Here is a 72,089-nt window from a genome sequence, read left to right as displayed (position 1 = left end):
TGCTGCTGATAGCTGGGCAAGCCAAACCTGCTAGAACTTTCTGCCCAGCAGTTCTACTGCTGTCTGAATTTGCTGGGCAGCATATTCTGCTATTGCCTTGGGAACACCCAGACTACAGGGCAGACAACTCCACTTACCCCTACCTCCAATAGTCAGATAGGCCATACGTGTTTAGAGCTTCCAATCAGTATCCCCCATTCCATCTGAATTCTTCTGACAGGTGTAACCCTGGGCTGCCCCAGAAAGTATATAGACAACATGTTAGGGCTGGTCTGTCAAGGATATTTCTTGTCTGCCAACGGTGGGCCCTGCCTGAGAAAGCCCCATGGACCAGAACAATCAACAATAGAAACAAGGATATGCAGTTAGTAATTGGACACAAAACACAAACAATCCACTATTCCAAACCCAGGAGTCGACTAGAATTGAAGCCAGTCAACCAAAGCCACATAATATCATAATCACTCACTGGAGAAAAAAGCAAACAATTCCATCCAAAGGACAGTAACTTCAAATAATAAAGGAATATCAGTCCACATAAATGAGAAAGAACAAGTGCTACAAGTCTGGCAACTCAAAAGTGACAGTGTCTTCTTCTTTCCAAATGTCTGCACTAGTTCTCCAGCAAAGTTTATTAACCAGGCTGAAATGGCTAAAATGACAGAAATAGAATTTAAGATATGGATAGACATAAAGACCATTGAGATTCAGGAGAATGTCAAAACCCAATTCAACAAAGCTAAGAATCACAACAAAACAATGCAGGAGCTGAAAGATGAAATAGCCATTATATGAAAGAACCAAACTGATCTGTTAGAGCTGAAAAACACACTACAAAAATTGCATAATGCAATCACAAATACTAAGGACAGAATACGCTAAGCTGAGGAAAGAATCTTAGAACTTAATGATGGCCTCTTGAAATAACTCAGCCAGGCAAAAATAAATAAAAATAAATAATCTCTGAGAAATCTGGAATTATGTAAAGAGAAAAAATATATGACTCATTGGCATCACTGATAAAGACAGGGAGAAAGCAAGCAACTTGGAAAGTATATTTGAGGATATCATCCATAAAACTTTCCCAAACTAACTAGAGAGGCCAACATTCAAATTCAACAAATGCAGAGAACACCTGCAATTACGTAGAAAGACACCCATCCCCAAGACACACAATCATCAGATTCTCCAAGGTTTAAATGAAATTTTTTAAAAAATGTGAAAGGTGGCTAGAGAGAAGAGACTGTTCATCTACAAAGGGAACCTCTTCAGGCTGACAGCAGACTTTTAAACAGAAAATCTACAAGCCAGAAGAGTTTGGGGGCATATACTCAGAATTCTTCAAGAAGGAAATTTCCAAGCAAGATTTCCAGACAAATTGATGCATAATGAAGGAGAAATAAGATTCTTTTCAGATATGTAAATTCTGAGCAAATTTACCACCAAACCTCACTTTAAAAGGCCCAGAAAGAAGTGATGAATATGGAAAGAAAAGATGGTTACCAACCACTACAAAAACACATGCAAGTACTGAGATTACTGACACTATAAAGTAACCACACAAACTAGTCTGTATTATAATGAGCTAATGATACAACAACAGAATCAAATCTACACATATCAATACTAACCTTCAATAGAAATAGGCTAAGGGTCCCTCAAATGGCACAGAGTGACAAGCTGGATAAAGAAGCAAGACCCAATGTCATGCTATCTTCAAGAGATCCATCTCTCATGCTATGACATCCATAGGGTCAAAATAAAGGGCTGGAGAAAAACCTACCAAACAAATGGAAAACAAACAACAACAAAAAAAGCAGGGCTTGTAATCCTAATTATAGGTCAGAAGGATTTTAAGAAAGATAAAGAAGAGCATTATATAATGGTAAAAGTTTCAATTCAACAAGAAGACCTATCTTAATTATGTATGCACCCAACAATAGAGCACTCAGATTTATAAAGCAAGTTACTTTAAATCTATGAAGAGACTGAGATTCCTATACAACAATAGCAGGAGACCTCAACACCCCACTGACAATATTAGACAGATCATCAAGGCAGAAAATTGACAAAGATATTCATGACCTGAATTCAAAACTTGACCAAATAGACCTAATAGACATCTACAGAAGTCTTCACCTGAAACAACAGAATATACACCCAAAACAACAGAATATACATTCCTCTCATAGCCATGTGGCTCATACTTCAAAATTAACCACATAATCAGACAAAATACAATAATAAGCAAATTCAAACAAAAACCAAAATCATACTGACCATTCTCACAGACCAAGCACAATAGTAATAGAAATTAATAGTAAGAAAATCACTCCAAACCATACAATTACATGTAAAATAAAAAAAAAAAACCTACTGCTGAATGACTTTTGCAGAAACAAAGAAATTCTTTGAAACTATGAGAACTAAGATACAAAATACCAGATTCTCCAGAACACAGTTAAACAGTTTTAGAGGGAAGTAGATAGCATTGAATGCCTACAGGAAACATTTTAAAATATTCCAAATTAGGAAACTAGCATCACAAATAGAAGAACTAGGGAAGCAAAAGCGAAATAATCCCAGAGATCTCAGAAAAAAAAAATAGTCACAGCTGAACTGAAGAAAATTGAGATACAAAAAACAAACAAACAACAAAAAATCAATGAAACTAGAAGTTAGTTCTCTGTAAGAATTAAAAAGAAAAATACACTTCTAGCTAGAGTAAAAAGAAATGAAAAAAGAGAGAATATCCAAATAACCATAATTACAAATGACAAAGGGGATTTTTCCACCAACTACATAGAAAAACAAAACAAAACAAAAATCAGAGCCTAAAATGAAAACAATACTGGAAGCACACAAATTACAAAATCAAGAGGAAATAGAAAAATGTATAGACACATTCAGCCTACCAAGACTGAAAGCAGAAGAAATTAAATCCCTAAACAGACTGACAAGTTGTGAAATTGAGTAAGTAATAAAAAGTCTGCCCATCAAAAATAGCCCAGGACCAGGTGGGGTCACAGCAAAATTCTACCACATGTATACAGAAAAGATGATACCACGATTTCTTCTAAACTGTTCCCCAAAAATGAGAATGAGGTACTGCTTCCCAACTCATTGTATGAAGACAGCATCATCCTGATACCAAAACCTGGCAAAGACACAACAAAAAATGAAAACCTCACCCCAATATCCTTGATGAACATAGATGCAATAATCCTTGACAAAATACCAGCAAACTAAATGCAGAAGCACATCAAAAAGATAATCCACCATAATCAAGTAAGCTTTATTCATGGGGTGCAAGGTTGATTCAACATATGGAAATCAATAAATATGGTTCATCTCATAACAGAATTAAACACAAAAAAAATGATCATTTCAACAGATGCAGAAAAGACTTTCAATAAAATTCAACAACTCTTCAAGTTAAAAGCCCTCAATAAAAATAAGCTTTGGAGGAACATACCTCAAAATAGCAAAAGCCATCTATGACAAAACAACTGCCAACATAATATGTAGTGGGCAAAAGTTGGAAGCATTCTCCTTGAAAACTGGCATGAGACAAGGATGCCCTCTCTCACCCCTCTTATTTAACACGGTACTGGAAGTCCTGGCTAGAGATATCAGGCAAAGGAAATAAATATAGGGCATCCAAATAGAAAGAGGAAAGTCAAACTCTCCATGTTTGCAGATGACAATATTATATATCTAGAAAACCACAGTCTTTGCCCAAAAGCTCCTTGTTCTGAGAAACAACTTCAGCAAAGTCTCAGAATAAGAAACCAAGTTCAAACACCAGTATAATTTCTATACACCAACATCCTTCAGGTTGAGAGCCAAATCAGGTACATAACCCCATTCAAAATTGACACAAAAAGAATAAAATACTTAAGAATACAGCTAAGCAGGTAGGTGGAAGATCTTTACAATGAGAACCACAAAGAAATCAGAGAAGACACAAACAAGTGGAAAAACATCTCATGCTTATGGATAAGAAGAATCAGTGCTGTTAAAATGGCCATACTCCCCACAGCAGTTTACCAGATTCAATATTGTTTCTATAAAACTACAAATGGCATTCTTCCCAGAATTAGAAAAAGAAAACAATTTTCAAATTCATATGGAACCAGAAAGAGCCCAAATAGCCAAGGCAATTACAAATAAAAAGAACAAAGCTGGAGGCATCACATTACCTTAGTTCAGACTATACTACTGGACTATAGTAACCAAAACAGCATGCTACTAGTATTAAAACAGGCACATAAACCAATGGATCAGTGTAGAGAGCCCAGAAGTAATGTTGCACAACTACAACCATGTGATCTTTAACAAAACTGACAAAAGGAAGCAATTGAGAAGACATTATCTATTAAATAATTGAAGTTGGGATAACTGGTTAGCTATATGCAGAATGAAATGGGGACACTTCCTTTCACCATATGCAAACATCAACTCAAGATGGAAGAAAGACAAATGTAAAACCAAAACCTATAAATAGGCTGGAAGATAACCTAGGAAATACCATTCTGGACATAGGAATTGGCCAAGATTTTACGGCAAAGTTCCAGCTTACATTTTCACTTTAAGCTTGTCCCAGCTATGTTCTGTGTAAAACGTTTTTTTGTTTTTCTGTTTTGATTACATTATATTTATTTAAAAAAACAACTCATTTCTTTTGTGGTTGTCGCAAATTGTTTTTGTAATTGTTTTTTCAAGATTTAAGTTAAGCATACAGGTATTATATTACAATCCCTTTATACTGAAATATAGACAACATGTTGTTTTGTTTTTAAATCTTGTCTCTGATAAATTTTACTTAATATATGCAGGTAGAGTTTTTGGCATTAAGTCTCAATATCATGTATGTCTTCTCATTATTGTCCAGAAAATATAATTGTAAGTTCATTATAAGAATGAGAAAATATCTGAAATGCATGCAAATTTAAATGCCTCCTCTAGAACAGAGTTTCAACTACTAACATAGGATAATCTTAATGGAAATTAATTTTTGGTATTATATGTTTAAATAAAATCTGTGATTAGTGGTATGTTTTGGGAGTAAACAGATGATAGGTTAGTACCCAGCTATTTAAAAATCTTCTTTTTCATTTCTGCTTGAAAATATATCTCCCATGGTTTTATTTCTGCTCCGCAATGCTTAGCGTCTACATTAATGAAGTAGTTAGGAAGCCCTATATGATCTGAGAGTGGCATGCATTTCTGAGGTTGCATTCCTTTGAACCTTAGTGCCCAATGCTGAATTGTGCCCATTGTTTCAATCCTTATGAGGCCAAATTTCACCAAGGCAGCGTTTGTAACCAAAGGTCATCTCAGCTATAGCTGAAATTTTATACAGTTAACAGGGAATGTAAAGTGTTGTAAGAATCCATTAAGTAAAATTCAATGACCATTTGTTGAGCATTTATTTTATGCAAGTTTTTTTAACATAATGTACAATAGTTATTAATATATTGTATTATAACATTTATGGTAATTAGTATATAAAATAGGTATGTTTTAATATATTTTATTTTATTTATTTATTTATTTATTACTATACTTTAAGTTCTAGGGTACATGTGCACAATGTGCAGGTTTGTTATATAGGTATACGTGTGCCATGTTGATGTGCTGTACCCATTAACTCGTCATTTACATTAGGTATATCTCCTAATGCTATCCCTATGCCCTTCCCCCACCCCACGACAGGCCCCGGCGTGTGATGTTCCCCTTCCTGTATCCAAGTGTTCTCACTGTTCAATTCCCACCTATGAGTGAGAACATGCGGTGTCCGGTTTTTTTCCTTGCAATAGTTTGCAGAGAATGATGGTTTCCAGCTTCATCCATGTCCCTACAAAGGACATGAACTCATCCTTTTTATGGCTGCATAGTATTCCATGGTGTATATGTGCCACATTTTCTTAATTTGATTTGCATTTCTCTGATGGCCAGTGATGATGAGCATTTTTTCATGTGTCTGTTGGCTGCATAAATGTCTTCTTTTGAGAAATGTCTGTTCATATCCTTCACCCACTTTTTGATAGGGTTGTTTGATTTCTTTTTCTTGTAAATTTGTTTAAGTTCTTTGTAGATTATGGATATTAGCCCTTTGTCAGATGGGTAGATTGCAAAAATGTTCTCCCATTCTGTAGGTTACCTGTTCACTCTGATGGTAGACCATCTGATCTTTGACAAATCTGACAAAAACAAGAAATGGGGAACAGATTCCCTATTTAATAAATGGTGCTGGGAAAACTGGCTAGCCATATGTAGAAAACTGAAACTGGATCCCTTCCTTACACCTTATACAAAAATTAATTCAAGATGGATTAAAGACTTAAATGTTAGACCTGAAACCATAAAAACCCTAGAAGAAAAACTAAGCAATACTATTCAGGACATAGGCATGGGCAAGGACTTCATGTGTAAAACACCAAAAGCAATGGCAACAAAAGCCAAAATTGACAAATGGGATATAATTAAACTAAAGAGATTCTGCACAGCAAAAGAAACTACCACCAGTCTGTACAATGTTTTAACTTTCATCTGGAAAGGGCACTGTTAGTCAATCTCCCTTTCCAATTAGTAGAGTGGCCACAAGGATTGCAGTACTGACCTGTGAATTTGAGTGAGGGCTTAGAAAACGTATTAGTCTATTTTCATGTACTAATAAAGACATACCTCAGACTGAGTAATTTATAAAGGAAAGAGGTTTAATTGACTCACAGTTTCACATGGCTTGGGAGGCCTCACAATCATGGCTGAAGGCAAAGGAGGAGAAAATGCACGTCTTACATGGTGGCAGGCAATATAAGGTGTGCAAGGAAACTCCCCTTTATAAAACCATCAGATCTCATGAGACTTATTCACTATCATGAGAACAGCAGGGGAACATACACTCCCATGATCCAATAACCTCCCAGCAGGTTTCTTCCAAGACACGTGGGGATTATGGGAGCTACAAATTAAGATGGGGTGGTGACACTGCCAAACCATATCGGGCAATAAGATTGATGTTTCTTCTGTGAGATTTTCGACTATTGATCTTGGAGAAAATAAACAACTCCATCCTCATCTAAACTTTGTGCAAAATCTTATCTTTCTTGTGAAGGTAAAATTCTCTCTGTTACCAAGGTGCAGCATCATAGAGGAAAAGACACTTTTTACATATACTTCGAACTAGAAACAGTAAAGAAGTGTCAGAGACAAAATTAGGCTGATTCTTTCTTCTGACCAGTAGAGCTGTCTAGTCTCCTGAAGAATCATTATGATTCTAATACTTACGGCTTAAATGCATTATCAGTGATCACAAGTAAAAGCATGAAACAAAATTGAATTAGAAAATGAGTAAATGATAAAGAGTAATTCTTCTCATGGTGCATGGAACTGTTACTTGAACAGCATAATTTAACCAACCAACAAAGTTTTCCACCTTGGCCTCTCAAAATTTTGGAACTATAGGTATGTAGCACTGAACCTGGACAGAATAAAATTTGTAAATAAGCATGATTCAAATATTCAGAGAAAAAAGAGTCACTAACATAACAAAAAGATGGGATAGGATAAGAAGGATGAATTCCAAAAAACAAACAAACGTAATGCGATACCACCTTACTACTGCAAGAATGGCCATAATCAAGAAAACAAAACAGTAGATATTGGCATGGATGTGGTGATCAGGGAACACTTCTACAATGCCAGTAGGGATGTAAACTAGTACAAACACTATGGAAAACAGTGTGGAGATTCCCTAAAGAACTAAAAGTAGAACTACCATTTGATCCAGCAGTCCCACTACTGGGTATCTATCCGGAGGAAAAGAAGTCATTATATACAAAAGATGCTTGCACATGCTATTTACAGCAGCATAATTCACAATTGAAAAATCATGGAACCAATGCAAATATATATGATGGAATACTACTCAGCCATAAAAAGGAATGAATTAACAGCATTCACAGCAACATGGATGAGATTGGAAACTATTATTCTAAGTGAAGTAATTCAGGAATGGAAAATCACACATCACATATTCTCACTGATACGTGGGAATTAAGCTGTGAGGATGCAAAGGCATAAGAATGATTCAATGGACTTTGGAGACTTGTGGTTAAGTGTGGGAGAGGGAGAGGGGTGAGGAATAAAAGACTACAAATAGGGTGCAGTGTATGCTGCTCAGGTGATGAGTGCAACAAAATCTCACGAATCACCATTTAAAAACTTACTCATGTAACCAAATACCACCTGCACCCCAATAACCTATGGAAAAATTTAAAAAAAACATTTTAAAAACTAGATATTTTTATTTTTGAAATTAGAAATGGGCTCCCTACGTATATGAAATATTGCCCCCAAGAGAAATCACCTAATGCTCTAGAAATTGCCAGTAAACTGATGAAAACATAAGTGTTTTTTGTTAACAACTTACATTAAAGCTGTCCTCATTACCTGTTTTTCTTCTAAAGCTCTCATGTTTCTACTTGTCTTCTTGGTCTTAACCATCCATCCTATGCTTTGTTGAAATATTTGTGATCTGATTCAATGTGTTTGTTTCCATTTTTATTTTATGCTATCTGAACTCTTGCAACTTGCATGTCCTCATTATGATTGATCAATTCAACTTCAAAGATCACCTTATCTGACCAAGGATTATTCATTAATTTTTACTTGTTTATCTGACCTTGGCTAATTTTATATCTTTGCCAGTCACTCTGAACCACAGTCATAATGACTCAGGATTGTGGATCTCTTTCAAATAACAAATTTATCTTTTGTAAAGTCTCTATATTAGAGAAGAATCTATAGAAAATACACAGAAAGAAAAATTGAGGGCAGTATTTGAACAAAATTCTGACTGGATTATAAACCAAGAAAGTGATTAATAAGATTAAAAGCAGACTTTGCAGTAAAATCACTGATAGATTTTTATATATTTACATTGATAAAATTAATATTTATTTACAGGCAAAGCACCAAATAACTGGCGACTCCAGGGCTAGTTTGTTGGGCATATGACTGGTGGTAGGTGAACAGTACACAGGAGCCCAGAAGAGCAGATTGCAACCTACTAGTATCTCAATTCTTATTATACATTTGCACATTAGGAAACAGACCACCAGTGGGACGGAAAATTCTGTGGGCCAACTCTAAGCTCATCTTTGTTGGAACCTCTATATGCCCCAACTTACAAAAACATTATTTTCTTTTCTTTTTTTTTTTTTTTGCCAACGTTTATTGACAGTGCTGAGCAGTGACAGATAAATATTTCCAACCTAGGCAGTTTGGTTGTAGAGGTAAAATAGTCTAAACAAGAATTAAACATTAAACTGGTCTAACAAAATCTACTTACCCAGAGAATGTCTTTTAAGAGAAACAGGAAATTTATGGACTTTAGCATACGTGTCATAAAAATTTTGTTTCTACTTTTTTATTATTATTATTATACTTTAAGTTTTAGGGTACATGTGCACAATGTGCAGGTTTGTTACATATGTATCCATGTGCCATGTTGGTGTGCTGCACCCATTAACTCGGCATTTAGGATTACGTATACCTCCTAATGCTGTCACTCCCCCCTCCCCCCACCCCACAACAGTCCCCGGAGTGTGATGTTCCCCTTCCTGTGTCCATGTGTTCTCATTGTTCAATTCCCACCTATGAGTGAGAACATGCACTGTTTGGTTTTTTGTCCTTGTGATAGTTTACTGAGAATGATGGTTTCCAGTTTCATCCATGGCCCTACAAAGGAGATGAAGTCATCATTTTTTATGGCTGCATAATATTCCGTGGTGTGTATGGGCCACATTTTCTTAATCCAGTCTATCGTTGTTGGACATTTGAGTTGTTTCCAACTCTTTGCTATTGTGAAGAGTGCCACATACACCTACGTAAGCATGTGTCTTTATAGCAGCATGATTTATAGTCCTTTGGGTATATACCCAGTAATGGGATGGCTGGGTCAAATGGTATTTCTAGTTCTAGATCCCTGAGGAATCGCCACACTGACTTCCACAATGGTTGAACTAGTTTACAGTCCCACCAACAGTGTAAAAGTGTTCCTATTTCTCCACATCCTCTCCAGCACCTGTTGTTTCCTGACTTTTTAATGATGGCCATTCTAACTGGTGTGAGATGGTATCTCACTGTGGTTTTGATTTGCATTTCTCTGATGGCCAGGGATGATGAGCATTTCTTCATGTGTTTTTTGGCTGCATAAATGTCTTCTTTTGAGAAGTGTCTGTTCATGTCCTTTGCCCACTTTTTGATGGGGTTGTTTGTTCTTTTCCTGTAAATTTGTTTGAGTTCATTGTAGATTCTGGATATTAGCCCTTTGTCAGATGAGTAGGTTGCAAAAATTTTCTCCCATTCTGTAGGTTGCCTGTTCACTCTGATGATAGTTTCTTTTGCTGTGCAGAAGCTCTTTAGTTTAATGAGATCCCATTTGTCGATTTTGGCTTTTGTTGCCATTGCTTTTGGTGTTTTAGACATGAAGTCCTTGCCCACGCCTATGTCCTGAATGGTATTGCCTAGGTTTTCTTGTAGGATTTTAATGGTTTTAGGTCTAACATATAAGTCTTTAATCCATCTTGTATTAATTTTTGTATAAGGTGTAAGGAAGGGATCCAGTTGCAGCTTTCTACATATGGCTAGCCAGTTTTCCCAGCACCATTTATTAAATAGGGAATCCTTTCCCCATTGCTTGTTTTTGTCAGGTTTGTCAAAGATCAGATAGTTGTAGCTATGCGGCATCATTTCTGAGGGCTCTGTTCTGTTCCATTGATCTATGTCTCTGTTGTGGTACCAGTACCATGCTGTTTTGGTTACTGTAGCCTTGTAGTATAGTTTAAAGTCAGGTAGCGTGATGCCTCCAGCTTTGTTCTTTTGGCTTAGGATTGACTTGGCGATGCGGGCTCTTTTTTGGTTCCATATGAACTTTAAAGTAGTTTTTTCCAATTCTGTGAAGAAAGTCATTGGTAGCTTGATGGGGATGGCATTGAATCTATAAATTACCTTGGGCAGTATGGCCATTTTCACGATATTGATTCTTCCAACCCATGAGCATGGAATGTTCTTCCATTTGTTTGTATCCTCTTTTATTTCATTGAGCAGTGGTTTGTAGTTCTCCTTGAAGAGGTCCTTCACATCCCTTGTAAGTTGGATTCCTAGGTATTTTATTCTCTTTGAAGCAATTGTGAATGGGAGTTCACTCATGATTTGGCTCTCTGTTTGTCTGTGATTGGTGTACAAGAATGCTTGTTATGTTTGTACATTGATTTTGTATCCTGAGACTTTGCTGAAGTTGCTTATCAGCTTAAGGAGATTTTGGGCTCAGACAATGGGGTTTTCTAGATATACAATCATATCATCTACAAACAGGGACAATTTGACTTCCTCTTTTCCTAATTGAATCCCCTATATTTCCTTCTCCTGCCTGATTGCCCTGGCCAGAACTTCCAACACTGTGTTGAATAGGAGTGGTGGGAGAGGGCATCCCTGTCTTGTGCCAGTTTTCAAAGGGAATGCTTCCAGTTTTTGCCCATTCAGTATGATATTGGCTGTGTGTTTGTCATAGATAGCTGTTATTATTTTGAGATACATCCAGGAGCTGGTTTTTTGAAAAGATCAACAAAATTGATAGACCGCTAGCAAGACTAATAAAGAAGAAAAGAGAGAAGAATCAAATAGATGCAATAAAAAATGGAAAAGGGGATATCACCACCAATCCCACAGAAATACAATCTACCATCAGAGAATACTACAAACACCTCTATGTAAATAAACTAGAAAATCTAGAAGAAATGGATAAATTCCTCGACAAATACACCCTCCCAAGACTAAACAAGGAAGAAGTTGAATCTCTGAATAGACCAATAACAGGTTCTGAAATTGTGGCAATAATCAATAGCTTACCAACCAAAAAGAGTCCAGGACCTGATGGATTCACACCCGAATTCTACCAGAGGTACAAGGAGGAACTGGTACCATTCCTTCTGAAACTATTCCAATCGATAGAAAAAGAGAGAATCCTCCCTAACACATTTTATGAGGCCAGCATCATCCTGATACCAAAGCCTGGCAGAGACATAACCAAAAAAGAGAATTTCAGACCAATATCCTTGATGAACATTGATGCAAAAATCCTCAATAAAATACTGGCAAACCGAATCCAGCAGCACATCAAAAAGCTTATACACCATGATCAAGTGGGCTTCATCCCTGGGATGCAAGGCTGGTTCAACATATGCAAATCAGTAAATGTAATCCAGCATATAAAGAGAACCAAAGACAAAAACCATATGATTATCTCAATAGATGCAGAAAAGGCCTTTGACAAAATTCAACAACCCTTCATGCTAAGAACTCTCAATAAATTAGGTATCGATGGGACGTATCTCAATTTCAAATATTTAAATTAACACTTTAGCTAGAAATGTCATTAAATTTATAAAGGGTAAAGAAAGCAAAATCTTCAATATATTTATTAAATTAATGCAAGGCTGAATCAAGTAAAAGTATTTGCCTTCAACTAGTGCTTTCCACTGATAAATATTTATTATGCCATATCCTTGGTGAAGCTCTTAGTTTTTTATATACATAGCATAACAATTAATTGATAAATTTAAATTTGTGGAAGATAAAGACAAAAATAATGCAATGATATCAAATTCCAAGTAAGCGTTTTTTATTTTTTGGCACAAAATTAAACTTTTGATTACAAATAGTGATAATATATTATGAACATTAGTGATTTTTAAGCATAATTAATTGATGGTTCATGTAATTATTTGCACAGTTAACTAAAAATTTTGTAAAATTGATAATATTTTCTAGATTTCTAATTGTTATATCCTCTAAATATGATCTGTTCACCTTCAACATAAAACGTAGTACTTTCTCCTTGAAATAAAAAAGAGTCAATTGATTTATTTATTAAAGACAGTACCCAAATCTTCCACTACAGGTTATATAAGAATATATGTTGAAGAACGGCAGGCAAGTTATACTGTGATTTTCTAGATACGCTCAATGAAAATTTTGTAGACATTTAATAGGGATGCACATCACCCTTCAAATTCATTCTCTAACTCCTGAAACATTGAGCAAGCAGAGGAGTTTGTTTTTATTAAGAAAGGAAATCATTACCTTTCTCATAACACACTACTCTCCTATGGTGGCTCCCTGATTTGTTTGGTATATGGAAACTTGTGAATTTGACTCTTCCTTACACCTATCAAATTCCATCTACATTGTATGCATTACCAGGATTCAGCATATTGTTCATCATTAATTAAGGTTAACTATAAAATAATTTGATACTATGAATAGAACACATTTAAAATTAGGTAGTATCCTTGTGTCAGAAAAGTGAAAGCAAGAGGATATAGTCATCAGGGAGAGACAAAGGAAAAATAGAAGGCTATAACTCACAAGTTAATAATAATCATGCCAAAATCTAGGCTTTATCAGTAGGCTTATCGCAGATAGAGAAATAGAAAATTTGGAAACCGGGTGGGAAATGCGTTTTTGTTAAACTCCTTTTGGCTGGAATTAACAGGACTACACTACTCAGAATTTTGCCAAACTTAAAAATACATACATTTCCTCTTTTTCTTGACCTATTCTCTTTTTTTCTTCTTTCCTGTCTTACCAAATTTTTGACAGGAAAACAAACAACATCGTATGACCAAAAATATAGCCGTTGTCACACAGACCAGCAAGAACCCAATTACATCCAAAGAGTGGTACTGGAACCAGGTGAGGTCGTGGGCAGCTGGCCGCAGGTGCTTGGCTCCTTTGTGGCGCATGACAAACTCGATCCAGAAGACTGCTCGATCCAGGGGCTTTACAGGTTGATCATGGTGAATTCTTGATAACCTCATAGCATTCTCTTTATAACTAGAAGACAAATAAATAGGCAGAAATTAGATAATTTTCGTTTTTATTTTCATTGAAGATAAATATGTGATACACTTTTGCTATACAAGTTAAAGGCCATAGTTACGTTGAGAAAATATAATTCTTGCATGAACTTTGCTAGTTGCATAGGATTTTAAGAGTTATGAAAAGGAAGATATGGATGAAATATATGCTTAACACAGTATGATCAAATGTGGACATAAAAAAGTAGAGTAAGCCAGTTGTAAATATATATGTTTGGCATAATTTTTCCAAAAATAATTTTGATACTGTGTGAACTATACTGTCCAGGATGGTTCCAAGATGAAGATGGTACATAACCTAATACTGTGGGATAAAAATCATGTAAGACATACATAAGCATATCCTCTAATGTCTGGCTAGTTCATATGACAGACAAAGGAAATTGGCAGTCAGCATTGGTGAGTCATTTTACAGTTCTAAGCTGTTGGCACTGTGATAATCACTCTGTGGCACACATTTGTATGTTTGTGATGAAAAGGACAGTGTCTGTATCTGTAACATGAAGACTGAACAAAAATACTTCGGTGATTTAAGAAGTGGCATATCCAAGTACATGAACTTTGATGTTTCAATTGAAACATCTCCCTAGAACTAGAGCTCTAAATCAACTTGCCATCACAATAGCGATAGTAACAGAGGTAACAGTTCTAATGGCCTCTCAAACGATATTGGGTGGATATCCACACATTTAAAAGGCAAACTATGTCTTCACTTGCAGTTTCCCTAGTTGTTAAACCAAAATTAGTAGGTTTCATTTTGGTTTGTGTCTGGAATAAAAGTTCCAGCCTGTATTCATGAAGATGAGAGAAGGTAAATGGTTTGTGTAGAGAGGTCCCGGTGCTGGCAGGACGTTGTTAGGACTGGGGAATGGGGAACATGGTCGTCATTTGCAAGAGAATATGGTACACTAGATTCAGCAGCAGGAGTAGTTTACATGTGTTGAGTGTGTGTGTGTGTGTGTGTTTGTGTGTCTGTCTAGTGAAAAAGAATATTCATACTTTCAACTGCATTGAAACTTAGGTAGGATCAAGACAGTAATTTCACATGGATCATCATAATATACTTTAGGCAATAAATAAATCTGTACATGTGAATCGAAAAATAATAAGAAGAAAGCATGTTTTCCTATAAATGATGTGGAACAAAGACCATGCTCATAAATTTATTATTTCATGTTTTATTATACACTAATGTTTTATGACTGATAAGGTAAAATATTTTGAATAATTAAATTACAATGGCCTATCTATTCAAATGTAATTTTTAATGTTTATTAATTGCTTTAATGAACAACAGAATGGAGTACAAACACATCCATATATATACTCTACACTATATCTTGTGTACCCAGAGGTGTTATTTGGTTTAGGGTTAAAGTGAAGGTATTTTGAATTAAATTATTTTTAGGCATTTATTTAGAAATTTCTAACAGTATTTATAGTTCTCGTTTTTTTGCATCAATAGTTTTGTCAATGAAATGATCAAAATCTAAAATATTTGAAGATATTTATTTGTAGCAAGATATGAGTGACCACGGCCCATGATAAAGCCCTCAGGAGGTCCTGAGCATATGTGCCCAAGGTTTTTGGGGTGCAGCTTGGTTTTTACATTTTAGGAAGGCATAAGACATTAATCAAATTCATTTAAGAAGTACATTGGTTTGGTTTAGAAAGGTGGGACAACTTGAAGTGGGGGTGCGTCCAGGCTATAGGTAAATTTAAACATTTTTTTGGTTGACAATTGGTTGAGTTTCTCTAAAGACCTGGGCTCAAAGGGAAGGAATGCCTGGGTTAAGATAAAGGATTGTGGAGATCCAAGTCCTTATTTGCAGAGGAAGCCTTCAGGTAGTAGGTTTCAGAGAGAATAGGTTGTGAAATGTTTCTTATCAGCTTAAAGTCTGCGTTGATACTAATGCCAGAGAGGTATACTGGGTCATGTTTGACCCTCACTTCCCATTATGGCCTGAAATAGACGCTCAGGTTATATTTTAAAAGATCTCTGGCTGAGGAGGAAGTCCACTCCGACGGTTGTGTGGGAGGCTTAGAATTTTATTTTTGGTTCATAGTTTTCAAGTCAATAATAAAATGTAGTGATCATTTTAAGCATTAGAGTTAAAGAGAATCACAGACCATACCTACGCTGATAATTAATACAATGAACCAAATTGTCAGGAACTAACAACATTGTAATAGTCTAATTGACTAGACATTAAGGTCAAAGAAAGATCATATTTGAGCCTTGCTGAAGCTCCTCACCCACCACTTAGCTCGTGAGTTATGATTTCTAAAATTATGACTTACACAACATGTATGTATCAATAAAAGTCAGTTAATTGGAATGTGGATAGAGAGCAAAAGTGGGCAACCAAGGCTGAGTCTTGGTATGAATCTAATCCAACTGTTGAGAGTCTTTCTTTTTTGAAATGAATACACTGGCCCTCATGTCTAAAATGCCTGGCAAAGGGCATTGAATAGATGTTTTTAAGCAGCTTACTTCCATTAAGAAAAAGCACTAAATTCGATCCGAGTTTAACTTCCCCTCTACTTCCTGAATCTCAGCCTTCAGGAAAGTGAATGAAATATTAAATCTGTTCTTCAAGCTTGGACTCTACATGAAAACAATTAAGTCCAATACAACATAAAGCAAGTTTAAGGTACCCACACAAATTCAGAGCACCAAGACCGAGAAAAAAATAACAGCCTGATAACCACTTAAATATACTGAAAAATAAATGAGAAACTAAAAATGCATTTAGGTATGGCATATAGTCCAAAGAAGAGGAGATTCAAAATACAATAATAGCGGGAGGGTAATGAATATGATATCAAAATTGACTTATAAAGCAAGAGGAAGTGATAAGGAGATAGGTGAGCTGATGAAATAAGTTGTTAAAAGTGACAGTTGAAAGAATTAATAAAGAAATTAGAAACAGCAAGCAATGCTCATGGTAAAAATAATAAATTTACTAATTTGTGAACTATTTGAGGCAATCTCAATGAATTAATAATAGTAAAAATTGATTAGAACAATTAGACATGAAATAATAGAGGAAAACATACCAAAATATTTTATCATAGGGAAGACTAAACTGGTGCTCCAGAAGTAAAGATAAAAAATAGAAATAAAAGGCATTCTAAGAAATAATACACAAAATAATTAATTTCTGAAAAGAAAAACTGGATAATTTTTTTATCCTAGATTAACAGTGTTGTAAGGACACAGTATAATTGAAGAAAAATATGTAAAATAATTTGTAAGAATACACCATAATTGAGTTTCTGAATTTTAAAAAGTAACGATTTCTTTTTCCAAGTTGAAAAGAAAGCAAAAAGATAAAATGGTCAGACAGGACTCAGAAATCATATAGCACAATTCAAACTGGAAGGCCATGAGTAATATTTCCACAGGTCTGAAGGAAAGAAAGCAAGAGCTAAACTTATTGTTTGCAGATAAAAGTCATTCTCATAACAAAGCAGCGAGTGAATATTGCTAAACGTTGTCTCAGAGGATTCAGTATCCAAGTCTTTATTGGAAGAAAATTCCATGTGAGATAATCAGTCAAGAAATAAATCCTAAATATTTTGGAATAAATAATCTCTAATTCAATGGTGAACACTGAGTCCCTTAAAATATAGGAAACAGACTAAATGTGAGAAAAAAATGACATAAATATTGGTGAAGTAAAATTACAATATAAGTAATACAAATTTGGAATCAAATAGAGATACATTTCAAAACAGGAGTTCAACTATAAGTAGCTAAAATTAAAACACATCATCAAAAATAAAGACTCAAAATTACATATACATATATCATATTACTTCTTATCTTTGGTGAGATCTTTCAGAGAAAAAAATAAGACACGATATATATACACACACACTATCTACTAAGCTAGATATATAGACATATATATAATATACTAAGCTACGTGTATATATATAGCTCAATATATTTTATAGATTCATTTCAATATAAAAGCTAAGTCAGATAAAATTATACTTAAATTTTATTTAAAATATCACATAGTACCAGTCAATATTTAAAGAATTATTCACTACCTTATATCTTTTCTCTCTGTGTGTATACATATACTAATTAAAGGTATAGAATGGTATATACTCAGTGTTAATAGTTATTTCTGAATGATTATTACTGGGCAGATTATCATTTCAATTTTGTCTTTACTGAAATATGCATATACTTATTAATTAGTTTATAATATTAAGCAGATTATCCAGAAAAAATGAGAATTTATATCATCATAGCATTCTTTATTTTGAAAAATATTGAAATAATATTTGAAGTCTTAGGATTTTCTTATTTTTCTGATTTCAGCAAAACACTTCAGCAGTTTGGCAAATAAAATAGTTTTTATATTGGTCAGGTTACGGTTGTTACTGGAAAATAATTAAAAAGTATTAAAGAATGTACATTTTCTGGTATTATAAATAACATAATGTTTGACAAGTCGTTAGGAGCCTTAGTACTTACGAAGGTTCATTAATGACTGTTCTCAAAGCGCTAAGCAAATCCACACTCGTCATTGTGTTTAGGTTCACTTCCACAGCTGCTCCTTTGGCCTTCATGTGAACAATGTTATCAGGCTGATCAGCAAACATGGGAACTCCCACCATAGGGACTCCGTGGTAAATAGCTTCATAGATCCCATTAGTTCCACCATGAGTGATAAAAGCTTTGGTTTTAGGATGACCTAATTTGAGGATGGAGTGAGAAGTGGGTGTGAAATAATAACACATTAGCAGAATTTGAGAGACAGAAGGGGTCAAAAAGCTATAATATATCTCTCTAAAGAAGGATCCGTTTTCTACAAAAGCAGATCACATAGGGCATTGGTATGTCAGAAAACTGTGATCCCAGGAAAAGCAGTAATTAACAGCATTTGCATTTTCTGGGAATATATTACTGAGGAGATGATATCTGAACTGAAAATGAAACTTGAAGTGTGATTAATCTTAACTGAAAATGCTCTTTTTTGAACCAGAGAAAGCATGAATCTATAAAATTAATGGCAAATTATGTAATTATGTCTGCTTTAAAACTGAGTGTCAAATAAAATTTTAAATTATTAAAAATTTATTGAATTTATTTGCTATTAAACAGTTACTTAACTTGTCTATTGTCCCACTATACAGCTTTTCTTCCCCCACAGTCTTACCAAGAAGATCATTCTGGGGTATCCAATCATAGAGCTGAGTATTGTTCCCTAATGTGGCTGGTTTCTTTCCTTTGTATCTCCATAAAACCTGTGGAAAATGGTGCTTTAATTTTGCAAGGAAAAACACAATGAGGACATTTTAAGTTGGTAGAATTATTTAGAAATCAATTAGCCAGCTACTTGGAGGATGGGAATTACATAAGCAGTAGTTTACAAACGTTGAGATACGTAGTAGAACTGTTTATATCTACCTTTTTGTAAAGTCTTCTACTAATAGTCTATCAAGTATAGTATTATTGTTTTGATATTTACCACTTAAAAGCTTTTGGAAGTTAGATTTTAAGTGAAGCAATAGAATGTAAACAGGACCAGTTTAATCAATCACAACATGGAGGAGAAAAAATCATGAGGAGTGCTATGTGCTTCAACCAATACATAAATATAAAGAGTCCTAGGATGTGTCATGAATAAAAGTATAAAAAGAATAGAAATGCAAAATTGTAGAGATAAAAATTGAGGTTAATTGAATAACATAAGTCAGAAACTGCATGTTGTTGGACTATAATATTTGAATTTTAATTGTTTTTAGCTACAGAATATTCAACTTAGAAAGACTAAGTGAATCTAGGCTTCTACTTCTAAACCAACTACACTTTGATAAAGTTGTAATAAAACCTAGACATTTGAATTATATTTTTAGCATAATTTCTCCCTGCTTTGTGTATACACTCTCTCTTTTCCTGGGCCATGGAGCTAACAAACTTCAAAACTTTTGAAAGTAGTCGGTGGAGAACAAAAAATTTCAAATAGTAAAAGGTCAGTGGGGGCTTAAAGTTTTCATTTCTATTCCATTAAAAATAAATGACTTCAAAAAAGTCTGTGTTTCTAAAATAATGCCAAGGCTCAGTAGGCAAATGATTCAATGTGCTAATGTACACAATTTTAATATATTACACAATGTTACTTACAACTGTTACTAGTGATACTCAGTGTATAATGAGTTTCAATTTTCATATGGAAAGAGCATTACTAGCTGCACTGTCTCTCCCATTAGTAAAAAGCTGTGTACCAGGATCCCAGGCTGTACTGACCTTCTGTGGAATCTGGGCAAGGGCTGAGGCAATAAGATTGGCCTTTTCTTCTGTAAGGTTTTTGACCATTGATCCCAGAGAAAACACCACGACACCATCTTTACCTGAGCTCTGGATAAATTCTTCCATTTCCTGCACACATAATATATTTTCTATTACAAAGGTGTAGCATCATAAGAAAAATAAGTTTACTTATACATTTACATAGGCAAAATTGAGATATATGTCAAAGAAACTGTTAAACTGTCTTCTGACATGCAGAAAGATCTAGTTTCTATTTTTTTTTTTTTTTTTGACAGAGTCTGGCTCTGTCGCCCAGGCTGGAGCGCAGTGGCATGGCCTCTGCTCGCTGCAACCTCACCTCCCCGGTTCAAGTGATTCTCACACCTCAGTCTCCTGAGTAACTCGGATTACAGTCTCATGCCACCGTGTCTGACTAAGTTTTGTATTTTTAGTGGAGATGGGGTTTCACCATGTTGGCCAGGCTGGTCTCCAGCTCCTGACCTCCAGTGATCCACCTGCTTCAGCCTCCCAAAGTGCTGGAATTACAGGCATGAGCCACTGTGCCCAGTCAGATCTAGTCTCCTTAAGAGGAATCATGTCTCTAAAATGTATAACTCGAATATATAATCAGTGATTACAAGTCCAAGCATGGAAGCAAAACCATTACAGAAATGAACACTAAATAAGGGACAACTCTTCTCATGGTAACTGAAATTGCTACCCCCAAGGTTTAATTTAACCAATCAACAGGGTTGTTTGCAAACTCATAAAAACGGTTTTTGGAGGGAAGCCCAATAAAGGATACTGAGCTAGGCTTTTAAAATTGTTAGCATGCCGGCTATATCTAATAAAATTATTAATGAATTTACCGGTTCCTGTTAAGCATTCAAGATCATTTTCTCAAGTTTATGCTTTCTTTGATTAATAGGTCTAAGAAAAAATTTGTTTAAAATGGCATCTAATAGTAACATATTTTAGAACAGGATAACAAAGTGCATCTCCAACTATAATCACAATGATGCTTATGAGACAGTGCATCTCTCTCTTCCCGATGTATAAGCTGCCATGAGTGTGATGTTAGCTATGTGCCCTTAATTTGAGCCTTAAAGCAAAATTAAAATATAAATTTGTCTGCCAATAAAATTCCTTAGGTCATTACTTATAGTTTTGTAAATTTGACACTGCAAAATCTGAGATTAAGGCCTTTCACATCATAATCTATACGAATGATACTTTCTACAGATGTATCCTTCATTCCCTGTGCAAATATTTGTTGTGATCACACCGGAATCACTGATGTATCACTTTATGACTAGCCAAATTATTAGGGGAGGGTGATATCTTAAGTGAAAATAGATTGCTATTTTTGGCTTAGTTAATGTCAGGAGAATATTTCTGAAGTCCCAGGAATTGGTGCTTTGCCATTTTGATTTATTTTCCAAACAGATATTAATTCTTTAAAATAACACACACACACACACACACACAAACATACACATACACACACAAACACACCTACCATACTGATATGGAATTTTCATTTGACAGTCTCTTGTTGTCTTTGTATTCTGTGTACCCAGTGATTGGCATAATTATTTCATCAGCAATATAATCCATGATTGGTATTCATATTTCCCAAGGCCTATATCGATATTTATAATGATTGAACACATAATGGCATAATGTCTGCTATTGTAAAACATGGCTGATTTGTCTTTGTGAAATTATGAATGTGTATATGTGTGTGTTTGTGTAAAAAGTGGGTTTGGGAGGAAAAACATAGTAGAGTGGCATGGGTCATTATACAGTGACCTATGGATACGTCATGTATATTTCTGTTTCTTTATTTAGATATTGGTACATTATCTCCTATAATAAACATTCACTAGAGCTTGCCTGCAGCCATAACTTAACTGGCAAGAAAATTCTGAAATAAAATTTTTAGAATCGAGAAATAAAATTTTAAACTTAAATATGTCTTTTACCATAAACAGAAATTTAGTACTCTTATGGGAACCTGCAACTTTCTAAAAAGATTACGTTTGTTGGTGTACGAACCAAATAAATAATAGCCTGTTTCCTCACTCCCTATTGATAGTTAAATACATTGTTCCTACCCTATGTACCTGTACTCTATGTTGCTTCTCAACACTTTTTCTGTATAATTTCTCTCCACATTTCTTCTCTGAAGACTTCATATTGTAGCATACAATTTCTTTCTCATGCCATAAAACCTGACATTATATTTATAAAGAACCAATACAACATTTGAGTCTCTCAGTTTTATAATAGCTACTTTATGCTGATGAATCTGAATCTATTTCTAATGCTTTCTGCTTGGATTTACACTTCGTACTACCTAAAAGATTTCTAGAAATTACCAAAAATCCTTTTGGTTCCTTAAAGTAAATAAGTCAAAGACTAAAGTCACCATTGTCAACTCAAGAGAGTTTTTTTTTTTTTAACAAATTGTTTCCTCACAGTAGATGTCACAGCTATCTAATAAATTCTCAAGATTAAAACCTAAGAGCCCTGCCTCATTTCATTGTCTTTCTTCAATAATGACTTCTTACTCAGCAAGTTATGTGGAATTCACCCAAGAGTTTTCAAGAAGACATCTTTATCTCTCAAGAAATTTGGTAAATGTTCCTGCTCATAATGCTATGTGGCTTGTTAAGAAGACTAGGGCAGTCTCCTTTGTAATTTCTATGATCTGGTTTTCTGTCCCCCCAAGTCCAGTATCAAGGTGTAGACACACTGATATTTGTAACACAAAACTTGAGTCATTTTATTCTTCAGTTTAAATTGTCAATGTAAAGTCCAAAACACCTAATATCACTTGTAGGAGACCTCTGCCATGAGGAAAATAGATGTGGAGTAGCAAATTGAAATGTCCAGCAGCATTTATTTGTTATTGAGGCTATAAACTTTAAAAGAAAATTATGTATTTTATTATAAGGAGCATAACATCCTCCACTGTTGTAGACCTACCTTAGGTAAAGGTTTGGCAGGTTTGCAGTGCAATCCTCCAACGAACTCAAAATTAGGTAAGTATGGACGAGGAAATTCAAAATCCCAATATGTTCGGATTAACCAAATTTCAGCTTTCCCCATAGTCTCACATAATGTAGTGGGTCTTCCTGGAGAAAATGAAACAAGTTGGATGGAGGAAATTAGCTTATATGTTTGCTGAGGAGGAAAAAAAACTACCAGTAATTTCCTGATAAGCTATTAAGAAAAAAATTCAATTAGGACTTCTAGAATACTTATCATGTTTACATATTAGGAAGAAAGAGAAATTAAAGAGGAAGGAAGAAAGGAAGGAGGAAGGAAGAAAAGAAAGAAGGAAGGGAGGAAGGGAGGAAGGCAGGTAAGCAGGGAGGGAGAGAGAGAGGAAAGCAAGCAAAAGTGATAAAAAGGGAAGAAAGAGATAAAAAAATAAAGAAAGAGAGAGAGGGAGAGAGAGAGTGAGAAAAGGAGAAAGGGAAGAAGAGAGGGAGTAGAGTGGGGCCTAGGAAAGGAAGGAAGGAGGGAGGATTTTTAGTTAGTGAAAAAGAAGTAATGTATAAGTGTAATTTCACCGTAATAAATAAACCAAAATTAAACTATAACTACAACTGCTGACAAATTTAACATTCATTTTCTCTCTTCAATTAAATGTCAGATAACTTTTCTCCCCAGGACAGCGAATCAGAGGCACTGTTAGCATGCTTCCCTCTACTTGAAAAGACGATCTAGTGAGTAGAGAATCACACTGCGAATTTTTTTACCAGAAGCAACACAGAAACCTAACAGAAAAAAAAAAGTAACCATAAGCCCTTTGAAAAAAGTGGGGGGCAGCAGCCTATCCTGTGAGCCAGGTGAAAAACTATGAGTCCCCAGAGTGTGAGTGGGGAGAAACTGCCTCTGGGATACATACACCCACTGGGAAACCTGGCAATCCAGACCGCGGGGAAACGCCTTAACCCTACCCAGTACTGGAGCTGCTTTAGTGAGCAGTGGGAAATACATGAGAAAGAACAGCATCTGGACATGGTTTGTGTGCACTCCCAGACTCCAGCAGGAACAGAGAAAAGTAAATCCTAATCCTACATCACAAGGAACCTTGCGGAAGTCTGGAAACTAACTCAGGTTGTGGTCGCAGGTTGAGAGAAGCTCCCAAGTGAGAGTCACAATAAAATCTTGAGTGGGGGCAAACTCTCTTTGGCCAGAATTGAGGAATGAGTGGAAGTGTGCTATGGCCACAGGCACAGGAGATAGACACCCCTGCTTCAGAGGAGCATGGTCTGAAAGCCAGTTTCCATCTCAGCGGGTGTGTTAGGCCATTCTCTTATTCCTATAAAGAAATACTTGAAACTGAGTCATTTATTTTTAAAAAAAACAGGTTTAACTGGCCTATGGTCCCATAGGCTGTACAGGAAGCATAGTGGTTTCTGCTTCTGGGGAGGCCTCAGGAAGCTTCTAATCACGGTAGAAGGCAACAGAGCAGCAGGTCGTTTTGCATGATGGGACCAGGAGCAAGAGAGAGAGTGAGGGCAAAGGTGCTATACACTTAAAAAAAAAAAAAAAAAAAAACACAGATCTCCTGATAACTCACTCACTATCACAAGAACAGTACCAAGGGAGGATGGTGCTAAACCATTCATGAATACCCTACCTCCATGACCCAATCCTCTCCAACCAGGCCCCACTTCCAACATTGGGGATCACAATTTGACATAAGATTTGGGCAGAGACACAGATCTAAACCATATCAGTGGAAAAGGCTTATGACCTGGGGCATTTTTGAGTTTTGAGAGGAGTGTGCCTGGAATCCAGTTACCTGATGCTAGTGGAACACTGCAAATGTGACACCTGCCTTGCCAAGCATGTAGGAGCCACATAAGGTTTACTTCCTGCTGCTACACATACTCCCCATGTGGATTCTTCTTCTGTGCAGCAGAGGCAGCTGCACTTCTCCCTGGAACATTACCCCAGCAGTCAAAGAGCTTCCCTCTGATCCTCTTTGTGACCACTGCTCCTGCCTACAAAGAGGGAGCCAGAACACAGACTTGGCTGACCCAGCCTCCACCTGTCCTTGCTCCTGCGCCTGCCCTGGTAGCTTAACAGAAAGGACAGAGAATTTGGGGAGCTCCATGACCCCACCCCCCACCCAGAGTACTTCTCCTGGGTAACACAAGGCAAGCACAAAACTCACTTCTACCACTACAACTGGAGCTCTTTTGCAAGTGCCACCTCCTGGCTAGAGGCCAACTGAGAGTCCATTACAGCATCTGCAGGCAGAATAACACAACACCAGGAAGGAGAAAACTTGTGCATGACCTCAGCTATCACTATTGCCTTCATCACTTTGGGTAACCGGGAGGTCCTGAGTTTGTCCACGTGCCAGTACATTACTACTACAGCTGGCATTTGAGAAAGTCAACATTGCTAAGGCCAATAACCAAGGAATCTCACAATGTCTACGTAACTTCCCTGCTACCCCTGTCAGAGCTGGTGCTGGTATCCACTTATGGGAGACTAGAGGACAGGTCACATCACTGGATCCCTTGCAGACATTCCCTAGCACCAGTCTGGGGTCTGACAGCCCCACTGGGTGGCTAGGTCCAGAGGAGCAGCAGCATTCATACGAGTCTGGCCCTCAGAGACTTCTACTCTTAGGCAAAGGAGGGCTGTACCACACCCATGCAACTTGAGAAGTTAAAGGGTAGAGTAAAACTAAGAAACCTGGAATAATTACTATAATCAAGAAAAAGTATATTATTGAAATAGAAATCAAATTAAAAGTCAATCATGCTCAAATTAGATGCTGTTACACTTAAAATGATTATCTGACTAAATCTAGTAATAATTTGACAAAAGATATGAAAAAGTTGGACTCATTATTGTAGTGAAATGATAGCTTAAAATTGAAAAATAAATAAGTTCACCTTATTAAAAGGTAAAAAGAGAAAAATCCTATCATCTCAAACAATAAAAACTCAACAGTTGTTCATAATCTTGAAATCCTATTAGTAAACTACAAATAGAAAATAATTTCTTTACACCAACAAAGGCACTCCAAACAAAAAAGTTTCATCAAGTGTAACTTTTATGTTAAAATAGTAAGAGCATTCTTATGAAGATGAGAAAATGTCAGTGGTATGTACTAATGACAACTTTAATTCAACAATATTTTACGCTACTGCAGTTAAACAAGAAAAACAATTTTTAGAATAAAAAAGATTTAGGAGTTCTATTTATCTGTCTATCTGATATCATGTTATGTAACTAATCCAAAATAATATGCACATAAATCTTCAGAATGAGCAAGAGAAGTTTTAATTTTGCTGAATGCAAAACTATAACATAGCAACTGAAATTTCTGTGCACAAGTAGACAAAAATTTAATTTAAAATCTAAATTTCCACTGAAAAACTTAGAATAATTTTTATAAAAGTTACATACTCTATTCATGCTTAGAATTACAAAATTGAATTAAAACCCACAATAGAAAAGTAAATAGAGCTAACATGTTCACAGATAAGAAGATCAAAATTCATAAAGATGTCCATTCTCTAAGATCAATTTATAGATTAATTATGAATCTTATTAAGGGTCAGGAGTTCAAGACCAGCATGGCCAAGATGGTGAAACCCTGTCTCTACTAAAAATACAAAAAAATTAGCCGGGCGTGGTGGCAGGTGCCTGTAATTCCAGCTATTCCGGAGGCTGAGGCAGAGAACTGCTTGAACCCGGGAGGCGGAGGTTGCAGTGAGCCAAGATCACGCCACTGCACTCCTGCCTGGGTGATAGAGTGAGACTCCGTCTAAAAAAATACTAAATAAATAAATAAATAAATAAATAAATAAATCTTATTAAAATTTCAAAGTCACAAGTTTCATAAACCTTTACAATTGTTGTAGAACTTTATATGTGATTCTAAAATCCATACGGAAAAGCAAAGAGCCAAAAATAATCAAGATACTCCAGATGAAGAGATACAAAGGGAAAGAATATTATTTTATCAGATATCAAGAACTAATATAAAGGAAAGCAGTTAAGATAGTGAAAAAAAAACATTTATGTAATGAAATTCATGAATGACAAAGATGCATTCAGGAAAAAAATGTTTTCAATAAATAGTGATGGGACAACTCGTTACACTAGTGCAAAGATAGAAAAAAACTATAATAGGTAGGCTGAGAGGGAGTCAGGGAAGAAGGAAAGAGCAAAAAATGAAAGAAAATGCAAAGAAATTGATTCAACGCTACAAAATACACACAAAAAATAATTTATTTTATTATTATTTTTTGAGACAGAGTTTCACTCTTGTTGCCCAGGCTGGAGTGCAGTGGTGAGATCTCAGCTCACTGCAACCTCCACTTCCCGGGTTCAAGCCATTCTCCTGCTTCAGCCTCCTAAGTAGCTGAGACCACAGGCGCGTGCCACCATGTGCAGTAATTTTTGTAAAAAATAAATAATTTTAAATAAATTCAGATGTTTAAAGTAAAAGCAAAACCATAGCTTCTATGAAGACAGCATTAAAAAAATCCTTTTTTAAATTTCATGGTAGAAAAGGATTTCCTCAGCAGCATAAAGAAAAATTATAAAGAAAATGATTAATATATTCACTTCCATTAAATTTAAAATCTACAATTCATTATCTCATATTAAAAGATAATGAGAAAACCATCATAAACTGCAGGAGGAGATCTACAATATATAAAACTGGCCCAGGCTTATCTGGAATATATAAGATTTTTTTTTTTTGGACACAGGGTTTTTCTCTGTCTTCCAGCCTGGAATGCAGTGGTGCCAACAGAGCTCACTGCAGCCTTGACCTTATGGGCTCAAGCAATCCTCCTACCTCAGCCTCTCAGTGACTGGGACCAGAGGTGTACACCACCAAACCTAGCTTTTTTTTTTTTTTTTGAGACGGAGTCTTTCTCTGTCGCCCAGGCTGGAGTGCAGTGGCGCAATCTCGGCTCACTGCAAGCGCCGCCTCCCGGGTTCACGCCATTCTCCTGCCTCAGCCTCTCCGAGTAGCTGGGACTACAGGCGCCCACCATCACGTCCGGCTAATTTTTTGTATTTTTAGTAGAGACGGGGTTTCACCATGGTCTCGATCTCCTGACCTCGTGATCCGCCCGCCTCGGCCTCCCGAAGTGCTGGGATTACAAGCGTGAGCCAGCGCGCCCGGCCCCTAGCTTTTTTTATTTTATTTAATTTATTTATTTGTTTGTTTGTTTGTTTGTTTATTTATTTATTTATTTATTTATTTATTTATTTTTTGTAGAGACGATGTCTCTCTCTGTTTCCCAGGCTGGTCTCAAACTCCTGGGCTCAAGTGATACACTTTGGCCTCCTAAACAGCTGGGATTACAGGTGTAGCAATCATTGAATTGTAGACTGAAACTGTAAATTTTAAAGCATGTAAATTATATCTCAATACAACTGTTAATAAGTCATTAAATGAATTGAATAGTTTGCAGAACAATGGGAAATATAACACCCTACTACTGAAAGTATAAACTAGTATAATCTCTCTGTGATGAGATTATTTATAGCTATACATATTCCTATACCTATACCCATACCTATAGCTATACCTATACCTATACCTATACTTGTTGGGTGAAACTAAATTGTTTATATCCTGTAAATACAATTGTTCTTATGGAACGAGACACATAGTAAATGTTCACTGCATTCCACAAAAAAACTACAGTCAATTGTCAGTTGACAGAATGTCATGATATAGTCACCTGATGGACAAGTCTATAGAACTTGGGGAAAAATTAAAAGGAAATACATGGTTGTATCTCTACACTAATGTTGAGCATAAGTAGAAATTCTACCCATGTGCTTGTATACATTTCAAAAAACTAAATAATAGAATGTTGAGGAAATAACATATAACTAGCAGACCTATAAAATTTTTAAAGAGAATGTTAAAACCAGTCAGGCTTCTGGTTTCCACTGGAAGAATCACGTTTCTAATACTGGAAGCAAAACTTTACACTCATATATTATCAAAGTTGATATAGTTTCTAAAAGTGGAAAATACATGCATATTTTAAAAGATATATAAAATATTTTTAAATGTGCAAAAATTAAAGTTCATGGGTCAATCTTGCATTGTTCTAATTCTGCTATTACAAAAAAAAAAATTGCATTTAATTCGTTGTCCTTATGTCTCTAATACGAAGCACCCTAAAATTGTTTAATCGTTTAGCGTTTACCCTCAGACATTTTCTGGGGCAGGGTACAGATCATTTAATTTTCTATTTGGCCGTTTATCTTTTTGACTTGTAACTGTTATGGCATTTTAGGTAATTTAAGCCTTTTTCCTGTGATATGTATTACAAATATTTTTTTCAGTTGACTTATGAACCGATTAACTTTATGCACCCTTTACAACTTTAAACATAAACTTTAAATAATCTGTGTTAAAAATCAGTGTTATGAATTGAATTGTGTTCCCCTAAAATTGGTATATGAAGCCTGACTATATTTGAAGATAGGGCCTTTAGAGATAATTAAGCTTAAAGTAGTTCAAGGGTGGGTCTCTAATCCATTATGACTAGTGTCCTTCCAAGAAGAGGAAGTGACACCAGGAATGCCCATATGCAGAGAAAAAGCTATATGAGAACATAAGATGGTGGCCATAAAAACTTCAAGAAAAAACAGACCTGGCAAACCCTGATTCTGGACGTCTAGCCAGCAGAACTGTAAGAAAATAAACTTTTGTTATTATTAGTTCTTGTATTAGTTTGCTAGCACTGCTACAGCTACACACCGCTGATTAGGAAGTTAAATTAGCTAATATTTTGCATATCCAGTATAATCTTTGGTTTCTTAGTACACATTTCCTTAACATTCTCAAAAATAATAGTTGCAGTGGAAGTCTACCTCACTTGATGGATTTAGATGAAAGCTGTGTATATAAAAATTAGAAAGCAAAACCATTATTTAGCAGAATAGGTAAATAATTTTAAAATAGGTAGAATAAATGTTATCGGTGAAGTAAAAAAAAGAAATCTACAATAATTAACGAATGAAGATATAGAGAAGATATAGAGTAGAGGTATGGTTACCAGAGGCTGGGAAAGGTCTTGGGGGGTGGGGAGGGTATAAGGAGGGCATGATTAATAACTACAAAAAAACAGTTAGAATGAAAAAATCTAGTATTTGGTAGCACAATAGGATGACTATAGTTAATAATAATTTATTGTGTGTTTTAAAATAACTAAGAGTGGAATTGGAATTTTCCTAACATAGAAAAGATAAATGCTTGAGGTTATGCATATCCCAATTATCCTGATTTGATCATTACACATTTTATGCTTGCATCAAAATATCACATTTCCTGTAAATAGGTACAACTATTATGCATACATAATAATTAAAAATGAAAACTTAAACAATTATAACATGTACCCCACCAACAAAAAGGAACTGAAGCGTTTGCAACTTCCAGTTTACCATTTCCTGGAAAGTCACTGGCTTACTCATTCAATTAATTTGAGAGAAATGAAGCCAGAAAAAAATGATAATTTTATCTTCTAACTAGGATGTGCAATGGTTCGTTTAGGGAGAAAAGAAATGGAAAAGTATAAGCTATAAATCCTCCATTTAGTTGGAACTGTAGCTTCTCATTATAATAAAACTCAAAAGCTAATGACACTTTCTAAATTTCTCTGCCATTTTCTTTTCTTTTTTTTTTTTTTTTTTTTTGAATAGTGGTTTCTAAGTCCATTTTCCCACTTGAAATTGCCTCTGTGTATGTGGCATCTATAATCAATGACAATGGAGTGAAGAAACATCTGCATAAGTTTCTGCCCACGTTTTTTTTCACTACTGTTTTGTAGTTACAATGTAGGTGAATAAGAAATATGTAGCTGGTGGAAATGGGATCTAATTCCAGTTTCCAATTGCCAGGAAATTCTCAACTTCTCTGATCTTGATTTCTTCATCTGTAAAAGAAAGTTAGAATCACAGAACTATTGTTAGTATTCAACAATAAACTATGCGTAAAAGCACTTTCAAAACTATAAAACAAAAATGTGCATCCTTTGGCAGTTGCTGAATATTAGGACTTAGGTTAAAGCTAAATCTCACTTGAGAGTTCCTTTTTCGTCAAGCAGTTTATCAAGCTTTAGGATCTGCTGCCATCCTGTGGATGACGGTTGATAGTGCTGAATAAGTATGATGAGTCCAAATTATTAGGAGTTTAATAACTTTGCTGATGGCGTAAAAATAAACTTCATTTAGATCTACTTATGTTTATACAAATATATAATATACATGTTTATAACATATAAGAAATGTATATTATAAAACAAATTATGTGTACTTCTATACGTAGACGTACAAAACCAAGATGAACACACACAACATATTTAATAGGAAATATTGTAGCCATTCTCTAAGCACTAGTTTCCTTCATATTCAAGAAGAAAGACTGTTTCAAATTAGGGCTAGTGCTATTTATAAGTTAAAATAATGATATAAATACATTAAAAAAGTTTAAGTAGATTTCATTAGCAACATACAGGATCCATTAATACGTTCTTTAAAATAATTTTAAACACTAAAATAATACAAATTATTATTCATTATTGGGAATTAACATTTTTAAAAATATTGCCATTATAATCCACTTACTATCTAGGATTTTCTGATGTAATTTTCAAGATAATTGAAATAAAATATAACTACGTTTCAAAATAAAACAGGACAATAATTGTCTTATCTAAAAATCTTCAATACTTAGTTTCCTGAGGAAGAAACAAAACCAACACAATAACAATAACAACAAAAATGATAAACAAGACTTTACAATCCTAACATTATTGTGTTTAAATATGTCTTTCAGAAATCATTCACGTTTGGGATTTAATGAGAGAAAATTTTCCAGGCCTTAAGAATTTGTTTGTTTGACATCATTTAATTAGGAGTCTAAATAGATTCAAATTAAAGAAAAATTGGATTACATGTTTTTATATAGAGATTTAGTATCCGTGTATGTAATCATCATAATTCTATGAGAAAATATTATTTCTCAGAGAAATAAACCAGTAAGCGTGTGTATGTGTATGTGTGTGTATGTGTGCGTGGGTGTGTGTGTGTGTGTGTGTTGAAGGGGGAAGAATGTATTAAATTTGGTAAGTCTGGTTATAGTTCTCTTAAAAATATTTTTGGTGCATTAAATTAAATAGAACCAGTAACCCCAGGAACTCATACTAATCAATCTAATTGGGAGATTACACTAAAGTTTGGCAAAAGGTTTTGTCACAAGAGAAGAGATTTAAAAAGCACAAAAATGTCTTGGTGAATTCTAACACATTTCTAATTTTGTTGGTTGAAAGGGTCTTTGTCTATTTCTGCTGCCAAAAATAAATTTATTTTAACCATGTGGCTGTTGAATGAGAATTTAAATAGACCATGTTAACAATATTTTGAAATAAGTTTTCATATGAAAGTACACAAAGACTGTATATTGACCATTAATCCCTGAAACCCTGGATACAGTAAAATCTTTATGCTTTTCAGATTCAACTTTGGTTAAAATTTCTTTAAAAGTGAAATTCTAAGTTTAATTAATTCTATGATTATATCGATAAATGTAGAAAAGCCTTAAGTATAATCCAATAGCCTTATTGGTTAAAAAATAGGAGTGAACATTCTTAGATGAAAATTATAAAACAACTATTAAATGACAAAAAACAAACAAAATAAGACCAGCGAGAAACCAAACTTCGGAAAATTTTCTACTCAAAATTGAAAGGTTAGAAGAAATTTTTTAAAAACTCAGGATCAAGACAAAGATGTTAACACACTTTAAATTAATGTTGAATTTTATAATTTAATTATGCAATAATATATGGAAAAAAGTTATATATTATACAATATATGTATATACATTTGTAAATGTAGGAATTAAAATTATTTATATCAGAAAAAGGTTTATCAATGTTGATAGATATAATTTTAATACACAGGCCGCCTGTTGTGGTTCATGCCAACAATCCCAGCACTTTGGGAAGCCAACACAGGAGGATTGCTTGAGCCCAGGAGTTTGAGATCAGCCTGAGCAACACAGGGAGACATGTCTCTATAAGAATAAAAATAAAATTTAGCCAAGTGTGGCGGTGCATGCCTGTAGTCGAGCTACTTTGGAAACTGAGGTTGGAGAACTGCTTGAGCCTGGGAGGTTGAGACTACAGTGAGCCACCATCAGTGGCACTGTACTTCAGCCTGGGTGACAGAGCAAAATCTTGTCTTAATGCATACATACATATATACATAAAATAAAATAAAGCCAATATACAAAAGTAAATCACAGTCTTACATACCAAATACAAACAAAAGTGAAATTTTAAAATAACATTAAAAAAGACTCTAAAAGTAATGATATACCCAGAAATAAATCTAACATAAAGGAATACAATCTTTTTCAGGTGAATTATTCCATTTGTTTGTGTAAAACTTAAACACATTCTAAAATCTGTGATAAAAAATAATGAACTCAGAATCATCCTGTTACCAAAACCTGGCAGAAACACAACAAATAAAAATAAAATTCAGGCCAATAACCTTGATGAATATTGATGCAAAAATTCTCAACAAAATACTTCCAAATCAAATGCAGCAGCATATCTAAAAGCTAATCCACGACAATCAAATAGGCCTTATCTGCAGAATGCAAGATTGGTTCAACATACACAAATCAATACATGTGGTTCATCATGTAAACAGAAACACAAAAACCACAAGATTGTCTCAATAGGTACACAAAAGGCTTTTGATACCTTTATGCAAAAACTCAATAAACTAAGCATTGAAGAAACATACCTCAAAATAATAACAGCCATGTATGACAAACCCCCAGCCAACATCATACTGAATGGGGAAAAGCTGTAAGCATTATCCTTATAAACTGGCAAAGACAAGTATGCCCTCTCTCACCACTCCTATTCAACATAGTATTGGAAGTCGTTCCAGAGCAATCAGGCAAGAAAAAGAAATAAAAGGCATCCAAATAGGAAGAGAGAAAGTCAAACTTTCCTGGTTCACACACAACATGATTCTATATCTAGAAAACCCCATAGTCTCAGCCCCAAAGCTGCTTGAGCTAATAAAAAACTTCAACAAAGTTTCAGGAAATAAAATCTATCTACAAAAATCACTGTCATTCATATACACCAACAGTGAAGCTGAGAGCCAAATCAGGAAGGCAATTCCATCCACAATTTTCTAAAAAAGAATAAAATACCTAGAAATACAGCTAACCAGGGAGGTGAAAGAGCTCTACAATGAAAATTACAAAACACTGCTCAAAGAAATCAGAGATGACACCAACAAATGAGAAAATATTTCATGCTCATAGATAGAATCAGTCTCATTAAAATGACCATACGGTCCAAAGCAATTTAGAGATTCAAGGCTATTCATATTAAACTGTTAATACCATTCTTCACAGAATTGGAAATAAAATCTATTTTAAAATATATATGAAACCAAAAAAGGGCCCCCAAAACCATGGCAACACTAAACAAAAAGAACAAAGATGGAGTTATCACATTATCCAACTGTAAACTATACTACAGGGCTACAGTAACCTAAACAGTATGGCACTGGTATAAAAACAGAAACACAGATGAAGGAAACAGAATAGCGAGCTCAGAAATAAGGCTACACAACTAACAACCATCTGATCTTCTACAAAACTGACAAAACCAAACAATAAGAAAATGATTCCCTATTCAATAAATGGTGCTGGGATAAATGGCTAGCCATATACAGAAGATTGAAACTGGACCCTTTTCTTACAACACATACAAATATCAACTCAAGATGAATTAAAAACATAAATATAAAACTCAAAACTATAGAAACCTAGAAGATAACTTAGTCAATACTATTCCAGACATAGAAAGAGGAAACATTTTATGACAAAGATGCCAAAAGCAATCACAACAAAAGCAAAATTTGACAAATCGTATCTAATTAAACTTAAGAGCTTCTGCACAGCAAAAGAAACTATCAACAGTAAACAGACAATCTACAGAATGAGAGAAAATATTTGCAAAGTATGCATCTGGCAAAGGTCTAATATCCAGCATTTATAAGAAACTTAAACAAACTTACAAGAAAGAAACAACCTCATTAAAAAATGTTCAAAGGATATTAACAGACACTTTGCAAAAGAAGACGTAAGTGCAGCCAACAACTATATTAAAAAGCTAAAAGCTGAATAACACTGATTATTAGAGAAATGATAATTAAAACCACAGTGAGATACCATTTTATGTCAGCCAGAATAGCTTTTATTAAAAAGTCAAAAAATAACAGATGCTGGCGAGGTTGCAGAGAAAAGGAAACATCTATATACTGTTGGTAGAAGTGTAAATTAGTTCACCCATCGTGGAAAGCAGTGTGGTGATTCCTCAAAGACTTAAAAACAGAGCTACCATTAAACCCAGCAATCCCATTACTGGGTATATACCTAAAGGAATATAAATCATTCTATTATAAACACACATGCATGTGAATGTTGATTGCAGCATGATTCACAGTAGCAAAAACATAAAGTCAACCTAAATGCCTATCAATGACAGATTGGATAAAGAATGTGTGGTATATATTCATCATGGAAAACTACACAGCCATAAAAAGGAATGAGAACATGTTTTTTTGCAGGAACATAGATGGAGCTGGGGGGAGAGTCATTATTCTTAGCAAGCTAATGCAGACACAGAACACCAAATACCACATTCTCTCACCTATAAGTTGGGGCTAAATGATGAGAACTCATGGACACAAAGAGGGGAACAAAAGACACTAAGGCCTACTTGAGGGTGGATAGTGGGAGGAGGAAGAAGAACAGAAAATATGACTATTGAGTACTAGGCTTAATACCTGGGCTTGCAATAATCAGTACAACAAACCCCTGTGTACCACATCACCTGCATAACAAACCTACACATGTACTCCTGAACCAGAAGGTTTTTTCTAAAAAAAAAAATTAAAAAATTTAACATATGAGCTTAAAATAAAGAGAAATTGTGAGAAAAAAGTTGTGAATACTTACCTGAACCTATATCGAAATACATAACAAAGTAATAATACAATGTATAACACCGCAAAGATGGGAAATTGGCATACAAAAAGTTAGAGATCAGAACATATTTATAGCTAATATGCTATATAATGGAATCTATATAATGGATACAATACGCTGAATGAATGATATACCTTAATATTATATATGCATTGTATATTGTACTGCCAATTCTTTGTCTAGAGGCTCAAAGGTGAGAGGGGCATGTATTGAGGATTTCATGTGTTATGAACTTCAATTCTGTGCATGATGTCTAGGCAATGGGATGCTGCTATTGTCTAGCAAAACGAAGGAAATCTTCACATGACCCATAGGGTCAACAGGAATATAGAGGTTCAAGGTCCTCAAACACATTAATCCAGTGGTCCACATCCCATGTCTTGGCTTCGGTGTAGGAGATTTCCTGACAAAAATGGCTAAAAATTCAGCATCACTTACAATTCTGCTAAGCCAACAATTAGGTCTTGGCTGTAATTTTCAATGTAGTCTACCCACTTGCTATGGATCATAAGGGTCTCTTTAAAAATTGTCATGGATGTGTTCTGCTTTATATTGTGCCCTGAGTTATACATGTCTGAATTAATTGAAATTTTCTACCTTCTGTTACTGAAGGCAAGAAACACAGCTAACAGCTACATAATTCTTATAATTGCTTTCACACTTCTCAGTTGTTGATTTGGCACAAGCTAGTCCATCCGCTTCCATCTGTTCCTCATGACAATTCACCAAAAATGAAAATCGTAGTAATTGTGATTGTACTGGATGCCAAGTGATACCACTACCCCATTTTTACCAGTAATGTAGTCTTTACAGCTATCTAGCCTAGGATTACTGCAATATAACACTCTGTTTTGAGTTCCCCAAGCAACAGGCGCTGAGAAAAGAATTTGAATACAAGTAATTTCTGTGAGAATCATCCCGAAGTAACACCACAAAGGCAGTGGATAAAATGGGGTAGGGAAAAGACAAAAGCCAATATGAATGTATTACCAAGTAACTTGCCACTGCAGGAAATTGTGCATACATGTAAAAAAAAAAACAACAGCATAATATTTAACAGAATAGTTTATGTAAATATTTTTAAAAATACAAAATAATATTTTATGTTATTTAATGATAGACACAAAATGCACAAAGACATACAACAGATGCAAAGAATTGAAGTCACAGTTTTAAAAAGCAAATGAGCAGCCAAGGTATAAAAAATTATATAGTAATATTTAATTTCTTCAGATGGCTATCAAAAATATTAGGATTTATCTCAAGTTATGTATAAAATTATATGTAATACATTATAAAAATAATTCAAATAAAACCTTTGAGATGAAGGTAGAAAATTGAGCTTAATGCTTTTTAAAACATTCATTTGAAAGTAAATTAAATAAAAATAAAGACTTGAGCAAAAGCATTTCAGAAAATACAAACAAAAAAGAAAAAGATTTTACAAAATTAATGCTGGCCAAAATGCCCAGAACAAGCACCTTAAGGAAGCATCTTATATATTGTGAAATGTAACAAAAACATGTAATTTTCACAAATTATTTTTCATGAACAATATGAACTCTATTATTTCTTATTTACTTTCTATATGCTTATTTTTTCAATTAGTAAAAGAAGGCCATCATGATCTCCAAGTATAAATGGGAATCTGTCTATTTCTCCTTTAATTTTCATCAATTTACTTTCTTTACTTTGATCCTGTTAGGTACATACATATTTGTGATTATTATGTCTTCTTGATGAATTTAACACCTTTACTTATAAAATGACCTTTATTCTCATAAAAATCATTTTTCTGAAGATCTACTTTAACATTAATGAAGCCACTTCACCTTTACTTTACTATTCGTATCATAGGTATATTCTCATTTTATTTTTAACCTTTTTCTTTATGAGTTTCTTAAGATAGCACAGAGTTTAGTCTTGCTTTTTTAAAAAAAATCCAATTTGACAATGTCTAACTATTGGCGAGGGTTGTGAGAACTTTACACTTAATGTGATTATCTACATGTATGAATTGGGATTTATCATTTTGCTATTTTTTTTAATATATCTCACCTCTATTTTTTCTTTTTTTTCTTTCCTATCTTCATTTTTATTGGTTGAACATATTTTATGATCCTAGTTGATAATTTTATTAGCTTATTAAATATTTGTTTTTGCTCTACCTTTGTTGTGGTTGTATGTAAAATTTGCAGTTAGTATCATTTTCAGCATAACAACTTTACAACAGTATACTTCCTGTATCTCTTTGCAGATGTTGTGCTATTGTTGCCATACAGTTTACTTCTATGTATTATAACTTCAAAACACAATAAATATCGGTAGTTATTATTTTGGTTTTAAGCATTTAACCTTTAGTAATATTAAATAAAATTTTTAATGTCTTTTTATTCATTGACTTATTTACAATTTTTCTCTCACCATTCATTTGTCTAGAGCTAAATTTTTACTTGAGATCATTTTTCTTCCGCCTTCAACATTTTTTCAAGAAGTGGTGGTCTACAAAAGATTAATTTTCTTGGTTCTTGTAGCAACAAAAAAAATTCAGCCTTTATTTTTAAAATTATATTGGCTGGGTATTAAATTTGCTGGGAATATATGTATTAGTTATGATAATTTTAATTTATGTTAGTACTTTTTAGGGGTAACTGCTGTTTTTAGCTTGCATTGCTTTTAATGAGAAGTCTGTATTCATTCCTTTCTTTTTTTCTTTGCTAGATGAAGTATTTTTTTAATTTTCCATCCATGTTTCAGATTTTCTCTTTTTCACTGTTCAGTATATTGATTATGATATGATAGAGGCATTTTATTTTTCTTTTTACTTGGTTAATTGAACTTCTTGGATCTATTTGTATATGGAATTCACCAAATTTGAAAAATTTGGGAGCATTATTTATTTTAATTTTTTTTCTGCTGATGCTCCTTCCTTTAGGATATTGAAATACTATATATTAGGATGCTTTGTTTATTTTGTGGGGAAGGGAGAAGTGATTATTTTTCTTTATTTTTCATTTTGTATAGTTTATATTACTATATCTTTAAATTCCTTTTTTTATGCTGTGTCCAATCTTTTAATACTATCCAATGTATTCTTAATTTTAGATATTGTGTGTTTCATCTCTGGTAGTTTAATATGGGCTCATTTTTAGATATTTTATTTTTCTCTTTCTATGCTTACTTTTATGTTCTTTTGGCCATACCCTATTTTTTTTTAGATCTACGCTGTATCACTTATGTAAATTTAACATTTGCATACAGAAATACAGAGCAACTGCTAAATAGTGTAAAGATGTATCTTTTCAAAAGCCCCAGGCAGGAAGACTTAAAAAATCAATAAACAAATATTAAAATTAATTAGTCTTGCAAGTTGTCCAACATAATATCAAATTACAAAATTCAATAACATTCTCTAACCCAGATACAACTACAAAATGTAACAAAATAAGATGTTTAGAATTGCAACAAGAACTATCATCAAAGAGTTATCTTAAAGATACTCAATAACCACAAGCTATTTATAATAGCTGTTTTGGAGTACTTGTCTATTAATTCTATCACCTATGTCATGACTGTGAACTTATCTATTTAATAATATGCCATTTGTTGCTGTCAGTCACATATTTATGCTTTGTCAAATACTTCATAACTTTTTTTTCTGATTTTACCTTGTTGGATACTGGGCTATTTTTTTAATTCTTTTAAATATTTGGACGCTTTGATCTGGTAGAGGGATATATGTAATTTCATCCACTAGAAGCTTGCTTTTAAGTTTATTACATCGTATACTAATATTTTATTTCAGAGTAAATTTTATTCCACCAAAAAAGGCCATACACATCCAAAGACTCTATTTTGATGTTTGGAGACCTTTAACCACGACGAAAAAAACTATATACATATGTATCATTTTTATATACATACGTATGTATGAAGTAACTATTATTGGACCATCTCCTATTTCTAGTGGTTTTATGCCCTGTTTCAGTAGTTTCCTTACATGCATGTGCAGATCAGAATTCCAAAAAACAAAACAGACTTGAGGATATTTATTGGGTATTATGCTCACTACCTGGGTGATGGGATCATTCATACATCAAGCCTTAGTGACACGCAATATACTCAGATAAAAACTTGCACATATACCCTTGGAAACTAAAATAAAAGCAGAAGATAAAAAATAAAATACAATGTTACTACTAAAGAAAGCTGGTCATTTAAAAAATTTTCATTATTCATCGTATATTCATTAATTGGAATTAAGAGATTGCTTGTTCATTGAACTATTTATTTATACAATATAAACTAAAATATTAATGAATTTTATTTTATGTGTCTTTTCAATCAAACTAATTATTTATTTTGTTTCTCAAATTGTCCCAGATTTTGGAAACTTCTTCATAGTAGTTCCTGTATTCTTTTGACATGGCTCCATCATTTCTAAGCACCTTTGACTTTTTGGCATTACAAGATGGTTTAGACTCGACTTCTGTTTTCACTGCCTCAAACTTAAAATCAACCACTTCTCCAGTGAATGGTATTTCATTTTATTGGATAATGGCATATAAAACTCATGATATATACTATAGGTATATTCATTGTTACTGGGGTTTCATGTGTTTTCAATGGAGAAAGACAGAAAATATATTTGCACATACTGACACACATATAAACATTTTCTATTATCTATTTCCAAACAATTTTTAACAGTAAAAAACCTTTGCCACAATAACACAATGTTTACCTATTTGATAAGTCTTCATAAATACATGAAATTTGTTTCAGAATTACTCAGAGATTTGTTAAAAAAAATCAAGTTTACTGCTTGTGGAAAAATATTTGTCTTATAAATGAGTCTCTTAACAAATTGAAACAGTACTACTAGACTCATACCACATACTACACTAGTACATACTAGACTCATATGATTTTATGCATATATTATAACAAAATTCCAAATAATAAATATTTTTGTCTTCCATAGGCAGGCAGGCAGGAGAAAGAAGGAAGGAAGGAAGGAAGGAAGGAAGGAAGGAAGGAAGGAAGGAAGGAGGAAGGAAGGAAGGAAGGAAGGAAGGAAGGAAGGAAGGAAGGAAGGGAAGGAAGAAAGGAAGGAAGGAAGGAAGGAAGGAAAAGAAAGAAGGAAGGAAGAAAGGAAGGAAGGAAGGAAGGGAGGGAAGGAAGGAAAAGAAGGAAGGAAAGGAAGAAAGAAAGAAAGATAAAGAAGGAAAGAAAAAGAAAGAGAGAAAGAAAAAGAGAAAGAAAGAAAGAAGGAAAGGAAGAAAGAAGGAAAGAAAGAAAAAAGAAAGTCTCCTAAGGCCAATTCAAACTGTTCAGAAAAGGACTGAAGAACATATATTTAAGGTTCATAATCACACATGAATACAAAGCAATTGTCCCTATATCAAATTATGAGCAAACTGGAATTAATGATGAGCAAGAAAATATAAAATATTAGTATCACATTGAAATTAACTCAAGATGGAAGGAGGGATAAATAGGAAATTTGTAAATGTCATAGAAAATATTACAGGTTAAAAGAGAATGGAGAGAAAAAATATTAAAATATTATTAATTTTTGCCTACTGACCCTTCATCATATATATGTTTTACGAATATTTACTTCCATTCCACAGATTGCCTTTTAAGTTTGTTGATTGTCTCTTTTGCTGGCCAGAAGCTATTTTAGGTTGATATAATCCCACTTGTCTGTTTTTGCTTTTGGTGTTATATCCAAGAAATTATTGCCAAGGTCAATGTCAAGAAGCATTTCCCTATGTTTTCTTCCAGGATTTTTGTGGTTTTAAGTCTTAGGTTGAATATTTAATTTGTTTCAGGGCATCAAAATGTCCACGTTACCCAAAACAATCCAGATTCAATGAATCCATATCAAAATCCCATTGGCATTTTTTAAAGAAATAGAAAAAAACAACACCAAAATTTATATGGAGCCACAAAATAAAATATTCAAAGCAACTTTGTGCAAGAAGAGAAAAGCTGGAGACATCACACTCCCTGGTTTCAAAATACACTACAAAGTGACAAGAATCCAAACAGTATTAAAACACACATGTAGACCAAGGGAACAAAATGGAGAGCCTAGAAAGAAACCCACCCATATATGCTCAGCTGGTCTTTCAACAAGATTTAAGAATACATGATGAACAAAGAGTAGTCTCTTCAATAAATGATGTCGGGAACACAAAATATCCACAAGCAAAAGAAGGAAATTGGAGCCTTATCTTAAGCCATGCCTTTTCAAATTTCATGAAAAAAATTCTTAAAACTTAGAAAAGAGAACTTTTTTGAATTAATACAAATGGTTATATAACATAAGTTTAAATGGGAGAAAAAAATAAAAGCGTTTTCTTTAAAAGCAAATACATGAATGATCTAGAATTCCCACTTCTACTTAATACTAAATGTAAAGTTTCAGCTTACAAAATAAAATACATGTGAAATGACTAAAAACTGAATAAAAGAAAAAAGACTGCCATAACTTTTACATGCTATTATGGTCTATATTGGAATTCAAAGGAATCTATAGCCACTATCAAGTTATAGTCTACACTGAGAGAGACAGTCTTTCAATTTCTCTCAGCTATTAGTCTCAAAGGGGATTCACTGACTGAACCCAAATTGATACTAAAGAGAAAGGGAGCCAGGTGATACCAGGTGATACACAGTTACACTCTTCTCCTGACTATGTTAAAGCTACCTTTGTCATTTCCCCAGTACCACAAGCCATAGCTTTTTTCAAGCATTGCTATTCCCTCTCCTTTTAACCACCTTCATTTGAATTTTGCAGATTCAATGGTATTAACACATTCTACTCTGAGTTACTACAAATGATGGGAATATTAACACTCCTCCAAGTAGAAAGGGAGCCAGGTGATACAGTCAATAAAAATAGCTTCCTAGGACTCAGAATAGCGTTCATTCAGGAGTTATATACTACAAAGTGTTTACTTTGCAGCTCTGGATTTCTCAACTTGTGCATTCCCAAAAAAGGCTCATGTTCTTACATTCAAGACGGGCTCGTACCTGGCTCTAAGAGCTGAGTTCCAATCTTTTGGAATACAGTGCCTAATAAGAGTGTTTTTGTATATCTGAGGTCTTGGTGCACATTAGTTTGACCAGATAGTTTATGTTATCAATGTGATTTACTATGATCGCCAGTTTTTGCTCTGAGGGTCTGGAGTCTGGGTAGCTGAGGTTAGTCAAACAGGCCTTAGACATCTATGTGATTGAGCCCTAACAATAACTCAAGACATCAAGGTTCAGGTGAGCTGGTTGATAAAACTGCATCCTGTCACCACATATCATTGCTAGGAATATCAAATAAATCCTGTGAAACTCTACTAGAAGAGGACCCCTGAAAGATTGCAACTGATCTTTTCTGGGCTACCCTTTCTGGGTATTTTCTCTCTCCTTATTTTAATCTGTATTATTTTATTATAATAAACCATAACCATGAGTCTAGCAGCTTCTGAGTCCTGTGAGTCTTTCAAGTGAATCATTGAGTCTCAGAGTAGATCCATAAGAATAATCAGTAAGACGTTATGAATAATTTGGTAAAACAAAATGTATATTATCATTGCAATAGAAATTTCTTTGTAAAATATTTTTTCTTTAATCTTGAATGTACAAGTATAGTTAAAATTCCAAAATACCACATGGAAAATAATGTACTGGAATTTATTTCTCATATTTAAATGTGACTTTAAATTACACTATTATAGTGTAATTAAGATTATATTAAAAGATTATATTAAAAATAGATAACTAAAATACAGCCATATGGATCAGAGCTCTAAGTTTCTATTCTTGTAGACATTTGTCTTTCTCTTTGTTTTAATGAGGATATACCAATAGTAATAGCTCCATCTGCAGTTAGCTTCGGTGTATTTTTTTCTCCTGCAATTTTTGACGTAGTTAGAGTGAGGCCATATGTAACAGGGTCTTTAAACAATTTCCTTCTTCCCAGATGTGCCATGCAGTGTCTTTACTCTCTATAACTCCCAATTCCCACCTCTTCCCGGTTACACTCTCATCCTGACTATGTTAAAGCTACCTTTGTCATTTCCCCAGCACCACAAGCCATAGTTTTTATCAACCATTACTATTCTCTCTCCTTTTAACCACCTTCATTTGAATTTTGCAGATTCAATGATATTTACACATTGTACTCTAAGCTATTACAAATCACTGTGAATATCAATACTCCTCCAAGTAGAAAAGGGTTATAAACAGGGAATTATAAAATAGGCCTCTAAGAAAACTCCAGAGGAATGCAAGTTAAAATGAGACACATATTTTCAACAAACTGGTCACAAAATAAAAACCATTTATTTAGCCAAGATGCCAAGGATGTATGAAAACTATATATGTTTTATTATGTTAGCAAGTGGTAACAGACCCTAAAGATGAAACTGTGAATGCAATTCTACCGCGGGAGGAATTCCTGATTTATCAAGTCTCCAGCACACCCACATTCACACAACACACAAATACACTATATATCAATTATACATATATTATATATATACATACATGTAAGAATTATTACACTGTGGTGTGTGCTAAAGAATACATGAGTAAGTGGCAGAGTTAACAATACTACTTAAATGTTATTAATGACTTGAATGTGATCTCTGTGATAGGATGTCCCATCTCTCTAGATATGGAATCATTGACATAACCTTTCTATTGTTCTCTTTCTTAAACTATAACACTACTTTCTCATTTGAAAAAGAGAATCAGTGAGATCTATCTCAATATCAAATGCTTTATTTTTGACTTCCTATTGATGTCTTTTCTTTGGAAAAGCAGAGAGCTAGGGCTTGAGTGAATCCGAGAATCACAAAGATACCTATACTATTTTAGTGAAATTAGTTAAGTGGGCTTTGGAGGTAAATAGATCTATCTTCCCATATTTTTTCAAAATGATGTTTGTCAGAGAGTTACTTAATTTTTATCTGTTTTTATTTTATCATAAAACTAAAATAATGATAATATTTTGTAAATATGTTGTGAAAATTAGTAATAATAATCCAAATGTTTAGAAAAATGCTTCAGTGGAGAATTTAAGTCATCAAAAATTTTAAAACTAAACTGAAGATTATAGCACAAGAAAGTAGGCTGTCAACAGATTTACTGCCTAACCATCAATAATGAGAAATAGTTTAGTTATCTTTCCAAAGTATATAACACAATATACAAAAATATAACAGAATGAAGAATATTATTTGAGATGAGAAGCCATCTCAAGCAGTCAGATATTTGTGTATCTAAACCTGCCAAGCAAGGAGAGGAGTGTGTACATGGGCATTTCTGGGTGTGTCCACTAATTATCCCAGTTGACAACCTGAAAAAGAGAACAACTGTAGCCACTACATCAGGATATTTTGGGAATTTGAAGACTACGGACATATTACTAGGCTCCACTGATGCTGGGATACCAACTTTAATGAAATCACAATTGAGCTAAAAACAAAGATTGGTTGAATTCAATTTCTATTCTAACACAAGGCTACCACTTCACACTACTTTTAGTTGGCACTTTTGTCAAGAAAAGACAGAAAATATCTGGAAACATGGATTCCAAAATAATATCATTAAAAGGACAATATAAGCACCACAATTTGTATGAATCCAATAAATACCACATTATAGTTATTAGTTTTTCTTTACACCTAAAATTATTCACTTATGTGATGTATATTAACTTTATTTTTGAAAGAGATTCACAAAAATGAAAGATCTATTCCTATATGTTTACTTGCAATAACAAAATGATCTATGAATTCAAAGATAATTACATTCAGAACAATTTTTAAAAGGTTCAAGGTGTTTTGATACAAATATAAAAGAAATCACAAAATAATTTGATTTGCTACCATGAAGGAAGAGGGAAGGCATAACACGTAATGTTACAAAGCTCAAAAGGAATAGGTTTGGGGGTTAATAAGGGGTCTGCATTAAAGATAAGGTAAATTTTTTTTTTCCACGAGTAGGGAAATTCTTTTTTAGTTTACAAGCAGCACCTTTCAGAATTGAAGTTGAGTTGCTGATGATGCCAGTACACCCACATTATGATTTCTTTGAAACATCCAATGGCTTCATCATTTAGGCCAAAAGAGCACAATCTCACTGAGGATAATTTCTATTTATGACAAACTAAAAACAGGCAGGTGGCAAACTTCTTAACGCACGACAATAGTAAATATGGAAATCACCCTTAGTGAATATATTTTCATAAAGAAGTAACTGGCCGGGCACAATGACTCAGGCCTGTAATCTTAGCACTTTGCGAGGCAGAGGAGGGCAGATCACGAGGTCAGGAGTTCGAGACCTGCCTGGCCAACATAGTGAAACCCCGTCTCTACTAAAAATACAAAAATTAGCCGGGCATGGTGGCAGGAGCCTGTAATCCCAGCTACTCTGGAGGCAGAGGCAGGAAAATCGCTTGAACCCGGGAGGCAGGGATTGCAGCGAGCCGAGATTGAGCCATTGCACTCCAGCCTGAGCAACAGTGCAAGACTCGGTCAAAAAAAAAAAAAGTAACTATATTTAAGACAACTTTTATTTTTAATCAAGGAATACATTATGCACTAGAGATTCTTGATGGCTTACAAACCGGACGTGGGTGACAATTTAATCATGATGTTAAAGTTAAAATGATAAGAGGATGTAGTAAAAAGTCCACCAAAGAAAATTAAAAGTGAGTAAGAATGAAGAATGAGAACTAAGAGGTGGGAGTTATTCAGCCTAAGTATCTGAAAAGGTCTGGGTAGTGGCCTTGTTAGAAAGGAATCCCAGAGAATGATTGATGTGTTAGTTACACACATACACATTCGATGAAATAAATCACACTGTACACTTTATGTACTTTTTATCACATAAAAATTATACCTTAATAAAAACAATAGAGATCAACAGAATGGTTACAATGAAAATAAATACCAAAAAAAAAAAAACCAAGTGTTGATGATAATGCAGAACAGCTGGAACCCTAGTATATGGCTAGTAGGTTTACTAGTTTGTACAACCTTTTGGGAAACTAAATTTTAATGGTATCTATAACCTGTCAATTCCACTCTCATGAATATATCCAACAGTATGGCATACATGTATTCACCAATATTAGGTACAAGAATGTTCTAAGCAGTGTTCATCATAAGGTGGCAAAACCAAAATAGCCTAAATTTCCATAAGCAGAATGGATAAATAAAATGTGATACTTTAATTCAATAGACCGCATATAGCTATAAGAATGAGCAGAGCATATCTACATGCAACAACTTGTACGAATTTCAAAAACATAATATTAATCAAAATAAGCAAAATACAAAGGAGTACATAATGTGTGATTCAACTATATAACGTTTAAAGTCAAGGAAAATTGATCTATGGTATTAGAAGCCAAGAAAGTGTTTACCCTTAGATAGGAGTTGTGGGGACTAATAAGCAGATGGAGGAGGAGTTATGGATTGCATTCATGTTTTGTTTATTAATTTGAGTGCTGGTTGCAAGGGTGGGGTTATTTCGTGAAACTTCAATGAGTTATAAAGTTTAGGATTTATGTTTTACAGAAAGATTACACAAAATTTTAAAAACCTGGCCGTGCGCGGTGGCTCACGCCTGTAATCTCAGCACTTTGGGAGGCCGAGGCGGGCAGATCAGGAGCTCAGGAGATCGAGACCATCCTGGCTAACATCGTGAAATCCCGTCTCTACTAAAAATATAAAAAATTAGCCAGGCTTGGTGACCGGCCCCTGTAGTCCCAGCTACTCCGGAGGCTGAGGCAGGAGAAAGGAGTGAACCCGGGAGGTGGAGCTTGCAGTGAGCCGAGATCGTGGCACTGCACTCCAGCCTGGGCGACAGAGAGAGACTCCGTCTCAAAAATCAAACAAAACAAAACAACAACAAAAACCCACAACACTGATCACAGGAAAGCTACATATAAGAAGGAATTGGAAGGCTTACGTGATGAAAGATTAACAGAAAGCTCCAAGTTTTCCAGGGAAAGGGTGGGAAGCAGGGTATGAGAATTAGAGTGGGATTAGGAAACGGAGAGAAGCAATAAATACAACACTGGGCCCGGAAAAGAAACTACAGATGAAATACAAATAATACATTATTGTGATTAATCTAGTTTAGTTGCAGACAAGTTGGATAGAGGGGGAAGGTTAAGAGGCTGTTTTTTTCTTAAGTTACTTGGGGTTTATTCCAAAAATAAAAAGTTGATTTAACAACTGATAATCACTTTATATATTTTACCATATTGGCAGAACAAAGAGAATAATAATATAATAATTTGAATAGATGCAGAAAAACATTTGATAAAATTCATCATCCTTTTATAATGAAAACTTATTTGAATTAAAAAGAAAAAGGGAGATTCCTCAATCTAATAAGAGAGATCTAAACATTACACTTAATGGTAAACAATGAATGATTTTCCACTGATATCTAGAATGAGACAAAATGCCTATTACCCTCATTTTTATCTTATATTGTGCTGGAGTGTTTCATTAACTGTTAAGAGATTTGTTTTCTTCATGTGCTGGGATAAGGTAACACTAGTTCTAAGAATCCATCTAAAATTTATCAGCAGGAAATGCTTGAGGGGATGGATACTCCATACTCCAGGATGTGCTTATTTTACATTGCATGTCTATATCAAAACATCCCATCTACCCCCTAAATATATACTACTATGTACCCACAAAAAAGTTTAAAAATAAAAATAAAAATAAATTTAAAAAGAGGAGTAAGGATTAAAGTTCAGATTTAAATTAAATATTAAATGTTGAAAAATAAAACTGAATAAATAAAATATATCAGCAGGGAAAGAGGGCCCAACGTGGTACTGACAGTTAAAACTAAGTTATACCAGCCAAGTGTCATATAGCTTATTACTGGGCTTTCTGCTCTTCCAATCTACAGTGCGCTGGGATGGACAGAGACAGACTGGAAACCCAAAAGACACATGCAAAATGGAGCCATCCAGTTTCCAGTTGCCTTACCTGTCTAACCATTTTCACTACAGTGTTCAAGGGCTTAACCTTTCTATTGCTGCAGCAAAGGCTAGTCTCAAATTCTACAGTGAGAACCATCTATTTGCTATACAGCAGATCTCTTAGAAGTTGAGGAAGAAATAAGGTTCAGAGGCTGGGTGAGGTGGCTCAAGCCTGTAATCCCAGCAAGTTGTGAGGCCAAGGAGGGTGGATAACTTGAGGTCAGGAACTTGAGACCAGCCTGGCCAACATGGTGAAACCTCGTCTCTACTAAAAATACAAAAATTAGCCTGGCCTGGTGGCTGCCTGTAATCCCAACTACATTGGAGGCTGAGGCAAGAGAATCGCTTGAACCCAGGAAGCAGAGGTTGCAGTGAGCCAAGATCCGCCACTGAACTCCAGCCTGGGCAACAGAGTAAGAGTCCATCTCAAAAAAAAAAAAAAAAAAAAAAAAAAGGAGAGAGAGAGAGAAATAAGGTTCATTTAAATTTGATGGTGCCATGCAGAACACTTGGCCTGCCCAAAATTTATTAATAGATTCGCTTCTGGATATGAGTAGCAGTGATTTTCATAATTCCTGATATCCCTGTTCCCTTAGCTATTAAAGGTATTTTTAAAATGTTAACTGTTTTACTCATTTCATCTGTAAGATTTAAGACTTCCTCACTGATATAGAAAACAAGTTTTTTAACTGGTGCAATCAAATATGTCCTTGTACTTATTCCAATGTCCTTCAAGACATTTGAAGTTTTTCTTTGTCACAATTTAACATATCATTTCTCTAGTCTGTTTTTCCTACACAGAACTGAAGAACAACTACTGTAATGGAAACTCCACAAAAATTTGACATGTTGTTAGCTCTCCTGTGGTCAAACATAATTATGTAAAATTGTGTATCTGCCCTCTTTCAATATCACATTACAGTTAGCAGGTGTTCTTAATCCTTTGAGAATGTGATGGCAAACAAAACACAAAGTGGGGTTTTACCAGTTCTTCACAGTATACCTTAATTTGAAATAAAATATTCAAGGAAGTTATTTGTTGTTCAAATTATGTTCAGTAACATGAGAAGCATAAAGGATTTAAGTAAATAGGATATTTAATTTCTTAAATGATAGAATTTCTAAACCTAGATTATTATACCGTAAAGGTGAGAAGTTGGGAACTTGCTGTTTTACAAAGCCTTTTTCACACTTATCTAATTTGTTATGGCTTCCTTTGAGAAGGAAGGTTTAGTACCTACCAGAAGCCATTTATTTTTTGTAGATTTTTTTGGCTACTTTCCATTTACAGAGCCCCATGGTAATATAACTAGGGTTTTATCATTGCAGATTTCCTAAGTAGTTTGGTGTAAATAACATATAATTCTTTATAATTGACATGGAATAGCCACATATGATGTCATATGATCCTCCTAAGGAATATAGTGAAATTTTTAACCCTGTTTTAAAGAGGAGAAAGCACTGTGACTCAAAAGTTTCAGTTACTTGTCTGAGATCCCAGTTAGCAAGTGGAATCGGAACCTGAAGCCACATGCATTTTTCAGGACCCTTCACCTTGTTACTTTTTGTATGTCTCTTATTTAAGGTGTATAGATTGTTAACTCATTCAGTAGCTACAATAATCACTATCCAATACATAGCTGGGTAGTTACAATTATTATAGAACACATTTCAAATGTCTTGAGATATACTCATGTGAATCATACCCAAATTAAAAGAAAAATGTGGTTTGAAGGCATATAAAATTTGAAAGCCAGAAATAAAGAAACTACGGTTAAATTATGCCTTAAAAGAATTTTAAAAACACAGAATTATGCTTGTAAAATTTTAGTTACCACATCTTCAAAAATAAACTTAAATTTTATTTACCTTGCATATGTTTTATATGTGGTATATTTAATATCTTTCCTCTAGACAAATTCTAAGAAAAAGTTGAAAAGCTTTTGATAAAAAAAATTATTGCAAGAGTTTTGCAATATCAAGAGAAGAAAAAAGATATATTCAAATACCACTTGTGAAAGATAAGAGTAAGATCAAGTTAGTTTATGAGTATTCTTGTGTGTATGGCTTGCCACAAGTCTTTGTACTTGTTCTTATCTACTCTTAAAAGGCTTTTCCTCCAGGGATCTTATGGATTCTGACTTTCACTTCCCTCACGTCTTTGGCCTGATGTCATTCATTTGATACTTTCTCTGCCTGCTCTATTTAAATATGCAAACTCACTCTAAGAACAATCTGTTCTTTTTACTTTATGACATAGCATATATCACAGGCTAACATCCATTTATTTTATATATTTATTTTATTTATTGATTGTCTCCTCTCATTAGAATGTAAGTTCCATGAGATAGAGAATTTGATCTGTTTTGCTTATTGTTGTATTCCTACCACTTAGACAAGTTGTAGGAACTAGGTTGGCATTCAACAAATACTTTTTTTTACACAAAGTAAACAAGAGAGAATGAAGGAAGAAAAGTAAAAAAGGAAGGAAGGCAAGAAGGAAGGCAGGCAGGCAGGCAGGCAGGCAGGCAGGCAGGCAGGAAGGAAGGAAGGAAGGAAGGAAGGAAGGAAGGAAAAAAGGACCAAGGGGAGTGAGGGAGAAAGGAAAGAAAGTCAAAAGGTATGTAAAATGTCTTTCACATTACTTCTGTGAGAAAGTACCAGTGGTAGCATCATCTATTAATTCCGGCTATTGATTAGTGTCCCGAGTACTAAGAGATCTGGAGGCAAAATCATCAAGAGAGAAGGAAATAAAAATATAAAGGGAGGCTCATAGAAGCCAGGAAAAATAAGTATTATAAACAACCAATCAGGACTGGCCTTGATGGTTAACATTATTGTGTTTGATTCTCATAAGGAATGTTTCCTGCAAGGAAACATGAGGCTGGCCACAGGATAGAGAGAAATTAATTTGAGAGATGGTGTCCAACTACCCAGAGACGTGTAAAGATAGAGAGACAGTGAGAACCAGGGTAGAGTGTAAACTCCAGTTTTCTATTGCCTGGTTCCAAGCTTTTCAAAGCTTTCTGCAGACAAAGAAAATAATGAAGGACAAAGGAGGCACGGTAAATCATGTGTCACCTCGAAAATATTTGCCAGGGTATTTTTCAGTAGTGTTACAGCGTATCCTAATACGGGCACTTTCATTTATATTTTGAAATTGATTTATACATTGAAAAGCTATTACCTAAATGGACACAAAGTTGTTTGCATTAAGAGACAATAGCATACATATTAATACCACCATTTCATTGTTAAGGACTTATTCAAAGAGAATAATCAGAGAATTGTTTGTACAGAGATATAAGAAGTCCATTATCTTCAGCTCAGCATATGCAGTGGAATGGAAATCTTTTGCCATACGACAATAAGAATAAATAAGGGATGCAGAGTCATTAAAAAGAGAAAATGTTAGACTTACCTAAAATTTTGCTATAGTATGAATTCCATTCTCCCCAGTAGGACTGAAATATATAGTCTTGCAGAGAATAAGATATGGTATTTTTATTCCTTTCACCAAAGGTCATCTGGTCAGTGAGCTCTGACAAGGCTGCCGGTACATAGGAGACTGGTGCTGGGATTTTCCCACAGTATCTCTCCACTGTTGATGCTGGAGAGAACCTCAATGTGTGTACATAAATGGAATTCCTAATTTCAGAGCAATGAGATCACCACAGATTTTTACTGGGTCTGCTACCAACACATCAAAACCACCTTTCTGAAGTCTTGCCATCAACTTTGGGTTCTTTAGTACACCATCACAGATTTGTATATTAATTTGAAAGAAAGTATAGGAAACAGGTATCGCTTCGAAATTCACAGGAGAATCAGGATTGGAGTTGATGAATAGAGTTGCTGATGAAGCCAGTACAGTCACATTACGATTTCTTTGAATCAACTCTTCTAGAATACTTAATATTTAACCAATGGCTACCATCTGTAGGCCAAATTAACACATTCCCACTTAGAACGACTTCAGTCAGAGTCAAATTAAAAACCAGCATCTGGACAAACTTCTTAGGCATGGTAAAATCCCTTATGGAAACCATCCTACTATAGATCCTTCAAGATGAAAAAAAAACTTCAAAGTATATTTAGGTCAATTTTTAAATAAAATAATATCTAATGTGATGGTTACACTCAGTCGTAGGTCAATTTATCTTTAGATTAAAAGGTAAATAATATAATTCAAATTCCTATATGCACTAACATCATTATTTCAATAACAGAAATAAAATCTGGTACTTTTTAAAGAAGAGGAAGCAGAGGGTTATAAACCTACCATCTACATATTCTGTGATAATAACTATGATTTATAAAATACATCTCTAATATATTTTTCACAAAATTGAATAAACAACTTTCAGAGGAAGTTTGCTCAAACATTTCAGGGTGTTTTAGATTATATGGATTATAGAGTAAAATACTATGCATTTGATATAGAATAGCTTTCTTCTCCATAAAGCCAATTGATTGTTGTCTCCTATGCCTTTGTTACAGGGAATTTTTCAGTTTCTTCCATATGACACAGATCAAGAAGATATGGCCTGGAACTCCAAAGAATCACAGACTTTGTTATTCAGAGAAGTTAGGTAGACACTGGAGTTCAATAGACCCAGATTCAAATATTGTCCTTTTATAAGATTTCTGACACCGGGGAGTTATTCAGACCCTCCCATTCTCAGTTTTCTCAAAGAAAAATGAGAGGTGATGACATTCATTTGTTATATTACTTTGTGGATTAACAATAGTATCTGTAAAGCTACTTTTCAGTCTTCTTGGTACAGAGTAAGAGTGTAGTAATGTTAGCGGTTTAATAAATTTGTCTAAAGATTGATTAGGAAATCAGTGGGCCAGCTACAGAATGACTGGCTAGACTTGGATATAGTGAGGTCAGATATGGATATAGTGTTGCAATTCTTATTGAATCCCAAACTGAGCAATAGCAATTATATAACAATGCTGTTTTGAAATCATTACAGGCCACCATTAAAAAGAGAAATCAGAACACATAGAGTGATTAAAAGGATAAAAATCAAAAATTAAGATTAGAAAATTAGTGACAGATTTTAAAGTTATACTCAATTGCCCTTAAATTATGTAATTTCAGGCCCTTGAGTAACAAAAGAACTGGGAGGACAGAGAACAGGAAAGACAAGAGGGAGTAGTGATGGTTTTAGAATTTTTGCATTTGTGTCCTCTCAAGAGTAAGCCTCAATTTGAATATAGTGGGAGTACCTTAAAAATTAATTATATTTTTGAAACAAGGCAGCCAGAGAAGAGTGTCAATAATCTTAATGGTCTTCAAAATAAGCCCAGTAAAAGGGGTTCAAAAATCTTCATAAAGAAATCTGTTGCTGTCAAACTTTCAATAAAAAGTAAAGAAAGCAAAACATTATAGAAAACATGAACAAAAGTCTATCTATAAAATACTCAGATTTGTTCAAATATTGAGTTACATGTAAGGAAAATATAATAATTAATTAGGGATTACTCACAAATGTAGCTACAATAGCACATAAAAGCTTATCAAAATATGCTCCAAAATCTCAATACATATAGATATCCCTAAACTACCCAGAGTAAGGGAAAAAATGATGATTTTAGTCAACTTCCACTTTTACGTAATATCTGCATGGCAATAAAATATTTATCTAATTTAGTGAAGAACAATAAAATGTAAATAACCCTTTTAATTTGAGTTGATTATCCTTAAAACAACATTTTGTTTAGTAAAATGTATATAATGCTATTAGTCTGAATTGATAATCCTCAGAACAACATTTTGGTATGAAAGATTTTTTCTTCCACTAAAGACATGCCCTTGCCTGAAAGTCTTCTCTTCCTAAGTGCTCCCTGAATATTGCACCTGATGGCTAGGATTCAACTCTGCTGGCTCTTTTTTCATTGTCTCCCCAAGGCCAAAAAAAGCCTGGAAACCAGCTTTCATACTGTTTTGGGTGTGAGTGATTCAGTTTTATTTGAGTTTCTTGATTTGTATTTACCTAATTCTCTAAAAGCTTAAATTTAGATGTACTTTTAGTTTTTCTTTGTCTTGCCAAACAGTAACTGAGTATATTCTAGCACTTGGCTTTTTACCTCAGAGTGGAGTCTGATATTAAATGATTCACCACTTTCTGAATTGTAAGTAGACAAGTTACTTAGCCTCATTTAACAAATGATGAGAACAATGGCACCTATTTCCTATAGTTTTGGGTATGGTGTGACATAATGCAGGTAAGTGATTCAGAACAGCACCTGGGCTCCATAAGTGATAGCTAGCTATGATGTTTTAGGGAGAGAATCTTATTTTTTTAATGATCAAATTAATCCGATCTCATTACCTTGACCCTTCTCTACTCTTTCCCTCCTCCTACACTGACAGACTGGGGAATCTAGGATTTGGTGCAGAATTTCTCAAACACTGAGAGTCTCCCCATAAGGCAGTCACTCTCAGTCTTTAGGCATACCACAAGTGATAGGTTATTAACAATGCACAGAGTACCAAAATTTACAAATTATTTATTTTAAGAAATATATGCATATAAAACTCAAGATTATATCCACACAAATTGTAACTTCAATTTCCTTTTGTTCTGATACCCTTTCATGAGTGGGAGCAAAAAGGATAGAGTGATCACTATCTCCGAGAATTTCCAATGTCCCAATGTCAATTACATCTCCAGTGTAATGCCTGTGGCTGTCATTCAGCTTATGGCTCATTGCAGAAAAGGGAATGATACTAGAGGGTTTTTCAAAGATTCTAACCAATCAAGATCAATGTAAATTAAAACAGAAAAAGAATAAAGGAAGGAAGGAAAGAGAGAAGAAAACAAATGAATGATTAGTAAGAAAGAGTAAAAGAAAAAAGGAAGACCTAAGTAGAAATGTATTATTCTACAGGAAAAGATTCCAGTGAATTTTTTCTTCTTAAAATTACTACTGAAAATCAAGAATCATGGAAGGATATACACTTACATGTGTTTCATTTCTAGCACTTTATTTTACATTAATTATTCATGCTCCTTGAGCCCACAGTTCATGCAAAGATCTAGATATTATGATTATTCTTTTTGAAAGTCTAGATTTCTTATTTAATAGACTTGCTAAAGTCTGTTATTATAGACTTTATATTATAGATGGCATTCATCTTAGAGATTATTCACCTAATTATTCCTATATAATGTTATGTATTTTTACATATTATATACCTCTAATATATAGAGATTATTCACAAAAAAACCTTGTTTTTACAGTGGTTGAAGGGTAAGGTGCTGTTGGTAACAGTATGTAATGCTTATGGATTATAAGTATTTTTAATGATAAAAATGTTACATTTTTCTCCCCTTAAATGTGCCCCAGTTTTGATGTTTTTTTTTTTTAACTAAAAGTAAAAATGAAATACCTGGTTCCATTTTTTTTAATGCATAAAAATTCAAAAAATTTTTGAAGGTATACATTCGAAACTGTGGAAGGCTTTACTTTCTTTCAGTTAGAGGTGACTTAGAAAGCTCTCCTAATGCCAAAAATATATCCCTAGACAATCCTCCCCAGAAAACAGAAACACATGATGACCTACCCCTTAATGAATAGTAAGTTACCTAGTGATACAATGGCCCAATTATATTCATTCGACAAATCAAGAAATAGAATAGCAGATTTTAAAAGCTAAACACATTGAAAAGAAGAAAAGTGTCTAAGAAAAATTTAACCTAAAATATTCTGAACAGTTAATAGATTTGCACCTGAAATTTAAAAAGAAGGAAAAACAATTCCTAGAACAAGGAAATATGACATCAAAGCTTTGATATGAGAAAGATTTTCATTTGAATACTATTTTCTCATAATTTTAACATGTTTGATATTTCCAAGTCTCAATATTCTTTTCTGTGTTACAACTTTTTTTCTTGCAACGAACTGCAACAGTTCAAGGATTGAGAGAAAATATATGTAAATCACTTATCACAGTGGCTAGTGCAGAGGAAGATATTAATATATATTGCTATCATTATTATGATATCCATGAGTTTGAGCTAAATGCCCATGATGTGAAATAAAATGAATAATTTTACATTATAAATATCCAATTTCTACCAATTAGCAGAGATTAAGGACTCACTCTGACCTTCTTATTGCGTTCCACTGCAGAGAAGTAAACAGGGAGTTGGTGTATTTATTTACTCAGGTGAGGCTGTTCGAGGCCTGAGTGGATATAAATTTGTTGCAGTGATTTGATTAAAGAATTCTGAGTAAATGTAGAAGATCAATTCAAATTACAAATTGGAAAGGAGTTATTTTTACAAGTCAGTTCCATTTATCATTCTCCTTTATCATTCTACATCCACAAAGTCTTGCACAAAAATAAGTTACTCTATCATGTCAATACTTTACTTCTTAACTGGGCTTTTAAATATGACTGTTCATGTTCCTGGCATCAGTAAGAATATTGTGTTTTAATAAAGACAAACTTAAGTAGTCATTCTAATTCAGAAGAGGGTAATTTGATCAGAAACATGATATATCAAAATCAGAGGATAAGAACATCTTTAGAAATCTTCATTATGTTCCTCTGAACAAATTGTTAAGAAAGATTAGCTTCATGTCTTAAGACTGAAGAATAGTGTGCTTTTATTACCATCATTAACTTACAGGCAAAATAAAATGGAACATATGATTCTGAGACTGCCAGCCTAGGTAAAGTAAACTGGTGTGTAACTTCACAAATAAAGAGCATAGTAATCATGAGAATTAGAATTCCAAGGTTGATGATGAACAGTTGACAAAACTGAAGTAGTAGGATTGAAAATGTAAATATGAATTGTGACCAAGAGATGGTCTATGTACATTCCGCTCTTACATGAACTGAGATGCTGCACATATTCAGAGTCCCTTTTAGTTTACCACATACATGAGGATATGAAGGAGATTTTGCCATCTTGACAGTTTCATTGCTTCATAAAACTTCAATTTTTTTCTCTGCTCTCTTTTAAGATCTAGTTTCAACCACAAGATGTTTCCCATTCACTTTTATCTTTATAGGACACTTGAAGGTTTATCTATAATCATTGTAGCAAGGTTTGTATTCTCTGAATGACAGAATAGCTGGCTCTTCTTTTACATCCCAAGAGATAAAGATCTGTTTTTGAATTTTGCGCCAATTACTTAACATACCCAGAGGAGTTGATGACTTTTGCTATCGGTGTTAATTATAGTTGGTTTACCAGCTTTTGATAATAATCATTCACATGGCTGTAGTATCTCACATCCTCATTCACATACTAACCCATGCATATTTATTTTGATTGATATATATCAACTTTACAGTTATTTTAGAACAGAGATCTGTAGAAAAGAAGCTAATGTGTTAGTAGGTATCACTACACAGAAATCTCACTTTTTCTTTTGCCAACATTCATGCAGCCCACTGTTTTACACTTTGTCATCTTTAAATTATTTTTAATCGCATTTAGGATGTTCACTCATTAGCTAGTAAACATCTCTAGGCCTTACAAGCTCTGCTTAGCAAACATTACAGTCTCTGCAGTCTGTGCATTATTACTTTGTTATCAATAAACGAATGCACATAAATTAATGTGTCAATGTTACTAGCCCATGAGATTACCTCTGAGATCTCATCCCGTATATCCAGCTGCTTACTGGATTTTGCTAAATATTCCCAAAAGTATCACATACACAACATGTCCAAAATTCAATGCAGTATTAATTTTTACTCTCCCATATTCGCTATCAGGGTTGATTGGGCCACACTACTCTAAAATCCTTTCAGATGTAAACTAATTTAGTCCTTTTAGTAGCCCTGTCAGAGATGAGATAAATGAGGTTCACGTGCAAGGAGACTGAGTTACTTTTCCAAGCCACAGACTGCTATGTGGATGTTGTCTGTAAGCACCTGCTCTCCCAATTGTGTTGCTATGTAGTCTCATACTGCATTATTTTCCTCCATTTATCAGCTACTTCTGTAGGGCAGGCTCTTACCACATCTTTCCTAGAGGGATACATTAGTCTAGTCTCACATCTCTCAGCTCTACTGCCACATCTGTCCAAGCGTTTTATATAAAATGAAAATCAGGTCATAATATTTCCCTTTAGATGGTTCTCAACTGCTTATTAGATTAAAATGTTTTTAGAATGACATACAGGAGACTTTGAAATATTCATTGAATTAATTCACTCATTCTTGCGGTTCCGACGTCATTGGCATCTTCCCCCATGCCTCCCTACCTTACACTTGAACTTTCAGAAATATTAAATTATCAGAAATATCCATTTTACCTGTGCTGTTTTGTCTTCAACTTTGAGCACACTTTTCCTTCCCCATTCTTACTTTGCAGAACTCACATTCAGTATTTTAAAATATCCTTATGCATCATCTGAACTCCGAAGTTTTTCAGAATAACACACTCTGTGTCACATAATACCTAACTCCTCTACATTTTGTATTTTGTGCATATTTCCACATTTACATAATTCACATAATAAATATTCCTTTTAATGTCTGATTTATCTGTTTGTGAAATCCTTGAACCCATGGACTTTATTTTAGTCTTCCTATCTAAAAGAGTGCTTAGTAAAGAGTAAGAAATCTATAATTAATGAAGAATAAATGATAAAATTCAAAAGCATAAAAAATGGGCAAGCCCTGTTTGATTTTTAGACAAATATGTGCATAAACATATTCAACATGATCAATATAGGCTTTTATTCTAGTACCACTGATAATATTGTATTCATCAGGTAAACACCATATCACACTTAAGTAAATTAAATAAGCTTAGCATGGATAAATCATCCGATGAATGGTTGTAGTTCACACCTTACAATTAAAGGTGATAAAGCCTTAATGCATTTTGTTTCTTTATGAGCCTTAATATTTATTTAGTGATGATCAGAGATTATCCACATATATGTATGTTCCTAAACATGCATATGAATGTCTGTATTAATAATAAACTTGTGGAAAGTTTAATATTTTCCGGCTTTCTCCACACATCACTGCAGCTTCTAGGCAATTTCTATTTTGAGCATAATATCTACATGAGATCCAGCCCAACTTTTAAACTGAAGTATTTGTCACTATATTTTATCCATAAAAGAACTGAATTGATATATTTAAGTCCATGCAATCAGAAAACAACACACTGTACTTCTGAAGTACAATGTCTTTTATCTTCTTTTCTGCTATGAAGTGATAGTAATACATAGTACATCAATACTTAGAATTAAAAAAGAATAGACATAGGGAAATAAAGAAGGGCTCTACAAAGGTCTGCTTGTTCAAATTCAAGTAATAAAAACAAAATTTGTTACATACCTAAAGCTTTACTATAATATGAATCCCATGATTTCCAAAGAGTTTCAAACATGTAGTCCTGTAGGTGGTAGGAGATGAAATTTCTTACTCTGTCAGTGAAAGACATTTGGTCGGTGAGTTCTGATAAAACAGCAGGAACATAGGAAGGAGGGTATGGTACCTTCCCACAGTGCTTTTCCACTGTTGAGGCTGGAGAAAACCTCAAGGAGTACATAAATGGAATTCCAAGTTTTAAAGCTACTATATCGCCACAAGGAAATACTGGATCGGACACCAGGACTTCAAACTTGCTTTTCTTTAGCTTTTCCATCAGCTGTTGGTTTTTAAGAACGCCATCACAGATCTCCTGAGACACTATGTGGAAGTCCTTGATTACTTTGGCCACCTCCTGATAGAATCTCCAAATGGTTGAAGGAGATGGTCTATTTTCCAGCCATGTCAAAACGAAGTCCTTAATTACTCCTTCTATTCTTTCTTTGCCAAAGGGCACCTTATATATTTCAAATGTCAGAGATGAGTTAGAGGTTGGTGTGATGAAAAGTGCACCAGAGGCAACTAGGACAGTCACATTATGGTCCTTTTTAATGAGCTCTTCTATAATTATCTTAACATTTAGCCAATGACTACCTTCCATTGGCCAAATCAAAACATTCCCACCAAGAGTGGTTCCTATGAGACTTATCTGAAGGGAGAACAGCAGAAGATTGTTTAACATGATGTGGCTTGATGCAGAAGATTTGATGAGATGTGAAGCAAATGTTTTTCTCTGCTTTTAAAGAAAAAAAAGGAAAGACAAAAGTATTTCTGTTTAGAGGCAAACCATTAATATCCGTAAAAGCCTTCTTTCTAGAAAGTGATACTAGTCATAGTAGCTCCGTATTTTAGGGTATTTACAGATTTATAGGTAATGTGTCTTACTTCTCAATCTGTTGTTTTAATTTTAGTGTTACAGTTATTATTTCTGCTGTCTAATCCACCTTTTGAACTTGATACTCCAACCCTTTTTTGTGTGTTTCATAATTGTTAACTTTTTACAATTAAATTGGGTAAAGCTTCTGTATCTCTCAACTCTACATTCAGGCCTAGGTATTGAAACATCAGATAGGACCAAAACTCATTCAGAAATTTAAGTATGTTAATGCTGTAAGTTTTTAAATTTTTAATGCATGAATATAATTCCATTTGTCACAATTAAGCATTATAATAATAGTTAACAATATATACGATTATGTCAAATAATATTTATAAATATATATTACTATAAATAATATTTAGAAATTCAAATATTTATAAATTCAAATAATACTTATAAATAATATGTATGACACATATAGCATTATATTACTACTTTAGTAATACGTTTACAAAAATAGTTTATGTTAATCATCAAGAAAATATTATAAATAAATGAATAAAATAAAATATGTGCAAGAGATTATAGGTAATGTTACTAGTGAACAGGAGCTATTTAAAGAGAATTACTAAGTCAAGCATACATCTACCAGAAGTGCTGCTCAAAAGCTATCTAGCCTGCATGAAAAACAGCTACTTGACATCTAGACTCAGCCTTCGATGATTGCTAGCGTTTATTAAGTCCTTGTTATATGTCAGACATTATGCAAACTTTTTAACACGTTAATTTCATTTCTTCCTTATTTTAAAAAATATCCAATTATGGATCTTTTATAATTACTCCCACATCAAAGAAAAAGAAACCACTGCCCAAAGAAATTGAATAATTTGCCATGTTCCTACAGCAAAATAAGAAAATATTACTTATTGGGTACAACGGAAATACAGTGTACACTACTTGAGTGATGGGTACACTAAAACCTCAGATTTCACCACTACACAATGTACCCAAACAGGACAACTACACTTGAACCCCTAAATCTATAAAAATTAGAATAAATAAAAGATAGGAATTGCTGGTAGCAGTCTTAAGGATCTCTGACTCCCAGAGTCTATTGTATTAACCACTGGGATAGATTGCCACATCAAAATGTATCATGTCCCCTTACCAGTTAAGGAATCCATATGAATAGCAGCCTGCCAAAAGCATGCTAACATGATACAAAATTGTGTAACACACATTGGATAATATCGGATTAAGTAATTCAAGTAAAGTGATCTCTGTGAAAATATTATGTTGTATGCATGTGTCTGTGAATAAGCAGACTGATCCTTTTTGTGTTAGTAAATCTTCTGAAATTATAAATTCTATATTTTTAGTAATATCATAAAAATGTCTCTTCTAAGCTCTCCCATCACCAAAGATAATCTGTATGGAAACATCAACTGTTTCATTAAAACAATTACTTTTATAAAGTACTGTTCAAAGTTTAACAGAGTGATCATAAAATTTCTTGAATGTATTTCCATTGCAGGCTCTCTGCATAAGATGTTATGGTGTGCGCAAAATTTTTGCCTTTCTGGTGTCACTCTGGTTCATAGTGACTTGGCAAGAAACTTTAAAATAATTGTCATGATTCACTAGGATGTCATGATTCACTGATGCTATTTTCTTCATTTTATTTATTGGTAGGGAATCAGGTCCAGTTTTAGACAACTAAAATACAGTATTTTATTCAGGTGCTATTGAGAGAGGAGAAAGCAAGAAACCAGTTAGGTAGATAGAACAAGGTCCTTTGGTAAAATTCTTTCTAACAAAAGGGCAGCCTGAAGCTGCACAACCTTCAAGCACAGATAAAGAGGCAAGGTCGACCGTAAAACACCCTTGTCTTTTGCAACCAGCAAAAGACATATACATATACATATACACACTGTGGGCTTCAGTGAGCATGTTTCTTTCCTTTTTTGGACATACTCAGATAAAAGAACTTGCACGGGGGGGCTTGCTTACGACATCCCTGGAGGTGCACAGATAAGATTAGTTACACAGAACCAGACATGTCTGCAATGGAAAAGTCCATCTCCTGACACATGCGCAGTAAGGAAACAGGGTAATATGGAGTAACTCAGGTTAAGGGCCTGCATGGGCATGAGAAGGAGTGGGTGGAGTTGTGAGAAATTCGCACCTTTGCAAATAAAAATCTTTTTTTGTGTGCCATATGAAAATGAAACACCCCACTCCACTGGCTGGTTTACAAAAGCCTTTGTATTCAACTGAGAAATGGCAATTCTCTCGGGCCCCCTCTCTGCTGTGGAGAACTTTCCCCTTTCACTTACTAAACTTTCACTCTAACCTCACCCTTGATGTCCACGCTTATTAGTTTTCTTGGTCCTAAGACAAAGAACTCTGAGTAATACCTCTGATAGGGAGACTGCTCCAGTGACCCTAGGCTGCTTCACTATGTGTTTATTGGGTACCTACTATTCACACACAGCAGTAGCTACTAGGTAGAAGAGGAATCCAGGAGATCTTTCTCATATTAATTTTATAGTCTATCAGTGGAAGATAAGAAAAACACATACATATCTGTGACAAAAATCACTGTAGTACATTACAGTCAGCAAGATATTATAAACATAATTTAGATTTTAGAATAAATTAGGCCAAAGAATTCTAGCTTAACATTATGCTGCTTAATGTTTATTAGACTCAATTTAATTTTCTCATATATAAAATGAAAATTAAAAACAACTTGAGTTTGAGAATATAAAGTAATAAGATAAACAACATATCTGTTAATATATTAAAAATTAATATACAAAAAATACCGTAAGTTATTATGTAATAATACATACAAGATATAAGAAAACTATATATTTAAATAGATACAATTGTATTTATTAAGCAACAAGTATATTACCTGGAGTAAAAGTGATGTTTAAAAATGTATTATCTTTTTCATGTAATCCCTTCTCTTTCTGTTCCCTAGAGAAATTAACAAGGGCCTTCAGATGAAATGACATAGGTAAAGTGTTTTCAGAGATCTGTAGAGATTGATTCCAGCTTTTTGAGGAGATTAAGGGTAGGGTGGAGGACAGGAAAGTCTTCATGAAAGGTATGATATTTGATATTCATGTTGAAGTATAGGGTACCTGGATGTGCATGACAAGCAGTGCGCAAAAGCAATTGCTGTTATGCCACTAATGAACTTTAGTGTTTTTAAATGTTTTCTATTTTAATTTTTGTGGAGTACGTAATAGATGCATAAATTCATGTGATACATGTGATGTGCTGATACAGCATAAATACCTCAGAAATATGATCAGTATTAAAAAATTTCTCACACTAGTGAGGTTAAATTTTTAGGTTGATTTGTATTTTCGAATTTAATAGAAAACTAAATGAAGTTATATTCACAACAAAAGGTTTAAAGAGGTTAAGTATAAAGATTTTGCCTAAAATGTGGGTCTGAATTTGTGTTTGTAATTACTCTGATCTTAAAATCACTGAAAAGCTAATCTGCCCTTGCCAGAAAAATTTTGAAAGAAACACATCATATGCCTGTATCAAAACATCACAAATACGTCATAAATATATACCTGTATATACTATGTACACATAAAAATTAAAAATAAAAATAAACCATGTGTAATATGATTACAATAGTTGTGAAAGCTCATGAATTCAGAGAAAAAAACTAACATATTTCAGAAGAAGCTAGCATACTCAAATATTTTCATCTTAGAGAATGATAATAAAACACGTACTTTGCTTAATTGTGTTACAGGTAATTAGATAGGCATTAGGAATGTCAGGTGACAATTCGATGATTATCACACTGCCTCTCTAAAAATGAGAATTTTGCAGCCAGTGCCAGGGAGAGACAATCTTTTTATGATTCACAGTTGTTAACATTAAAGCGTTAATTGAATGCAGATGCCAGAGAGGAGCGACTGCCTGGGCACGTGCATTAAGAGACAAAATGTTGAAGTGTGACCATCCAAGGACACTTTACCCAAAAAGGGAAGAAAGCCTCAGATGAGCATATATGCAACTTCCTAAACAGACTGTGCATGCTTATTTCCCAAGGGTAAGAAGGGCACTGCACATGTGGGCAGCCTACCCTAAGGGAAGAATCATGGAAAAGAGGCGAGCCTATAAAGTCCTAGGATCAAGGTTAAACGGGGCACTTCAGGTGCCCACTGGAGTCTCTTCCAAGTAAGTTTTCCTTTCTTTCCTGTCCTAAAGCCTTTAAAATAAACTTCCACTCCTGCTCTGAAACTCCCGTCGGTCTCATCTTCTCTGCCTTATGCCCCTCAGTCAAATTCTTTCTTCTGAGGAGGCAAAAATTGAAGTTGCTGCAGACTTGTAAGGATTCACCACTGATATCTCAGATGCCTTCTACTGGTTAACAACTGCATACAAAAGGAGTTAGCATGGCATTCACATTAACACAATTGGTTATTGCTTTTACAACAGTATTTTCTTTAGAAAAACTTTGTCTTTTTTTTTTTTTTTTAGACGAAGTTTGGCTCTTGTTGTCCAAGCTGGAGCGCAAGCTCACTGCAACCTCCACCTCCCAGGTTCAAGCTATTCTCCTGCCTCAGCCTCCCGAGTAGCTGGGATTACAGGCGACCACCACCACGCCTGGCTAATTTTTGTATATTTAGTAGACACGGGGTTTCACCTGGTCTTGAACTTCTGACCAGAGGTGATCCACCTGCCTCAGCCTCCCAAAGTGCTGGGATTACAGGTGTGAGCCACCGCACCTGGCTGTCTTTTTTCTTTTTTTAATAAATACAATTGATTTTGCATAAAACTTATTTGATTTATAGCATAAAACTTATTTGACTTATATTTAAAGTAAATAGATTTTTAAATAAATATTTAAAAATCCATTAAACAATATTAAGAAAATAAAATACCCACTAAGGATGACATCTTACATCCTCTTATTCATGTGTTGTCTTAAAGACCACAGTGGTCACTTGTGTGCATTATCCTTGTCTTCATATGTCATTATATGACATATGTCAAGTTCATTATCCTTGACTCCATATGTCAGTATAAAGTTTATTTGTCACTTTATGTGTCATCTAATGAAGGAACAAACAACTCTCCACTGGTAGGAACAAAAGGCATGAGAAGAACCTCTAAAGAGGACTTTGAGTTCACACTTAGACAAAACTCTCAACTTACTGCTCTGTCCACACAGTTCCCTCCATATCTGTAAAATTATTTTGAAGTACAAAATCTGGGAGAAAAATCCATCAAATTATAAAATAGAACTAACAATGCTTTCATGCGTAAGCAATGAAACAAACCAAAAGGTAAACCAATGTTTTAAAGATTGATATTTCTTTAAAAAGAGAATGGAAAATAAATTTAAATATACATTTTATATTGATTATCATGAAGTTTTCTAATTTCTTACCTGAAGTTTCCTGAAGGAACTTTAACAGCACTTATTTGACATTAGGAAGAAGCTGAATGTAAATAAATCCTAGGTGGATAAGCATAATATAATGGGTAATATGATCTTAAATGGAAAAAAGATTATGTAAAGTTGTTTATACTTAGCATTTTCCACCCACTACACTGTGAAGCCGATCAACCTGCTGTCAAAGGTGTAACCTTCTATTGGTTCCCTAGCAACTATTTGCCCTGAATTTTGCATTTACTATCATGGTCTCTGCCCCTACCCTCACTAACCAAGTGTGTCAGGATATATCTAAAATAAGATTGACAATAATTAGTAATCTTGAGATTGTTATGAATAAGTATGAGCAATTAATATCCCTCAAACTCATGAAACAATTATATTTATTATTATGAAAAAAATTTTTTTGATTAAAATGTCTTTATTTTTATTTATTTATATATTTATTTTCCTGATTCATGATGATGAAAGTGGGTGGTATGATTGATCTTTGCCATAAATAAAGAAGATAGTAATTTAGATAATGAAATAACTTTTTTAGAGTTGCACACTTTCATTATGCACCATCCTTGGGGAATAAAATTACTGCTGTTTCTTTGTGCAAATATTTTGAAGTAGCAAAAAATAACTTAGTATTTTTTTGGCATAGTGTCCCAAATATGTCATATTTAGTAATAACTAAGTACTGAGATAGAACATCACCACTTGTTGTTTTTGCTGATAAACAAACTTATGGAAATGTGGAAATAAATTTCATACAGCTAATAAGTATGGCATTCCATACCATGTATGATAATAATTTTTATCAATGTTTAAAAAGCATTTTGAAAAATTCATGTCAAATGTTTTCTTTTCATTTTAATTTCTGAGTTATTTTTCCTATGTGTATCAGTTGTTTATTGCTGTGAAAAAAGTCACTTCAAATTTAGTAGCTTCAACCAACAATCATTTTATTTGCTACCAATTTTTTGGGTGAGAAGTTTGTGCTGGGCTCAGTTGGACAGTTCTACTGATTCTCTTGTATATACCTCATGCAGCAAAAGTCATCCTGGTGGCTCTATGTGATGGTTAATTTTTGTATCAACTTGGCTGGATCATAGTCCCCAGATATTTGGTCAAACATCATTCTAAATATTTCTGTCTAGGTGTTTTGGGAATGAGATAATATTTTACTGGATTATTCTTCACAATGCGGGTGAGCCTCATCCAGTTAGTTGAAGGCCTTAATAGACAATAATTGACATCACACCCAAGTAAGAAGGAATTCTGCCAGCAGACTGCTTTTGGACTCAAATTGCAACTCTTCCCTGAGTCTCAAGCCTGCTGGCCTACCTTGCAGATTTTGGACTTACCAAGCTTCCACGATTGTATGAAGCATTTCCTTAAAATAAATGTGCGTATCTCTCTCTCTACACACATACATATACACACACTCACACACGTCCTGTTGGTTCTCTTTCTCTGTAGAACCCTAACACACTCCACTTAGACAGAGTGTTTAAGGTGGCTTCACTTAAGTTTTGGATGTCAACTCTTGCCCTCAATCTCTTGAAACAATGGTTTTAGACTCTCATGTAAAGAAACCCCATCTAGCTGCACCCTGGCATTGTCCCAAAAAAGTGAGGATAATACCTGCAAGGTTTCTTAAGGATTATGCCTTGAAATCATATTTTACTTCTGTAGAGTTCTATTAGATCAAACAAGTTACCCGGCCAAGACTAGGGTCATAGTGGGAGAAGTTTGAGGGCCATATGGCAAACAGCCTACCATACAATACATTCTCAAATGGCTTCTCAAATTTTACATTCTTGTGGATGATTCTCTCTTCTTGTGATTAATTTTATACACATTACTTCAATATAAATTTTTATCTCATTGCATTTTCAGTTTTTTTGTAATTTCACATTTATGGTGCACTTACAATGTGCCATGTGCTATTCTAAGTATTTTGTGTACATTAACTTAATTCTTACAACAACCTTTTGAGGTAGGTAACACTATTTCGTTCCCATTTTCAGATGAAAATGCCAAGGCATAGAAAGCTTATATAACTTGCCCAGTAACACTCAGAAACTTAATGTCACAACCAGTACTTAAATGTATACTATCTGACTACAGAGTATGTATGCTTAGTCATAATGTTATTAAAATATCATTTGTGATGACTGCAGCATCATGGCAGATAGGAGGCGGGACTAGATTGCAGTTCCAGATGGAGCAGGAGACAGAGGCTTGCAAGAGCAAACCAGTAATCCTGAGAGGACCCACAGATCCTCTGATGGAAGCAGACTGTTTCTGCAGCACCAAGGACACCACAGACACTGTGGGTGTCCCAACTGCAGAAATTGGAAAGGGAGACCCTTCTCTTCTAAACACACACCACCACTAGAGAAGCTTTTTCTGACTTTAACTGGAGCTGAGTCAAGTTAGAGAGCTGAGCCAAGCGAAATACAGGGGTAGGAGAAGTAGCAGAAAGGCCCTGGGAGCTCGCTGGGTCCTCCAAGCAGCCCATACCTGCCTGGCATTGTGTCCAGAATTGGTGGGTTCTTGGTCTCACTGACTTTGAGAATGAAGCTGCGGAACCTCGCAGTGAGTGTTACAGCTCTTAAGGTGGCGTGTCTGGAGTTTGTCCCTTCTGATGTTCAGATGTGTTCGAAGTTTCTTCCTTCTGGTGGGTTTGTGGTCTTACTGGCTCGGTAGTGAAGCTGCAGACCTTTGTGGTGAGTGTTACAGCTCATAAAAGCAGCGTGGACCCAAAGAGTGAGCAGTAGAAGATTTATTGCAAAGAGTGAAAAAAAAAAAGCTTCCACAGTGTGGAAGGGGACCCGAGCGGGTTGCCACTGCTGGCTAGGGGAGCCTGCTTTTATTCTCTTATCTGGCTGCACCCACATCCTGCTGATTTGTAGAGCTGAGTGGTCGGTTTTGACAGGGCACTGATTGGTGTGTTTACAATCCCTGAGCTAGACACAAAGGTTCTCCATGTCCCCACTAGATTAACTAGATACAGAATGTCAACACAGAGGTTCTCCAAGGCCTCACCAGAGTAGCTAGATACAGAGTGTCGATTGCTGCATTCACAAACCCTGAGCTAGACACAGGGTGCTGATTGGTGTATTTACAAACCTTGAGCTAGATACAGGGTGCTGATTGGTGTATTTACAATCCCTTAGCTAGACATAAAGATTCTCTACATCCCCACAAGACTCAGGAGCCCAGCTGGCTTCACCCAGTGGATCCTGCACTGGGGCTGTAGGTGGAGCTTCAGCTAAGGCCTGGTGAGAAATCAAGGCAGCGCTGGTGGGCTGGCACTGCTGGGGGACCCAGTACACCCTCCGCAGCCGCTGACCCAGGTACTAAGCCCCTCATTGCCTGGGGCCAGCAGGGCCAGCCACCTGCTCCAAGTGTGGAGCCTGCCAAGCCCACACCCACCCAGAGCTCCAGCTGGCCCACAAGCACTGAACGCAGCCCCAGTTCCCGCTCATGCCTCTCCCTCCACACTTCCCTGCAAGCTGAGGGAGCCGGCTCTGGCCTTGGCCAGCCCAGAAAGGGGCTCCCACAGTGCAGCAGTGGGCTAAAGGGCTCAAATGCCACCAAAGTGGGAACCCAGGCAGAGGAGGTGCCGAGAGCGAGCAAGGGCTGTGAGGACTGACAGCACGCTGTCACCTCTCAATCCCCCCTCTAAACAGGACACCCCAACTGCTGTTGGGAATTTGGCCGATGACCGCTCTAGCTACTTCCTGCTCAATAGGGGTGCAGAAGGGGCCCTGCAGTTGTAGTGTCCTTCAGAGGGGAACTCTCTAGGCCAAGGGAAGTGCCAGTGGGTTGGTCCAGGGGTCCTCGGTAGAAGCTGTTAGTTGAACTCATTTGGGCTTCCATTTCTAAGACCATCTGTAGCTTGATGGCCTCAATTCTAGAGGAAACAAATATGACAAGAAGGTTAAAAATACAGGGCCCAAAGGCGAGTAACAGCAAGATGGCTGCCATGGGACCTAGAAAAAGGAAAAGCCATGTTGCCCAACTCCAGAGGTTGGCATAAGAATTTGAAAGGCATTGTCTGATTTCAGAAGCCTTTTCCTGTAAATGCTGGGAGGCCTCTCATACTATCACCAACTGGTTAGTGTAAAAACAACACTCTTCCCCTAAGAAGGTGCAGAGTCCTCCTTTCTCAGCAGTGAGGAGGTCTAGGTCTCGGCAGTTTTGGAGAGTCACTGCTGCCAAAGAGTCTATTTGGGATTATAAAGTAAGGAGAGATTTCATTATTTCTTGCAAACTGTTTGAGAGGCAGATATGGGTTGAAGATCCACATAAGTAGAATATGCCTTGGCTGCGTAGATAGAAATTTACCTAGGCCTTTAAAGGAATAGGGTACAATGTTTTTTCTTTACTACTTTCCTCTCTCTTTCTCTTTGACTTCTTCTTTGTCTCTTTCTCTCTGACTTTCTGTGTCTCTTCCTCTTTCTCTCTGACTCCTTTCTCTTTGTCTCTGTTTCTGACTCCCTCTTTGACTTTCTGTCTCTCTGTCTCTTCCTCTGTCTCTTTCTCTGACTTCCTGTCTCTTTCTTTCCTTTCTGTTGCCTCTACCAGCTGCTTATGCTGCTGTACTCCCCTCTTCTTCCCATTTTGATGGCTTTGTCAGTGTAAGATTCCCACCTCTTTGTGTTTTTGCATTGCGTGCAATAACTCTATAATTTCCTTGTGGTATTTAATGGGGGTTTCCCCAGAGATTAGGAACTCCCTCTGTTTCCATATTGCAGCATGGGCATGTAGGATTAGATAAGCACACTTGCTATCTGTATACACATTTATTCTTTTTCCCTTTCCCAGTTCTAAGGCTTGGGTAAGTGCCACTAGTTCTGCTAACTGGGCACTGGTCCCTGAGGCAAGAGGCTTACTTTCAAGTATGGTTACATCACTAACTATTGCTAACCTGCCCTTCGTATCCCATTCTCCACAACTGAATTTCCATCGGTATATAGGTTAAGGTCAAGATTAGTTAAGGGGACTTCTAAGAGATCATCTCAGACGGCATAAGTCTGGACTATAATTTGTTGGCAGTCATGCTCGATTGGTTCCCCATCCTCTGGGAGAAAAGTGGCAGGGGTGAGGGCC

General features: G+C 34.8%; 1 protein-coding gene across 1 annotated transcript; it reads right to left on the bottom strand.

Annotated features, from left to right (window-relative positions):
• Window positions 1–13,625: 13,625 nt before the first annotated feature.
• Window positions 13,626–61,402, bottom strand: LOC116475200 (UDP-glucuronosyltransferase 2A2). The gene is given in 9 exon segments (XM_058429966.1): window positions 13,626–13,905; window positions 18,445–18,664; window positions 19,130–19,217; window positions 20,221–20,352; window positions 23,215–23,363; window positions 52,777–52,984; window positions 52,987–53,266; window positions 53,268–53,292; window positions 60,688–61,402. Coding segments are annotated over 9 exon segments (2,097 nt in total).
• Window positions 61,403–72,089: the final 10,687 nt, after the last annotated feature.

Source organism: Hylobates moloch, unplaced genomic scaffold (assembly GCF_009828535.3).
Source record: "Hylobates moloch isolate HMO894 unplaced genomic scaffold, HMol_V3 SCAFFOLD_2, whole genome shotgun sequence".
In the NCBI taxonomy this organism is placed as follows: domain Eukaryota; kingdom Metazoa; phylum Chordata; class Mammalia; order Primates; family Hylobatidae; genus Hylobates; species Hylobates moloch.
This window is presented reverse-complemented; position numbering and strand designations above follow the sequence as displayed.